At 40.2% G+C, this 61787-nt stretch overlaps 2 protein-coding genes across 3 annotated transcripts; both read left to right on the top strand.

Annotated features, from left to right (window-relative positions):
• Window positions 1-8165: 8165 nt before the first annotated feature.
• Window positions 8166-23098, top strand: ZBTB14 (zinc finger and BTB domain containing 14). Of its 2 annotated transcripts, XM_074821487.1 has the most exons (5): window positions 8166-8212; window positions 10529-10612; window positions 11065-15783; window positions 16829-16933; window positions 18560-23098. In XM_074821487.1, the coding sequence occupies exons 2-3, from the start codon at window positions 10610-10612 to the stop codon at window positions 12406-12408; spliced, it is 1347 nt and encodes a 448-aa protein (XP_074677588.1). In that variant the 5' UTR covers window positions 8166-8212; window positions 10529-10609; the 3' UTR covers window positions 12409-15783; window positions 16829-16933; window positions 18560-23098. The 2 variants fall into 2 exon arrangements, with proteins under 2 accessions (XP_074677588.1, XP_074677580.1); XM_074821479.1 differs by having other exon boundaries at window positions 11065-16933.
• Window positions 23099-23611: 513 nt separating this feature from the next.
• On the top strand, window positions 23612-46958 carry AKAIN1 (A-kinase anchor inhibitor 1; the record flags this gene model as incomplete). The annotated part of the gene is made up of 3 exons (XM_074826522.1): window positions 23612-23673; window positions 24257-24312; window positions 44026-46958. Coding segments are annotated over 3 exons (309 nt in total), but the record flags the coding sequence as incomplete, so codon positions are not given.
• Window positions 46959-61787: the final 14829 nt, after the last annotated feature.

The following is a 61787-nucleotide window of genomic DNA, read 5'->3' as shown; positions in this document are numbered from 1 at the left end:
TTCCTGTTTCTCTACTGCTTGAGAAGCATTTGGGGCTGCCAGATAAGACTTCATCTTCTGCAGGGTTGATATAACTGTGTGGCCAAAAACATCAGCAAAAAGTGGCATCTCAAACAGCTTTATTGCTAGTGCAAATGAGTTGCATCTCAGAGTTGCTTGAAGGCAACATGTGGGGCTTGTTCTTCTGAAAGGGAAAGGTTGTAAGCAAGAGTAAGCACCAGAAGAACTTCAATTTCTATTTCTATGTTTGCTATTATGTTACGTATGTCTGGCATGAGATAGTAATTAGAAGCAAGCTAGTTTGAATAACTGACATTACAGACCACTAGAGTTAATTCTTTCTGCAGGACAGTTAATGCCTCCTTTAACCAAAGAGACTGTCAGTTCAGGGAAGAGGATACCAAAGTTATTCCTTCTTTTTCTGCACTTTTAATGACTGATAATGAAGATTGTATGTTTGTCCATGGGACTGAGAAAGTTGAAAAGCCAGTTCTTAACTCCTTGATGTTGTATGACAACAGGATAACTCTTCTAGCTTTCTAGGACCATTTATTCCCTCAAAATGAATCAAACGCTTCTCCAATTATCTAAATATTTCTTATTCTTGAACAGGTTACAGTCAATGATATTTAACAGTTCTGACAGAGCCCTGAGCTTTTTTTTGCCTCTAGCTGGAACCCAGCTCTGTTCAAATGTTTTTCTGTGGTTATGCTTTTTTTGGGTGATGTGTTTTCTGGTGATCTTTAATGACTTCACTCTTAGATGAGATGAGTTCTGAATTCTACTTTCATTATCATAAAATTTTTTCCATGCTTTCCACAAATATTCAGATTCAATAGTGAGACCAAAAATGCAGGTGCTAACAGGCTAAAATCTTTCTGATCTCCTTGGGGGAAAGTGCTGACGAAGGCTTGAAATGTGCAAACTAGAACAGTCAGCGAATGTGCTCCTCATTCTAAAATTTGCACTTTTTAAAATTGAATGTTTATGGTTATTAGTAAATGATGTGCAGAAAACCTGATTACCTTTAAATAAAATGTCACACATAGAGCTGCGCAACTTGTTCATTGTATAAAGCTCTCCAGCTCTCTTTGAGCATGTGAATGCCAAAATATGCTCAAGTGCTTAGAAAAATGTCCGCAAATAAGTGTCTGCAATCAACTAGTGAAGAAATGAGCTGTATCGTCTAGTAGGAGCAGGCAGCTGTCTATCAGCAGGGCTTGATTCCTCTCTACTGACAGCATTTTGTGAGAGGTTTATGAATGCAGGAATCCTGGTCATTCAGTCTCAGCTACAGAATTTCAAGTATTTTGTGTAGCATGGAAAAGGCTCCATTTCCTTCTGTTGTTGTACGCTGTGTAGCTAGCTGATGTGAAACTATCAGATTAGTTATTGCTTTTAGTTTATTTATAGAGCATTAAATAACAAAAATAGCAATCAAGAGTTTAATGAGTTATTCCTGCTGTAAACAATAAACCTCTAACTTTCAGGATTAACAAAACATGAGGTTGACAAACAATGAGGTTGGAGGGAGACTGAGGGCTGTAGCTGTGAGACAACTGATTTTTCAATTATAGCCTATACAAAATTATGAGGAGCAGTTTCCAGTATTCAGACACAAGATAAAGCCTTGGGTTTTTTACAAAATAAATACATCACAGTAAACAGTACTTGTTTACATTTGGCAAGCTTGGCTCCTTTCAGAAAATGCAGCAAATGCCACGTCCGAAAATTCACATTGGAATAAAAATTAGTTTTGCATAGCCATGACAAGATCCATGATACCTGTGTAATCACAACTCCACCTCAAAGAAGAGTTAAATTGTTCTGCTCTGCCCATTCGCTCACCGGCAGACCACTCATCCAAAAAAATTTGTCTGCCCTACTTAGACAAACAAACTGGACATCACGTAAATAATTCACAGAATGGCAGTCTCTTCTATTAACTGCATACTGAAAGACTCTGCCTTGAATATGAAACATGGCTGAAACTGAAATCACCATCTTATAGAACCAGATGGTGTATGTGCTCTATAAATCAAAATTATACCTGACCTGTGAATAAGAAATCTGTTATTTTTTGATAGATTGGGCATGAGGAAGCTGTTATACTCTTGTGGACCAGTTGTTTCTTAGGAGAGTGTTCATAACATTAGGTAGGTCTGCAATACAAACAGGAACCAAGCACAGAAACAGCTCTTGTCTAGAGAATATTAACTAATTCACCAAAATGTCTTCTATTCCTCAGACTTAAAAGTCAAGAAATAGCCAGGTTAAGACTGAATCTCTAATTTTAGGCTTTTGTTCATTTGATACCACCTTTACCTAGGATGAAGGATCCAAATATACATGGCACTCTGTCTTTCTCCTCTGCGTCCTGTCAGTGTCCTCTTTGGGTGCTGTGGATGCAGTAGACATTGCTGCTCCCTAAAGCCTCTACCTGAAGCACTTCTTAGCTTCAGCACCAGAGTACAGGAGCACAACTGAATAAGGCAGGAAGATAAGGACAAAAGAGTAAGGAAACAGAGAGAACACTGCAGGAGAGGAAGAAAAAGTGAAGTTTCATGACATTCTTCTGACACTTGGCATTGGAAAGTGTCTTCACTCACTGTCCATATGGTTCCAATCAAATAAGGATGTCCGACAAAGTCAAGAACTGGGTCTAGAGCAGGGTAATTGACAGTGAAAGAGAAGAAAGAAAAGGAAAAATGAGAGGATGGTGCAGATATAGGCAATAGAGAAAAATAGTAAAGAAACGGACTGCAAACCCCACAACATAAAGAAATATACCCCAGAAAAGGGGGGAGGAGGAGGGAACAGAGACAGAGAGACCATCTGACAGGGACAGTAATAAGGTGTGTAAAATTATGCAAGTTACAGCTAGACCTGACAATTTTGCTTAGAAACAAAAAGAATATGGAGGGCCTTGTGCATGCACAGAGCGTGAACTGCTGTGTTCACATGGCCACAGCTCCTACCTACCATAACTTTTGACAAACGTGTATCATCATGTATTACTATATATGACTGTAGATAAACGCATCACAAGGTGTACTAGAATTAATTGGTAAGAAAAGTATATCATTAAAATGCTGTTCTACTTAGAATAGGATACTATTAAATAAGATTTTAGAGATCAGGGTCTCTAGAGAGGACTCGTGTCCCTTCTGGCAAAGGTGCAAACTGCTGAGTGCTGTTCAGTCATTCGGATGGTGAGATGGCCTCTCGCCATCTCTGTTTGTACAGCTTAGCCAGGGGTTGTGCCGCCGACCTCCACCACCCATGCTCTGCTCCTCCTCATTTGTCTCTACTATTCTGTCTTTTGTGGGGATACTTGAAAATACAGAAGTGAGTAAGTGATGCAAAAACATGACTAACTCACACGCAAATTTCTGCTGGGAAATCTGCCAGGTTGCTATGGGAAACACACACTGCAAGGAGCATCTGCTCCCTGACTGTCCTCCTCTGTCCTAGCGCCATTCCCTTACAGTCTCGGGGGCTTACATAGACTGTCCTTGCTGACACGTGGGGATATGCTAACAGGCTCTGTGATTCCCTTTCACAAATACTGGAAATTTTGTATCTTCGCTTTCTTTTGCCCACTCAGCCTGACAAGAAATCCGACCCATCAAAAGTGAACACGGAGAATCTATGTCCTTAAATGATGACCGTTTCTGCAAGGCCAAGGTACAATCTGAACACATGAAAACTGGCCATAATATTGCGATGTGTGTATCATCACTTGAAACTCATACAGACTTTATAAACCTAACCGTCACAAACACACAAGAGCCCACTGACACTTAATATATGTTTTAAAACCCATCCCCACTTACAACATGTTAGATGCAAACCTTGAGCCTTTCCTGCATGCCAGCTCCGATGCCTCACACATGGTTGCAGAAAGTGGCACTTGTCATTCTTCGCTCCTGTTACACAATTTTCTAAACAAACAGGCGCATCCTACAAAGGTCTCTTTTTCCCCACAGATATTCTTGCAGTCCAAACAGTCTGGAAACAGCCTGTTGGTTCAACAGTTCCACAGTATCTACAGTCTGGTTCATCAGATAGAAAAAACTACTTCAAAGCCTGAATGTTAATCTGTGTTAGCTGGGTACAGGGTAATTTCACAGGAGGAGTGCTTCAGTCAGATATGTGATCGGGACATTCTTTCCTCCTTTTTCTGCAGAAGGGTATTTTCCAGTAGATTGAAAAAAATACTTGCTTTTGGCACCTAACATGACTACATATATTAGCCCACAGACATGCTAGTGGACATGTGTTTTCTTACTCTAATGCTTCACCTTCAGTAATACTTATTTTCAATCCCAGGTCTTATCAGTGGAAATTTCTGTGACCTTTACCTTTTGTCTTTTATTTCCAAAACCTAGTGCAACATGCCCAGATTCAGACCTGTTGTCATGCTTCAGTTTTATCTATGCAGCTATTCTACCTGTGCTTTCCACACACCAGCACTTGAGACGACCTGTAGGCTCCTGTTACTCTTCCGCATAGGGTGCTCGTGAGGTGTATAGGGTACATGTTCATAGGTGCGCTTTAGACAAGCAGGTTTCACCGGAAACTTGGATTCTCATGTAACACTGGTTTCTATTTCTTGTTCACTTCAGTTACTTAGCAAAAGTAGTCACGGGGAAATGCGTAATTGTCTCACATGCAATAGTTTAAATAAGCCATTTATTAGGAGCTGCTTGAACTGCACCTGCAATTTTATTACTATTACCTGGTACTACTAAATTTTAACAGCCTTTACTTCTACTGCTCACTGTACACACTTTATAATATTATCTACAGCATCTACAATCTAGCGGTGTTCCAGCACTTCCACAGAGAAATGCAGAATTGTTTTTCTGTTTGCAAGATCACCAAAGAGCACTGCCAAATTCAGACCACACAGCAAATACCTGGGACATTACATGTAATGAAAAATATGACACAGTGTATTGGGTTTACATGGCAAGGTTTGGGTATCGGGAGTCTACAGGGGTGGCTTCTGTGAGAAGCTGCTAGAAGCTTCCCATGTGTTCAACAGAGCCAATGCCAGTCGGCTCCAAGATGGACCCACTGCTGGCCAAGGCCGAGACCATCAACGACAGTGGTAGTGCCTCTGGGTTAATGTATTTAAGGAGGGGAAAAAACCTGCAAACAGCAATGGCAGCCAGTGAGAGGAGTATGTGAGGAACAACTCTGCAGACACCAAGGTCAGTGAAGAAGGAGGGGGAGGAGGTGCTCCAGGCGCCAGAGCAGAGATTCCCCTGCAGCCCCTGGTGCAGACCATGGTGGGACAGGCTGTGCCCCTGCAGCCCATGGAGGTGAACAGTGGAGCAGAATCCACCTGCAGCCCGTGGAGGACCCCACGCCAGAGCAGGTGGATGTGCCTGAAGGAGGCTGTGATCCCCTGGGAAGTCCACGCTGGAGCAGGTTTGCTGGCCAGGACTTGTGACGCCATGGGGGACCCACGCTGGAGCAGCCTGTTCCTGAAGGACTGTACCCCATGGAAGGGACCCACGCTGGAGCAGTTCATGAAGAACTGTAGCCTGTGGGAAGGACTCACATTGGAAAAGTTTGTGGAGGACTGTTTCCCGTGGGAGAGACCCCAGGATGGAGCACGGTAAGACTGTGAGGAGTCCTTGCCCTGAGGAGGAAGGAACAGCAGAGAAAATGTGTGATGAACTGACCGCAACCCCCATTCCCCATCCCCCTGTGCCATTCAGGGGAAGGAGGTAGAGAAATCAGGAGTGAGGTTGAGCCTGGGAAGAAGGGAAGGGTGGGGGGGAGGTGTTTTAAGATTTGGTTTTATTTCTCATTATCCTACTCTGATTGGTAATAAATTAGTTTCCCCAAGTTGAGTCTGTTTTGCCTGTGACAGTAATTGGTGAGTGATCTCTCCCTGTCCTTACCTTGACCCACAAGCCTTTTGTTATATTTTCTCTCTCCTGTCCAGCTGAGGAGGGGAGTGACAGAGTGGTTTTGGTGGGCACCTGGCAACCAGCCAGGGTCAACCCACCACACACAGTTAGACAGTAACAATGCTTTATTCTTCATTCTCCACAATTCATAGTTATCTAGTCTGGATATCAAACATACGCTTCCTCTACTTTAGTATCTCAGTGAGAGCTACTAATGATACAGTTTGAAACATGCCCTACACATTCAGAAATAGCCTATGCCACAGAAAAGCAGAGAGAGAAAATGGATAGCCATACCTTTCCTATGGTACCATGATTTTCTCCCCCAGGAGTTTAATTCTGATTACTTCCATTACAGCAGAACCTGGCTCTAGATATTAAGCATATCCATACTGTGACAGGCACTGTACAATAGAGCAGAAACAGGGAGCGTAAGAAAATGGAGAGGCATGATTTGCTGGTCAGCATGGTAAACTCAGCAGTTACATGTTTCTCAAGACTATTAATAAAGTTATTACAAGGCTATTTGAGGCACCGTCGAAGAAAGAAACTGCATGTCATGAAATTGCAAAAGGGAAGCTCCTTCCACACTGCAGGGAATTCTTGTACAGGATTCAGAAATACTTAACAGATTTAAGTCAGATCTGTCCTCTGAATGCAAATGTTACTATAAAAACAAGCCTGGCAGTTTTGACTGCTCGGGCAAAATAGGGATTTCATTCAATTATATCTAAAAGTGGGAGGAAAAAAATAAAATCTTTTAATTAATAGTTTTTAAAAAAAGAGAGTGATCCAGCTGGAGAGCGATTCACTACATATATTAGGGCATTACACAAAAACGTCACAGGGATGACTCAGGAAGGGACAGCAATTATCAATCTGATGAAAAAAAAAAGTCACTATGTTGCTCCCAGAGGATGATTCCACTACTCCAGTAACTTGTTTATAATGCTGTCATTTTCAACACAAATAATATTGAGACAATTTTTTTTCCTAGCAGAACTGCTGCATTTTACACTAACAGCAACATTTTAAAGTTTTATTTATCCACAAATTCCTTCAGTGAACGCTGTGCCATCAGGCTAGCATCTCATGAAATGTTTTTGAAAAGAAAAATCAGAGGTGGAAGACAAGTCGTACAATATTAGCTTTTATTTCTTTCTAGCGATCGTGTTATTTCTCTAAAACTCAACCCCCCAGATGTTTAAACGAAGACTAAGTGATCGCCTACACCAGATTTCGGTAGGCAGCGTGCTTCCCGCTCAATGACGCGCGGAGGGCACCGCAGCCGCGGAGGGGCAGGAACGCGCCCCGAGCCTTGAAGCACGGACCCGCGCCATGCGCAGCAGTTGCCCCACAGGGATAAGGTGCGTGTGGGCACCCGAGAGCCGGGGGGGGGGCGGGGTGGCCAACGCACACTCGCCAGACAACTCCTTTTTAAAAATCCCGCCTAAACCGCCCCCAGCCCCGCCCACCGCCGCGGGGCCCTGAGCAGCCGGCAGCCGCGCGCGCCCCTACCGCGACTCTCGGAGCCGCGACGGCGGCGCTGCGGGCGCGGGCCGCGAGCGCCACCCCCGCCGCCGGGCGCGAGCGCCCCTCCGCTTCCCGCCCGCCGGGGCGTGCGCGGCGCGCGGCCCCGCCCCTCCGCGCGCCGCTCCAGAGGCCCCGGCGCCGGCCGCCTCGCGCCCTCCCCTCGCTCCCGCCCAGCCAGACGGCTCGCGGCGCCGCCGCGCGCCGTCACGCGGGGAGGAGGAGGAGGAAGGGGCGGGGGAAGCGGCGCCGCCGCCGCTGGGCTCGCACACGCGGGCGCAGGCGCGGCGGGTGCCCGCGACGCGGCGGGAGCGGCTCCCCGGCACCCGTTCGGCGCGCGCGCCGCCGCTTCCCCCCGCCTTCTCCTCCCCTCCCCCCCAGGCCGGGCGGGCGGCCGCCGTCGCGCGGGCCCCCCGAAAAGGGCGATGGAGCCGGCGCGCTCCCCCCGCCGCCTCCTCCGCCTCCTCCACGCTCCCCGGCACAGGCGCGCCCTGCTCGCACCGCGCATGCACGTACCCCCGCCCCCGGCGCGCGCGCGCGCACTGAGTGCTCGTGCAGGAGGCGGCGGTGACGGCCGGAGAGACGCGCGCAGACCCCCCCCAGCCCCCTCCCCAAATTCCCCCCTCCTCCCTCCCTCCCTCCCTTCCCCCCCCCCCCCTTTTCCCCGGCCCCCTCCCGCGCGGCGGCAGCGGCGGCAGCGGCAGCGCCCCGCGCTCCCCGGGAAGTGCGGCTCCGCGCGCGCGCGCGGGCGGCAGGTAAGCGCGAGCCCTCTCCCCATCCTCACTCCCCCCCCTTCCCCCCCGCCAAGCGGCACGGCCGCCGTTGCGCTGCGCGCGCGCTCTCCCTCGCGTGCCCCCCTCCCTCCCCCCCCGCTCACTGCCGCCGCCGGCACCCCGGCTGCTGACGGCCACGGCCGTTACAGCCCGGGCAGCTCGCGCGGGGTGAGATGGAGGCGCCGCGGGCGCGCCCGCCGCCGCCGTCAGCAGCAGCCGCACGGAGCCGTCGCGCGCCTGCCTCCCGCGCGCGCGGCGGGCGGGCGGGGGAAGGGCGAGGAGGAGGAGGCGGGAGGACGCGTCCGGCGACGGATGCGCACGTTGGAGCGCGCGGGCCCCGCGCGGCGCCCGCAACAAAGGGGCGCGCGGCCGCGGCCTGGGCGGCGGGAGCCTGGCGCCGTCTCGGCCGCCGTCCCCGGCAGGGCGGGCGCCGCGCGAGAACCGTTGGCGCGAGGGGGCGGGGGGCGCCGTCCCTGCGCAGCCCCGTGAGGCGGCGCGGGGCGGGGGGAGCGCCGGGCTCGCTCCGGAGAGGGGCCGCCTGCTGCTCGCGGGCGCCCCCGACGACGGGCCGGGAGCGCGGGCGGCGCCTCTCAGCCGCAGGGCCGCGCCGGCAGCCGCGGGTTCCCGTGGCGGCGGCGGCGAGCGGGCCGCGGCGGCCCGGCAGGGCTGGTCCCCGCCGGGAACCCGCCTGCGCCGCGTCCTCGCCGGCGGGTTCGTGGAGCCGGCGTGCGCCTGGCTGCCTCTGCGGGCACGGGCACGGCGGTCAGCGCCGCGCCGCAGCGCCTGCGGAGCCGCGGGAGCTAACGTGGCGAGGCGCCGGGCGGCGGCAGGAGCTGCACCGACAGTTACAACCCCAGACATACCCCCCCGCCCCCTTCCTGCGGTGGTAAAAAAGTGTGTGTAGGAATAATTAGCCTTACCCCGAGGAGTCGGCAACCCAGTTGGCCATGGATTTCCCCTTGCCTTTAGTCTGTGCTGGAGGGACTCTGGTCAAGTGCCTGCCGTGCTCCACTCGCAGAGTAGGAACTTTGTTTCTTTCACCAATTCCACACACACCGCTGTGTACTCAGCAACACTGTTTTCAGCCAGTGACTTCTGTGAGCAGTTCTTGCTTAGGAAGTCTCAACAGAATTGCAGCAAAATTGGGTAGTATTCAACAAAACAGGGTGGGTTTGCTGTTAGATTATTAGCAGTGGCGTTTTGCTGTTTGCTTAAAAAGAAAGCAGCGTTTTCCCCAGCTTGCAAAGAACTCTAAACGGGTCCTGTTAAAACAGTTGTTTGTCCTGCCCTCTTCGGTGCTGCACTGATACGTTTTCCCGGGACTGTAGACGCAGACAGCCCAGAAAAATACACACAGTGTTTCTTGGGTTTGTTTTCTTTTGTGTTTTTCAAATATTGATGCACCTCCTATATGGCTATCTTAACATCTGATTCTTTAGGACAAATACAAGAATTTTGGCTTTCCTCGGGTTTTTTTGTAGCCAGGGGCACTATATGCTGAGATGCCAGACCTGCAAAGGCATTTGTAGGGAGCCAGGTGTTCCTGTAGCATGTTAAACACCGAGCACCGAGTGGAAGTTGCATACCTGCCACCTATTTCTGCTTCATATATGCTCAAGGATAAATTAGAATTTAGGAAAGCAGTTCCCAGTCATTCTGTGTCAGGTGATGGAAGATTTGTTCTGAATCAAATACTAAATTTCCCTCCTCTCTGCAGCATTTCCTGCTTCTCTCATAATTAGATGCCTGTGGAAGATTGGGATTGAATAATTTAAATTAAGTGTTTTGCATTATCCTTCTGCTGTTCAAGTATCTCCACTGTTTGGAGATCTGGTATCCTTGGTGTCCCTTTCCCTTGTCCTGGATGCGCATCCATCCACAGCCCAGTCTGCTGTCCTTTGGGATGCTTGGTCTGCTTGCCAGGCCCTCTGCTAGACTTGCTCAGCTCACTGATTCAGCAGAAGGCTAATCACCTCTTTCTTGGATTGGTTACCGGGTTAACGCTAGTGATTCCTCTGGAGTTTTTTCAGACTTTTACCTGTAGTGCAAAGTAGCAGGAAAGTGGCGTCGGGGAAGTGAAGCAGCAGGATGAAAGTAAACACGGTTTATGACGCAGTGCTATTAGATCGATTTATGCAGTCATCTGTAGAACCAGTCAAAATAACTGGATATTTTAACAGTGCGTTTTGTATCATTTTAAATAATTGAAAGCGCTGTGGTTTAACACACAAATTTAAAACTTATTTTTGGCATAGATGTTATAATTTCTTAAAACGTTATTATCTTCCTGTCTTTCAGGCTGAAGGTGGCCCGTTGTAAGGGTTAATCATCTGTCAAATATTTAATAATCATTTGTTCAGAAAATTTCCTGCATTGTTCATGGTAAGGCTTATATTTGATATTTCACATTTAGTTTGATATGCTGACCCATATAGAGTGTTTCTTATACATCTTAATATTAACATTTTCTTTAGCTATAAGAATGACTTCCTCTGCAGTTGGATCATACATTTACTGGGAATTGCACTTTACAGAGAAAGTTTCTGATTTTGGATAACCGAATCAGTGGATATTTGCATAAATTAATATATTGATACAAGAAATTATCCTTTATAAATCACTAAGTGTCCTGTAAAGTATATAACCTAGGAAAAGACCTTTATGTGTTCACAATTTTAAAAGAAGTTTAAGAGGAATGCTTTTATAATTCTGGTCATATTAAGCCAAAAAAATTACTTGGCAGTTCTTTTAGCATGTAAATGATATCAGCTGTTGGGATTTTATGATTTAGGCTACTTTATAAAAATTGCAAAACTTTCCTGTGTTTTTTACAGGAGTTTTTCATCAGTATGTCTGAAACCATTAAATATAATGACGACGATCACAAAACTGTGTTCCTGAAAACATTAAATGAACAACGTTTGGAAGGAGAATTTTGTGACATAGCTATCGTGGTTGAAGATGTTAAATTCAGAGCACATAGGTGCGTGCTTGCTGCCTGCAGTACCTACTTCAAGAAGCTTTTCAAAAAACTGGAAGTTGATAGTTCATCAGTAATAGAAATAGATTTTCTTCGTTCTGATATTTTTGAGGAAGTTCTCAATTACATGTATACTGCAAAGATTTCTGTTAAGAAAGAGGATGTAAATTTGATGATGTCTTCAGGCCAGATTCTCGGTATTCGATTTCTGGATAAGCTCTGCTCTCAAAAACGTGATGTATCTAGTCCTGAAGAAAACACACAGCCCAAGAGCAAGTACTGCCTAAAAATAAACCGTCCTATGGGGGAGCCGAATGACACCCAAGATGATGAGGTGGAGGAAATTGGAGATCATGATGACAGTCCATCAGATGTGACGGTGGAAGGAACTCCCCCAAGTCAGGAAGATGGAAAATCACCTACCACTACCCTGAGAGTGCAAGAGGCGATTCTGAAAGAGTTGGGAAGTGAAGAGGTTCGAAAAGTGAACTGCTACGGCCAGGAAGTAGAGCCTATGGAAACAACCGAATCAAAAGACTTAGGATCTCAGACCCCTCAGGCTTTGACATTTAATGATGGCATAAGTGAAGTGAAAGATGAACAGACACCAGGCTGGACCACAGCAGCTGGAGATATGAAGTTTGAGTATTTGCTTTACGGTCACAGGGAACACATTGTATGTCAGGCTTGTGGTAAGACCTTTTCTGATGAAGCGCGATTGAGAAAACATGAAAAGCTACACACTGCTGATAGACCGTTTGTTTGTGAAATGTGTACAAAGGGCTTTACCACGCAAGCTCATTTGAAAGAGCACCTGAAAATACACACAGGTTACAAGCCCTACAGTTGCGAGGTATGTGGAAAGTCTTTTATTCGTGCACCAGATCTAAAAAAGCACGAAAGAGTTCACAGTAATGAGAGGCCATTTGCATGCCATATGTGTGATAAAGCTTTCAAGCACAAATCCCACCTCAAAGACCATGAAAGAAGACACCGGGGAGAGAAACCTTTTGTCTGCAGTTCCTGCACTAAGGCATTTGCTAAAGCATCTGATCTAAAAAGGCATGAGAACAATATGCACAGTGAAAGAAAACAAGTTACTACAGCCAATTCCATCCAGAGTGAAACAGAACAGTTACAGGCAGCAGCTATGGCTGCTGAAGCAGAGCAGCAATTAGAAACTATAGCTTGTAGTTAAAAACAGAAACTTTATCAGAAGTAATATAAGAAATTAAACTGAACAAAATCTATTGTTGGTATATGTTTAGACTGAGAATTATCTTTTCAAGAGAACATATTTTTAGAGGATTTGAATGCTACATAGGAACGCATAGCATTGCTTGGTTAGGTATTTTAAAATATTTCAGAGAGGGGTATTCTTAGAATATGAAATAGTTTTGTTGTCATTAGCAGTATCATGCACTAATACCCGATTTAATTTGAGAATATGATCAAGTTCTCTATAAAACAGGGATCATCACCAGCTGATGTTTTGTTTTATCCAGTATGGAATACTGCATACGACGTAGATGTCGAAAGCAGTGAGTTGTATTTGAAAATGCTGAGATCTCAGAAAGTAACAAACATGGAAAGGAAATACTTGGGTTTTGTAATTGTGGAGGTGTTATACCTATAATTTTTGAGAAACAGACGTTGATTCTCTAAGCTTTTTAATTCTTCCTTTTTTCACCTAATGTAGGTGCTGGAGGGTGGTACAGGAGTGTAAGGGGGGGGACAGTGATCAAAATGAAATTGCTTCTTATTCCATGCCCTCAGCTATCCTCTTATTTTAATCAAGGTGGCAAGTTTAATGAAATACTTGCTTTCCTGAAAAAAAATGCATTGTTCGCAGTGGCCCTAGCTGGCAAAGCAGAAGGGTCGTGGCATTCACCAGTCCCTTCTGTGGGGAGAAGAGCCTGCCTCGTTTGTTTCTGTGCTCGCTCGTATGCCGGCCCCCGGAGATGGGACAGAGCCACAAAGGAAAAAGGGCGCAGCATGGAGAAGGAGCCATGTTCCTTACTCGGACCCAGTAGAAATTAGTTAAAGCTAATACAGCCTGAGGCTGTAGTTTTTATTATGCAGCTTTCGGTTCACCTAACCTTAGCGCAGTTAAGGCATAGGAGTGTTTGTGGCAGCACAGGAGGATTAGCTGCACTGGCGAGTGACCGGGTGTCACTGCCAGACCTCCGGAGTTGCAGAGCATGGCCGCGGGCTGTCGCGTACCTGCCCGCGGTGTTCAGGCTGGGGCTTGTGTCACGGCTGGTCACACCAGCTCGTCGGTCCTGTTCAAGTTTAAAAACCGCCTTCTGACACACCACCTCTCAGCGAGAGGGAGACTTCAGTGAGTGACTTCAGTCATAATTGATCCAGAATCAGTGTTCACTAAGAGTCTGTTACTTAGAGTTGCCTGGGTCTTTTTCAGACAAGCTGAGGTAGATGCTGCTAATTTAACCATTAACTCAAGGAGTCAACAAAGTAAGTGGTCTTTGGATTGCAGTCTGCTATGTGTAGTCAACAAGGGAAGACACAAAACCAGTGGTAATGTAATCCAAAGGGATATCATGCCTTTATTTTAAATTTGTAAATATTACAACTCTTGTGAAAACTTCTTTTGAAGTTGGAATGGGCAAAAAACCACACTCTTGGGCACGTGGTTGGATAACATTGGTCACCTGCGATACCCATAGCATATGAAAGTGTTAGAGCAGTTTCTGGTAAGTTGCTGTGTGGTAGATCACATCCTGCTTTTCTAAATAGAAATTGAAAATAGTGTTTTGGAACTGTTATATGGAACTTTGGTTATTGGTTGTTTTCTTTGGTTGGGTTTTTTTACAGCTTCATTTTATTCATGTACTCATCAGATTAAGCAGTTAATCTTAAAATGCCAATAATTGTTTGAAGGCTGGTCTGTAAATAAAACACGAACTTAATATTTTAGAAAATGTAAACTTTGGACCTTTACCAATATATTTTTTTAAAATGTTGCTTCATTTTACATTCAGTAATATTAGTTTGTAAACAAACTATACATTTTGTATCTGTGCAACATCAGAGGATGTGAATTCATTGCATTTTATTGGTTCTCTTGAGGAACATGATAAATGACCATTGTTAAAATGTTTTACTGTATATGATCATAGATATAAAGATAGTAGGTCCCAAGCGGGATCTACTTTTTTTTTTCTAAATGTATTAGTCTTGCTATGTTTTCTTATCTAAAGTTGTGTTCACCTTTTCTTAGATGATAAAATTGGGGTTGATAAGACTGTACAAAACAGATCTGTTGTGATAAGAGTTCACAAGTGTAAAAGATGAAGAAAGTAAATTTTCTCTAGGTCTCCTATGAAGACTGCAAAAAGTAATGAGTTTAAATTACAGCAGTGAATGTTTACATTAGAAAAAACTTTTAAAGGGTTGAATGATGAATTATTAGAGCAGAATGCCTGGGGAGGTACTGCAATCTCCACTAGTGCTGATACTCAGGAACGGGTTAGACAAACATCTGTTAGGGATGGTTTAAATATAGATAATTCTGCCTTGAAGCTGAGGGATAAACTAAATAACCTCTCAAGAGCCTCACTGGGGTTTTTTTTGAAAGTAATAAATGAAAATGGAGCTCACTGGGACAGCAGGAGCTTGAATGGAAAGGCAGAGCTCAAGACTTACAGTTAAAGAAAATTGCCCTCTGACATTCGAGCACAAGCAGTCAGGCTGTGAATTTGAAATTGTTACAGAAAAGCAGGCTTGCATTAAAAGACACAATTGAAAGTGTGATAACGTGTTTTACATCAGAGTAAATTCTGCTGTTCTTAAAGCTTACAGCTGTAAGAGTTGCATGATGTTTGTAGCTTTATAAAACTGGGACAGATTGATATTATACATACTCTAATACAAAAGTGTGCAGAAACAGGAACAGATGTTACTGTTGTACATTCTGTGGACAGGCATGAACACCTTACATGAGACTTGATCTTAACAGTCTTGTCATGGGAACAAATTCAGTGAAGCCAATGGAACTGCCCACTTGTCAAAGACTTGGAAAGGGGCCTTCACCTCTTACTAGTTTTTAGCTGTTTAAGAGTCAGAAAACTGCTGTATGTTTGTGAGACCAAAAATGACAACATTGATCAAGAAAGCAAAGACTTATTTTTGTGAAGTTGGGAATTATATTGGCAGTTTCTACTACCGCTGTCTGTTTTATGGATATGAACTTACCTTATTTTTTCTTTTTTTGAAAGGCAGTAGATAATTTTTTGTTCCCAACTGTTTTTATTCAAGACAGAGAGGAGGCCTAGAATACTTACCCTTAAAGTTTTGGAAAAGGTTTCAGAAAGGAATTGTGGAGGCAACCTTAGCTGTACGTTATTCTTAATGTGTTCCTGTTCATTGTGTACATTCTGAAGGGATGTTAGCTTATATGTTATGGGGGTCTATCTGTGAAGTTCAGGTAAATCCATCTGCATCTTAAGACGCTACTGCTCCCAGCTCTCTCCTGTCCGTGCCAGAAGACGCCATGTGCAGAAGCAGATGTACGTCAGCTCCAAGCCACAGAGATTTTACAGTGTGATAAACTGTAAGCTATGAGCTGTGTTGATCAAGAGATGGGCAAATTTTTATTTTTGCTTTTACAAGGATGGCAGCTTCTTTCAGAGCTTATGAGACACTGGGTGAGATTCTGTCCAGTACTGGGAATTTTGCTGTTATCTTTATTGGGGCCAGACTGATCTAATATTCCTAACAAGGTTTCCAACAGTGGGGAAATCAGCTAATGACAGAGTGCTGTAGAAACATAAATGGCTAAAATAACATTAGATGTGAATTAATTGTTTTTCTCAGAATTAAGTAGAAAAAATAACATGCATGGAATTAGTCCTAAACATACACTTCTCCGTCTACGGTTTGTGAAATTGGAGTCAGTTGTGTCTTTAATATACATAAGTGGAAAAACCAGAGTTACTGTTTTTGGCTTATACTGAGCATCTGTCCATGTTATGATGTTATGTGACTGAGTGGCTTCAGTGGAACTCTCCATGTATTGGAATTAAGTATATGAATAGGTGTTTGCGTGACCAGGACTTACATGTATATAATGCAGCAACATGTTAGTTGATGTGAAATGAGGTTCCAATGACCCAAATGGGTCTATAAGGTCAACACCAGTTGAGATGCTAAACCAAAGCCTTTTCAGTTGCAAAAAGCTCTACATACTAAGGATATATAACCATTTAGTTAAAAGGCTTTGTGCTTTAAAAGACTAAATAACTTGGGAGTGAGAAGAAATATTTGAAATAAGAACTTTGCTATTCTGCGATCTTAACTGTGTGTTCTTAAAAATAGTGTGGGTTTTTTGTAAAGAGAAAAAGAAACGAAGACATTTTGAACTCTGGTATCTGATTAATTTCTGATCCAAATTGTGTTAGCCATGGGTATGCTGCTGGGTATTTGGCACAACTCAGTTTGGAAACTAAAAGTTCAGGAAAGAATACCTTTCAGCCCTTTTCCACGCCCCACCCCTTCTACACACCCTTCTTATCCATATTTAAACAAACATTAGAAAATTAAGCAATTCACAGTTGAGTACTTGTGTTTTCATTTTTCTCATTTAATCTTTTAAAAAGGTTTAGACCTGGAGATCAGAGTTTTAAAGGTTGTTGTGTGAAAGAAGATGCCTCATGCCGACTTGAGTAGCAAAAGTTTGAGGAGTTCAGCTTCTGTTTGTTCATGTAAGCTACAAAATAGTAAATAGTCCTCAAAATCTTGCCATTTAGGAGTTCTTTTGAAGATCAGACCCCAACTTTCTAGACATTGTCTTCATGATTCCTGTGAGTAAGAATATTTAAATTAAGAGTTGGGTGAGATCAGATGATATCAGAAAGTCTACTTTGATCTTAGAGTATATTTTTAGGGAGAGATTATCTATTATTAAGTCTTTCATCAATTTAGACACCTCTCTGTCTTAAAGAAGAGACAAAGCATTTCCGAAATACAATTACATCTACCACTAACAACGTATGACTTTCCTGAATGGAAACATTTGCAGATCAATACAAAATAGGTTAATTCTACCTAGAAGGTAAAGACAGATCTAAGAAATTTTCATCTTTTTCAAACAGTTAGTCTGTAGATCACAGTAATATGCCCAATCAGACAGAAACGTGCATGTTTCATCAAAAATTCCATTACGGCAGCTGATCTGTCATTTGTCTCCATATAGATCTAGAACAATTATAATAACATTCTTATTCATTTCAGAACAGATGGAGGATTTCCATGAATAGATTTTGTTAAATATGTGTCATAAGAGTCGAGACATCTCTTCACAGGAATGATTTTTAAATGTAATGCAAGAAATCTGAAATAATATGATAGCTAAAAATAGTGATTTATACAATATTGATATGTTTTTCAATGTATTTCTCTCCACCGTCCCTTTATATTTTTTTGCCCTGCTCCTTTAGGTATTTATAGAACTCTCAAATTCTGTGAACCTCAGCAGTTCCACTATGACCAGAACTAGAGCCATCATTTTGAGAGCTCTTTAAAATAGAAATAGACTTTTGAAGTCTTACCATTTTTTAATAATCTGTAGCTAAGTATCTCATTTTTTATAGATAAACTTGAAACATGTAGACCATATGAATAGAGTTGTTCCATGTCTGACCTGTTTGGCATACGGATATCAAAAAACCATGGCCAAAGCAAAACTTCAGGATATCTGTATCCCATATTCCTTCCTGCATATATGTATATATATATTTTTTTAAGTCCATAGTTCTTGAAAGAACACAAATTTATAAAATGAGTGGTACTAACAAGAAATTGAAATTCTTACTGAATGGAAATTCCAAATGTATTATCTTTTAATAACACTGAGCCATTTTGAATAAGTATATAAGACAATAGCTTCATATTACATATTATGCACATAAATAGATTTAAAGCTGTATTTTAATGCAGAAGTAAAAGAAATTCATGGAAATAATCCATTGAATATAGATTGTCTTTATGGAATCAAAAAATCATGAGAATTATGAAAACATGATTTCAAATTTTTTCCACCAAAACATCAAAGCACTATTCTATTTTAGAAAAATGTATTTTCTGATGTAAACCCATTCTGTTAACAGACACATTCTATTAAAAACAATAACGACAACAACAACGACAAAACATTGCTTGCATTTGTAGTTTTCTGACCTTCTAACAATGGCCTGTTTTTACTTTTAATATGAGTAATCTGCATCTGCAAGCAACTTAGCTGCAGGGAAGCTCAATCTTTAGAATATTTTTAAAGATAAAAATATTCTAGGTTTTCACTCATCACTAATAAAGACCCATTTTTTTTTCAGGGTCAAGGGTACTACAAGCAGTGATTACAGGAGCAAACCACTGTAGTGGCATTGCAGAATTGCTCAGACAAGAGGATGTAGAATGGTAGAGCTCCACTCTGAGATGCAAAAACTTATTTCTTTCTACTCTAGAAACTGGAAATGGTACTGACACGAGATGCTGTGTACCTTCAGGTGGGAGTTCCTCTTCGAGGGAAATTATCAGTTATCTGCAGATGATTTATGGCTTTTTTTACTCATCAGCAGCATAACTGCGATTTACAGACTAGAGTTTTCAGGACTTAAAGATATTAGTTGGTTCTATTCTGCATACTGTCAGAGCTTTTATACATGCTTCTGTTGTGTTCAAGGTTGCATGGACAAAGTTAGGGAGAACAGTTGAAGTAAAAACACGAATATACTGTAAAAATGTTCTAAATTTGCATTTATTAAACTAATACAAATTACATACAGATTTTTATTTAATGCATTTAGGGCACGCTATATTTCAGAGCATGCTCTCACTTGCTTAAGTCAGTAGCCTCAGATGATAATTTGTTGATTTGTTTTCATTAACTCGACATCCAACATTTAGAATCAGTGTATAGATTTATTTTTCTTGGGTACGAAAGCCGTGAAGTATCTCTTCATACAGCTCTATTACACTAGAAATATTGAGTTATACTGACTGTCTATATCTAAGCAGTATTTAATCCCTTTTTATTTACACTAGGGGGATCCATCTTCTTTGTATCCCTAATAAGCCCATTATCATTCCCCATTTCCTGTTACAAAATAACTGGTTTTTATGAGATCTGCTTAGGACATTAAGAAATGTTTTCTCAGATGGCGGTAGGATTTGATCTGATTATTTTGCAAAGATGTAAAGTGAATAGAAAGTGGCTTCTTCTGTATGGAAAGTTAGTTTACAATGGAATGTTTCTCTATGTTTCTTCCAAAACTTAAGCATTGGTTTTTTATTTGTTTCTGTTTTGCTATAAAGCTTGTTTTTTGGCAATACAGTTTTCTAAAGGCATAGCAAAGTACTTTGTATGGTAAAGCTTAATGCTGCTGAAAGGGTGAATCTTGTTCCTTCTCTCCTCCTTTCCTGCTCACAGAGGTGTCTGGTGAACCTCTATGTCAATGCACGGTAGGTGATGAAGGTATTCAGGCAGGAGCAGGGATGATGGTAAAGGAGGAGGAAGGAGCAGGACTTTCTCATTTCAACTGTAGTGAAATGAGTGACAGCTCGCTCTGTCTTATATGGTCACCCCCTTAAAGTTTGTCTTGTCTGGACAAATGTCATTCCTAAATTATGTTCTTTTATTCTTATTGAATTCTTTCTTTTTGAAGACTTTTCAGGGTGGAGAGGTCTGAAAAGAATTTCACCTATTTGTGTAGAATTTACTATACGTAGAACTATGGTAGAGCTAGTATTCTGATTACTCATTAATATGCTGGATAGTATGTGCTATTTTGTTAACAAACTAATGGCTGTTGGCTTTGATCCAAAGATGATCTGCTGTCGGTGTTCACACAGGAACAGGCTTAGCACTCTTTTTAACTCAAACCTATTTGTCTATCCTAGGTGATAACAAAAAGAGAGAAGTAACGCACCAAGGCAGTAGACTTTATGTCCAAGGCACAGCTGAATCATGAGATGTTTCCCTGTTTGCAAGTTCGGGGGAAAAGCTAAATGAGGTCAGGGGATCAGATCCATGGTGATCTAAGACAACCAAAGTTGTGGTTGCTGCAATTGTTGTTCTTTTGCCGGCAGCAGCACCTATGCAATGTCTCAGTGAAGCACTTCATGGAGAGCTGGAGCACCTGAAAACTAACAACCATTTTGAGGCATTTTTTTCTTAACCTTCTTAGCAGCCCCACATGATTAACTCAGTGCTATGGTCAGTGGAAGACCAGCCCCAATTTAGATTGACTTTGGCTGTTGTGGAGCTGACACCTAAGACAGCAGCTTTCTCTTTCGTCTGCCATAGTAAAACTGCAAATTGTTGCTAGAAGGCATAATCTGTTCTCTCCTCTTGCTGTTACCTTTTGCACCTGTTTCTTCCATCTTGTTTGCCTCACATTTAATGGCTTTTATGGCTTTAGGATAAGCCCGTCAAGTGAGTTTCTATAACAAAGCAATTCAGTGCTCCGGTGAGTTAATCTTAGGTTGACCTACCTTGTCAAACCAATTCAGTAGATTTTGATCCAGGGTAAGTGGCAGGAGCCCATAGCTAGAGTTAGGAGAATGAATGGAGCAGGACTTGCCCAACTTTGGCATCACATTAAATACACGGTGACGAAGCACAGCCCTGTTTGCAAAGTGTTTGCGAGACGCGGCCAGGCAACAGAAAGGACCAGACAGAATTCCTTTGTAACAGCCAGTGGTGGTAGACTTGTGGGATTTTGAAGAGGGAGATGTGTGTTCTTCATTTCTGCTTTTTCAGGAGAACAAAATTTGGGGTTTGAAGTTGTGGGGGGTTTTGTTTTCTTTCTTTTTTATTATGTACATTAATATGACCTGTTTACCTCTCATCCAACAATACTATGAAGCCTTGAATTGTGGCAAATCGCTCAGGTTAAGGAGAAAAGAATAGTTATAAAAGACAATAGGTGTTTAATTCACTGGAGGACAAAACTGTAAGCCCAAAATGAAAAGTTATATTTTTGCAACATAAGTTAATGTTTGTAAGTTTTAGAAGTAGGCATTATTCACTTTATACATATTTAGGTCTCTTTTAGATCGCTTACTGTGTAAAAAATGTCATGATCTTTGGTTATTGGAAATAGTATAAATCCAAAGTATAGGGATAGATTCTGTATTTCATTAGGTGATGTCAGCTAGGCTGTTTTCATGTTAATTTTTTTTTTTTTTTTTTTTTCCTGTCTAGATTTCTAGTTTAGGCTTCTGCAGTAAACTTGAAGTTTTTAGAATGATTGATTTTGATTTCTTTCCAGGTATAAATATGAATCCATTTGAAGGCCTGAATATAAAAATCATAGGTATTTTTAAATTTCCATTTGGTGCTTCAGATTAAGAAGTTTTAAATGTAGTTCTTCAGTTGGGTAGCTGAGGCTGCGGAAAGCATTCTTTGTTGAGAGTTGTCTTCTTTCAGTGAAAAGTTCTTCCCTGGAAATACAGTTCTGTTCCCTGATATTTCTCATAGTTTTCTGTGCTTTACTTTTAACAAGACTTTTTTTCCCCAACTGAAGTAACAACATTTGAATATTTTCTTTTTGCAAGATACCTTATATTACAGCTATTATTTTGTTATTTTGCCCAGTAATATTTTACTAATTCATACAGATTTTCCAGTAAGATTTTTAACAATCATGGCCACTATATTCTTGCTCCTAAAGTGTAAAATAAGGCATAAACCAGGACTTTGAGACATAAACTTTGTAATGATGGTGTAAGGTTTCAATCTTTAACTTTTCAGCCCTGTATGTGAAACCTTATAGCCCTAAAAAGCAGTAAGACCTCATTGAATGCTTCTATTGGAGAGACTTGATTTTTTAAAAAAAATAAATATATTCTAACATTGTTTCTGGAATTCTTGATCTTAAATAAGGGAAAAGAGTTCAACTGTCTATTTGGGAAGTAGGAAGGAGCAGCTATACCCCTTTGTATTTCAGATGGGTTAGAGGTCTGAAGATAACTGGTCTTGTTTACTGGAGTAAGTTATGTACAGCTATACACATAGTAACAATTAAAACCTACAGTTTTTAAAGTGCACAACAGGCAAGTTTGCTTATGCTAGAGTTTTGCCATTCAGTCTGCAAAAGAACTGCAATACATCAGAAAGTCATGCTTAAAGATGTCATGACTGCCATCATAAATAGACGTATGTTAGACAGAAGTGTTTTAATTAAAGGTCAACAATGACCCATTTTAAGAGTGTTAGTAAATATTTTCAATATGAAACATAGGTTTAATTTTCCACTTCAGTAATTTTTTCTTTTATCCAGTTGTATGACTTCATTGTAGATCTCCCATTGTTCCAAGGATGGATTAAATGCCTCCAGAGAGGGGCAGTGATTTGGTGGATGTGATAAATTCTGCTAGGGTAGGGGTGTCCTATTATAGTACTTTTCAGCTGGACACACAGATCATGCTCTGTGAATCTTACTAACGTAATTTAAAGATTTGATACTCTACTGTTTTAAATCCTTTCTTTTGTAACAAAATTGGTGTTTTAAAACATAATTTAAAATTCATATATTTATCTTATTTGGCCAAATTGTTTAATTTTTAGTCATGCCTGATGAAATCCCCATCCTTTTGACTCTATGGGACAAGTTAGGAAACTGCCTTGTGTATTTACTGTTTGTATTTTGTATTGGTGTAATTCAGTATAGTTTCCCATTCTCAGTCCTTGAACAATCTAAGCTGTTTAGTGGAATGTTGAAATGATGATTTTGATATTTATATTTTACATATCTTTGTTCTCTTCTTTGAGTGTTAAGCATGTAGTTTAATATTTAGGTTGTTTACATTTATCAAAATGTTATAACTGAATTTATTGAAGACTTTAATGAAATAGTATTTTCTTGCAAGTTTGGAAATGTCTTCATTTATTTTAAAGCTGACTTTTCTTCTCCTTAGCTCACGGGCTAGCAGTTTTGCCATGGGTCATACATGCTTCTTTGCTTCTCTCCTTTTAAGTTCTTTGAAGACTTGAGCATATGCCTAATTTTATGACTTGTGTCAAGTTACACCAGTAAGCTGTGGTATGATCGGCGTCTTAAAACCCTTTTTATAGAAAAGAGGAAGGCACATGCTAAAATATTCCTTTTAAGTCTAACAAATGTGTTGTCGTGCTGGTAGAAAAAGTTTGAAGATGAGAATTTTATTTGTGACAGGCTCCCGACCTATCCTATGTCTTTAGCATGGTGCAGAATGGTATGGCCTTGTCCGTGTCACGAGTCAGTGGCTGTATGTGAGGTCCTTTAAAGTCTATTCCTATGTTTCACAGTGTCTCTACTAGATAGAGTCATTAGCCAAGGACTTGACTGGACCAAATTCCTTCTGTGTAAAAAAATTTCTGTGTGATCTAAAGGCTCTGAATTTTGGACTGTGACTCATTCATCTGTCTCAGTGAAGGGACTGGCTGTCTACAGAGGTGTGGCAGGTCAGAGCAGCAATTACTTTGGCTCCACTGATTTTTTCACAGTGGTGTATATAGTAATGTTTTAGGTGAATTATTCAGTCTTGTATTTAAACCTCCTAAATTTATCTAGGTCTTTGTTTCTTATAGGTTGGCTTTTGCTTTGGGTTCAGCTTCTCTGTAATTTTGACTCCCATCTATAACATAAAGATACCAATTTACTACTTATGGGACTGTTGGAAGGTAATCATTAACAGGTGTGAGGCATTCAAATATTATGAAGGCGGTGATGTAATCAGCTAGAGAGATTCCCTAGATGGAAGTGGGGCTTTTGGGATCTCCTTACATGCTCTGAGAAAAGTCCTGGGTGGACTCATCTTTGTGATACTTAAGAAACAAAACAAAAAACCCCAAAACTGTGCAGCTGTTTCTCCTAGACTCTATCTAAAATTTACCCATGTTTGTAAATCTCGGCCCTGGACTACGATGCAGCTTATCAGATTAATTAAGAAAAATTAATAGATTAATGTATTGAAATTTATCTTTAATGGCATTCACTTTTTCCTGTCTCTGGAAATGTTGCATGTTCTCGCTGCTGGCTTTCAAGGTCTCTGGCTGCTGGAAATCTGTGCATTGCTATTCTTCTGGAGTACTCACGGAAAGGTAACTGGCTTTTCATTTACTTCATTTTTCAGGGGAATGGTACTTCTGCCAGATTTTGATTTTTTTTTTTTTTTTTTTTTTCTTTCTGTGTTTATTCCCTACATCTGTCTGTTAGAGGCATATTAATCACAGAGGCAGTAATTTTTCTAGTCTATATCTGGGACACTGAATATTATCATCCCTACTATACAAGTTGCCATTTGACACTTCAAATATTCATCTAAATAATTTTAGATATTTCTTGCTGACAGTCACAATTATTTCCTCTAAACGATTTCCTTGCAGTTTCGGATGTAATGCGTTGCACCTTGGCTAGTAAAGATTTTTATTGTTAAGCTTAACCACGAGACAGTGACTGTAATTGCTTTTTGAAGACGATTATGATAGTACCCAGTTTAGCAAAAGACATCAAGTAGTTCAAGCAGTTTACTGATCATATTAATCTTCCCTCCCAAAAGAGCTAGGTTTGATTATTAATGTTGAGGTGTGTGAGGAAATAAAAAAAAAAAAAAAAAGGCTCAGAGCTAATTCATTCTCAGACTTGGGGAGAAATCTTTTTATAAAATATAAAATCAGCATTTGATGTAGACATATGAAATCTTCCTGATTATCTTTTTATACCTTTATGTTATTTTATTATAAAATATTTTAATATATATTTAAGTGATTACTTCCAAAGGATTCTTCCAGAAGAGAGTGTAAAATGTAACATGTAAAATCTTAGCTGTACATTCTTGTTAACAAAACATTGAAACATTATCATCAGGTAAAAATGGCTTCTTCCTTAAAACTTGTTTACTAAGCTTCTGCATCTCTGTGACCAAATAATTGTTTTCAGCTCCATTAGAATAAAGGATTTACTTCAGATGTAAAACCACAGAATTACGAGTAGCAATGGATGATTTAAAGTGACATCAGTCAACTTGATTTTTGTAACTGTCTAAAAATGTTAAATTTCTCAACAAAGTACCCTCTAAGTAAGTCAAGAGTTCTTAAAAAAAAAATCTTTGAAGATACATACTAGAGAATTTTTAACTCTCCTCATCTTATACAGAAACTAGTAATTCCTCTCTCAAACAGTAAGAACTTAAATGATACACTAGGTGGGGACTGTATAATTACTGATAAAAATATATACAGATGTTTTTGTAAGTGCTTTCATATTTTCTGTTTCATACAAATTGATGGTACATCTTTAAATGAACAAGGCCTTGTATTGTATTTTATTGATATAACCTCATTTTTTACCACTGTGCTTCATTCTCCAGGGTTTTTCTTAAATAACTGGGCATAACTGATGTTGTTTTCCACTGATATGAAGTTGAATGAGAATAATTATTAGTGCACTGTTTTGTTTGGTGGTTGTACTGCGTTAACAGCACATTTTTTCTGAGGTGACAATTCACTACAGAACTGTCTTGTGCAAGTATTTTGGTGATTTTTGTGCATTTGAACTTGTGACCGAATCTGAAATTCAAAAATTAATTAAATGAAAAAAGAAGCTCAAAATGCTTTTTGATAACATATTTTCCTCTGTCAGAAAACATTTAACTGCTGGTAGCTTTTAATTTGAGCAAGAAAACTAAACACTCTAAAAAAAAAAAAAAAAGTGTCTTTTTTGAGTAATTTATTAGTTTAAACAGAGATAGCAGTTAAAGCAAGCTGTGCGTAGAACATTAGAGTTGACGACCTGTACTCTTTCACCGAAATGGCGTAGATTCTGTCACCAAGTTGCAGATACCCACCTAGAGTTGTACAGGTTACTTACAGACTTTCAGATCACCGAATCATATTTACTGTTTTGAAAATCTTTTGACAAGCTGCTCCGTCATCTCAAAACCCAATCCCTTAGAAACACACACGTAATTTCTTTCGAGGATATATGTAATAAAGATATATCCAATGGATTTTTTTTTTTTTTTGAGAGAAGTGGATTAACATCTTTTTTTTCATGATGGCTGAATCTCCATTAAACACATGAATCAAGTATGTAGGGGCCACATAAGATACATCATAAAAAATACCAGTGTAAGTTTTCCTACAGTCTTTCCAGATTCAGTCGGGATTTTCTAAAGATTATAGGGTATCCTTCACCTTTCTCTTAAGTATGCTGAATATTGCTGACCATAATCTTTTCTGTATTTTATGTGGAATACTTCTACTAGAAAGTGTTCTAATTCAGTTCATAGGTATCCTGTTAGTTCTCAGACTTAAGGTGAATGAGAATGATGACAGATGAAAAAAGGTTAGAATAAAGATTTTTGAAGTAACATTCTTAGAGGGAACACCGTTTCTGAGCAGCCAGAGGTATAATGGTTGGGTTAGTTAATTCAGTTGCCATCTGAGAGAAGTGAAATTGAATATCTGAAACATTAGACAGGAGAGAGAAACAAATGACAGTAAAGAAGCTGAAATTGCTAAGGGGAATAGGGGGATTATCCAGAAATCAGATACTAGAAATGGTAGGTGAAGGTAAATCTGGAAAGTATTCCCAAGGAGAAATGATCTTGCGTAGTATTCCAAAAAAAAAAGGAAAAAAAAAACCTGTCACCAGTTTATGAAGTAGATACCAGTTTATGAAGTATATAGGCAGAATTATTTAAGCAGGTCTGTGCTTTTCTGTATCTGTATTTTAAGAATAAAGCCTTATTTGGAGACTTACAATATTCCAGGTTTAATTGGTGAATTCTGTGTGTATGAAATGCTTGACTATGAAGAGAATGAAATAGGCTTGTAGGAATATCTGTGGGTTATGAACAAGTGATTGGGAAATGTATTGCATATTACAAAAATTTACATGCAAACACTCCTGCTTTTTTTTTTTTTTTTCCCCTTAATCTACTTTCTCTAATTTACAATGATAATCAATAGTTTTCAAAATACCTCTTGCAGGTCAGGTTTAAATAGGAGAGTTGATTTCTCTAAATTGTGTCCCATCTGGCGGTTGTGCCTCTCACTTCTGTTGTAGAAGTTCAGGGTCCACAGGAGACCTGAGCATGGCTTTTACAAATAAAAGCAAATTAAACATGAAATGTAGGAGCTGGTGGAAAATGTTTTGTCTTCTCCTGCTGCTTGCCCTCCTCTTCTTTATTACTTACTCATTAATTTATTTACCTTGTGGCCCTGAGGGCATCTTTTATGTGCTGAAGCTTTCATGTTCCCTCTTAAATCAAAGTACTTCTGTTCGGTACGGCAGGGTTAACAGGCCTGTGAAGTCACAGGTATAAATTCCTCGGCATTTGAACCTTTGAAAACTGGAATACTGTGATAAAGTCCGGTGTCGCTGGAGCCTATTAGCAGGGCTGTTAGCTTTGTGGGGAAAGCGGCGCTCCCCGACATGTCAGGCAGCGGGGCTGTTGCCGAGAGGTAATTAGGAGCAATTAGCCGGTCTCCCTGCTGGGCAGGTCGCTGTTACCTCTCTCCTCTTTGCCCTTCCCCCTGCTGCCGCTGCAGGGCAACGGCTCGTGGCGGTGACGGTTCCCTGAGAGCGTGTCCCCGGGCTGTGCCTGCGTGTCCGTGCGGGCGGTGGAGGCGCGGGGCCGGGCGCTGCCCCCCCCCACCCCGCCGCAGTGTGGAGGGAGGGACCGCGGCCCGCCGCCGCCGCGCGGGGCCGGGCGCTGTCCGCGGTGCTGGGCCGGGCGCGGCGCTGTCCGAGGTGCGGGGCCGGGCGCTGTCCGAGGTGCGGAGCCGGGCGCTGTCCGAGGTGCGGGGCCGCGCCGCGCCCCGGGGGCACCATGGTGTTCGCTCCAGGTAAGGGCGGCCGCTTCCCGCGCTCGGCCGGGGGGAGCCCCGCGGGAAGGCCCCGGCCGTGCCGGAGAGCTACTCCGGGAGCTGCGGGGGAGGGGGTAACGGCGGGACAGAGCTGCCACCCAGCAGAGACAGGCGGCTTCAGAGAAGGTGGCTTGGCTGAGGATGTGTTCAGCTGTGGAGCCAGAGGTTGTGAGGGTCACCCCTGTGGTTACCGTCAGGGACAGGAGCCTCCTATGCATGCGTGCAGGGGACTGTGCTTGTCAGACTGCACAAAAGGGTGAGGAAGGGGGATGTGGCCTTGCAGTGACTGGAGAGTGAGTGCGTGTGTCCCCCAGAACCCACCCCGGTGGCTGCCAGTGGGACAATCTCTGCAACTCAGGGACATATTTTACAAATTTCCATTCCCCACCCTCTATGTATTTAAATGGAAGAGAACAAAAAGTTTGTTCTGTTCAGTTTTTATTGGAACAAAATTGAAGACTTCAGCAGGAACTTGTGTCTAATGCAGGACCTCACTTTACGAGGGTGCAGAATCTCTGCTGTGTAATATATATGTGCTACACCATAGAAGAAAGGAAGCCACAGAGAATCTGCATTGGTCTTGGTACATTCTGCTTGGAAATAGGCAGTCTGCTGTTTGGAAAGGGATGAGAGACCCAGTAGCTCCAGGATATAAGTGTAAGTCATGCGTGATATCTTCTGTAGTGAAATGACTTGAAATTAGCTTCTTTAAAGATGTATAATTGTCAGTAAAAATATTGGGTCAACAGACAAGGGGAAAGTAAAGGCTGCAGCTCAACAATAAGTAACTATTAATACCTTCGTTTTGCAAAGCTAACAGAAGTTTTGTCTTCCTTTGAAATTCTATATCCAGTCTGTGAAGGGATAAGAATCCAAAAGCTTTATACCTTCATTGAAAAAAAATTATCTTGGGGTTGACTTTGCTAGCTCAATAACTCAACAAAGTCTATTTTTCTGAGAAACTAATACCCTCTTTCAACAATCAGAAGCTCATTTTGTCTCTTTAACTGCCCAGTTGCTATCTAATTTGATACTTTCCCGTACACCGTGTTCTGAAATTGGGACCAAGTTATTTATCTTAATAGAACCAGGCACTCTTTTTTGTAGTACACCTTTCAGCATCAGTGGCTCTTTTCTGAACTCCTTTTATCTGACAGTCTGTCACCATTAACTGTACTCATTTTTTGAAGTGCACCATGGGACTGGAGTACTTCAGGAAGAGATTACCTCTAAAATAATGAAAACATGCTTATTTTCCTCAAAGGCTGACAGTGAACAAACCCCAAATCTCATTAATAATTACATTAGTTGTTCTTTTCACAACTCTAATCCATAAAGAAAAAAAAAATCTGTCTTGTATAGTCATTTTTTTTCTGTCTGCTTTCAGTCAAAGAAAAGCCCATGGTTTCCTTGCAAATGTTGTCATACCATACATGGGGTACCTAAGTGGGAATTTGCAAAAGAGATGATAAAGTAATCAGAGCAGCTTGGTAATCTCTTGTATTCAGACAGAGCAAGTCTGAGTAGATTTTTTTAATCGCTTTTCTTCATGTTCATCAGCCCTGGCCTGGCATTGTCTCTTCTCCAGATACTTTAAAAAAAAAATCAACAGGGTTTTGTACATCTTTAGTGTCTTCATAGTACTTAAGGTTATATGATATAGGAATTCTGTAAGTTTACTAAGAAATTGAGTTTTGTTTCTTGAGTCAACTTTCTGATTTTATCTCACTGTGATGAATGACCTTATTTTCCAGTTCATTGGGGGGGGGGGGGGGGGGGGGGGGGCAAGGAAGAAAAAGATTTTTCTAACTGTAAATGGTTAGACTCAGAATGATAAACATCCTTCTGGGAGGGTGGTGGAGAAAAGAAATGAAAACAACAACCAGAAGGAAATTCTTCAAGAAAAATAATAGAATTTGCTTATCTGAAGATAAAGATAAGACTTTGCATATAAATAAGATGATGCTCTCTTCCTTACGGCAGTGGATACATTATTGCAGAGTACTGAATTATCGTACTATGTTTATAAACTGTTAAGTAGAAGCTTACCAAGTTTAAATATACTTTTTAAAAGGTGAAGCCAACTGTCTGTTGACTGAATAGTTTCCTCTTCAGCTCTTTTCCCTAAATCTTAAAACCAGCTACTATGTAAAAAATACCCAACCCTACACCTCCCACCAAAACCCCACAAAAGAAACAAATAAACACCGTCACCACCACGTCCCACCCCCAAAACAAGCCTGGATATTACTGAACTAGATAAGTCAAAATTGTTACAAGGAGGCCACTATTTCATGTTCAAAACTGGACTTTTTGGTTCATTCTAGACAGTATATTGCTATTTACAGGTATACAAAAAGCTGCTATTCATATGTGATCTTTCTTCATACCCAGTTCAAATTAACTTTGAGTCTGTTTCAGAAAAAGGAACTGAGAAAAGTACATTTTTCCCTACTTGGTTTAATTTGACTGGGGCTTGATTGCACTTCATTGTACTGTCTGACTGATGATAGGCTGCTGTATAGGAAATGCAATGCAAACTCTATGAGATCTCTGGGAGCTCATTTTACCTGGAGGATTCCGACATGATGTGCTACCCTTACAACAGGGGGTGATCCATATGATGAAAGTGCAGACAAAGTACACATTGCAAAATTTAGCTTCTTTACTTTTCCTGAATTGAACTGCTTTAGGCAGCCTGAGAAGTAGGCAAAAAAAGTGTTGCTGGTTGTCGGATGTAAGGATGGAAATATGCAGGGGACTGCAGTAGAGAAGCATCAAAATTGAAGGGTTTTGGATTTGGTCAAAAAGCAAAGAGACATCGTCATTGACGTGGCAGATTTTCTTAGCAGACTTCAGAAGATAGTGTATTCCAGAATTTAAAAAATATCACTGCCAAATTAGCTTATAAAAGATTGGTAACTATAAATAATTCCACAAATTAAATATCTGTCCTTGTAAGGTGAGTTATTAAAACATTTACTTGTTCTAAATCATCAGCAAAAACTATAGAATGCAGCAAGCTTTCTTCTGTTACCACATCATTAGTTTACAAAGAAGTGATCGCTTTCAGCATCAGGCTATCTGATCAATAATAATCCTATTTTTTATTTTTAAAGGAACGTGTAAGATTTAACAACAATTTTAAATGTTGCTAATCTATATCATACTACTTCACAAATTACTTTATGTTACTTTTCCCCAAAATTACCTTGGCCATATTCCATGCTTATTTTCAACCCTAAAACTTTTTCAAGTCGAGAGGTAAAATAAAATTTAAAGTAATACTGTTTACTTCTGACTTGCCTGAATAAGCAGGATACAAAGGTGTTTTTCATGCTCCAAGGATTTTTTTTTCTGATTCTATTTTGCACATGAGTCACTCAAACACTTATGTCTTAGACCTTTGCCCTTATGTGTATGTACTGATATAGCACAAAGATGGCCTGCATTTTTAAAACTAACTTGGGAATAAAGTTAGAAACCAGTTAAGGATATTTGAACTACCTAATGGGTTTTCTAAGGAACTCTCACTAGAGTATCAGTTCAGGAATTATTTTAGTATACTTTGAGAATTTTAGTCTATAATGTTAGACCATAAAAAATTATCAAATTATAGAGTCTCATCATTGCAGGCCATCATTGTTTCACCCAGTCAGTACTGTACAGAGCTGTGTTTGCTTGAATAGGAATTTGTAGTTTTGGCTAAATAACATCTTTCAGAAAGGAATTGGGTTTGACCTGAGTACATCAAGAAAGATTGCAACATTTACATTGTCAGCTTGTTTCAGTGTCTGAACACTCCCATCCTTTAAGCTTCTATCTGCTTTGAATTGTGTAATTTCATCTTTCAGGTGAATCCTGTTATTTTTCAGTGTAATTTGAAGAATTCCTCCTTACCTGACATTTTCTCTATAACTAGGAACACACAGGCTTTACTCATGACCCTGCAATCCCAAAAGAAGGAGGAGGAGGTAGAACTCATTTTTGTATCACTATGTAAAAAAAGATGTGTGAACACACTTAAAGTTTAAAGATAGACATCAGAGAAGTCAGAATATTCATGGCTCAGCACCTTTTTCTTACAGTAGCAACGCCAATAGCTTTTCAACTAGCTTTTCAGCAGCACAGCTGTTCTTAACATTTTTAAGCTAGGAGCAGTATAGCAGACTTGCATAATGACACTGAAGATTAGAAGCGCATCCTGGACCAAACATTTTAGGAATCTCATTAAACTGCAATTGAAGACTTAGCAGCTGCACACTGAAACAGATGTGTTTGCTTGTCTGAATAGTCCTTATCTCTAGTGGAAAAGTTGGGAAGGCAACAAACCTGTTGTGCTGCGGGATGTGAAGACATGAAATTTCTTTGCTATCTTTTTTGCTAACTATTTTTCTGAAGATAACCTGTTCTGTGATATGTCCAGTGTTTGCGCGGAGTGTGGTACTCTAGAGCTCTCGGTTATGAAGTGCCTTTCACCCACGAGAACAATTGTAGAAAAGCAGGGCACAGTCCTTGTCCCTGTTAACTGCTGTGCTATGTTCTGCCAGTGCTCCAACTTCTGCAGTACCACCCCACCCCCCAAGTTATAATAATATATACATGTAGGATTCTTTCTTGTGAGCTTAGTGTTGACAAAGACCATGTCATGGACATAATTCAGAGGCTACAGGCAAGACTATTTTTCAGATCTTATGCAGTCTGATACAATGGTTTCCTTGTCTCCCCAGAGGGACCTGGGGGTGTTGATTGACAGCCGGCTGAACATGAGCCAGCAGTGTGCCCAGGTGCCCAAGACGGCCAATGGTATCCTGGCTTGTATCAGAAATAGCGTGGCCAGCAGGGACAGGGAAGTGATCTTGCCCCTGTACTCAGCACTGGTGAGGCCGCACCTCGATCACTGTGTTCAGTTTTGGGCCCCTCACTACAAAAAGGACATTGAATGACTCGAGCGTGTCCAGAGAAGGGCAACGAAGCTGGTGAAGGGTCTGGAGCACATGTCGTGTGAGGAGCGGCTGAGGGAACTGGGGTTGTTTAGTCTGGAGAAGAGGAGGCTGAGGGGAGACCTCATCGCCCTCTACAGCTACCTGAAAGGAGGTTGCAGAGAGCTGGGGATGAGTCTCTTTAACCAAGTAATAAGTGATAGGACAAGAGGGAATGGCCTCAGGTTGCGCCAGGGAAGGTTTAGACTGGATATTAGGAAGCATTTCTTTACAGAATGAGTTGTTAGGCGTTGGAATGGGCTGCCCAGGGAGGTAGTGGAGTCCCCATCCCTGGAGGTGTTTAAGAGTTGGGTTGACATAGCGCTTAGGGATATGGTGTAGTTGGGAACTGTCAATGTTAGGTTAATGGTTGGACTGGATGATCTTCAAGGTCTTTTCCAACCTAGATGGTTCTGTGATTTGTGGTGGCTGGTATGAGTATGCAGGCCACTTGCCCCCCAAATGTATCTGACTGAATGTATCTGCAGCTAAGAGCTCTCAACAATACTTCAAAGTGTTTGCTGCCTTGTAGGAAGAAATGATATAGGAGGAAATTTCTTGTTCCTTTTGCTGAGGAAAAATTGTTTCTTGTGCTGACCTCTCCCCAGTGACACATCAGTCTTTCCCCTGCTGTGAAACTCCACTAACATATCTCATTAATGAGGTGAAAGAAAAAGTTAATTCATAGGTATTCAGAAATGTGATGAAATTAGGAAGTTTAAAAAGTAGTCAGCAGTCCTAGGTGCAATATTTCTTTATGAATCAACATAGAGTTAAAAACTGGCACAGAATTTACTTTTTCAAATTATTTTTAACATAACTGAAGGCTTAAACAAGTGAGGCTGGCACCTTTCACTTGCATGTCACTGGGTTGAATCCTATTCAGGTTAGCAGTGAAAAGAATTATGTCTTCACAGTGGCTATGTAGTGGCCTATATTGAAGCAGTTGTTCATAGTTGAGGGATGGTGGTAATGTCATACAGTCATTATTAAAATCCTTACTGGCGCTGTGTATGGGATCCGTGTACTGAGCAGGAAAATCAAATGGTGAATGTGTAAAAAGAATGACTTACACTGACCTCTAAGGTTTGCCTCTCCAAATCATTATTCTTCTGGATTAATTTCTCTGTTGTACTTGTTATAGACATAAACAAGATGATTCCAGCCTTGTAAGCTTTATCATGATAATGGAAATTAAATGCACTTACTGTAGAATAGATTTATTCCTATACCTTCAATCTTGTCTATTAAGGTTTTTATGAAGGACACAATCCATGGTATTAAGTTTACAAATACTAAGTTAAGCAAAAATTCCTGGCAAGCTACATATTAATAATTTCTTTATAGGTTTCCTGAAATTATCTGAGTACTGGTTATCCATTTGTAGCATGTTCTTTCCTTAATAATTTGCAAGCTCCTGCAGAACAAGATTTATTATTTTTTGAGGGATTGCAATTGGGGCAGAGTCTTTACTGATGTTAGCAGAAATGAAAAGCTGACCTGAATAGCCATAAAATGCTTCAGGTTCCTTTAGAATGCCTTGCCAGGGAATTCAGGGCAGGTGAGCTCTGTGCTGCTGTCATCTGACCCTGCAAATGCCTGTAGTCATGTTATCAGAAGATGCTGTCTTCCTTCTTCAAGAGAGTCTGCAATTTTCTGCCTGAAGAAGTAAATTGAGCCATATTCTACTCAGATATCTTTCTAATGGTAAGGCAAATATAATCTCCTGTGGATTACTTACATTTGCTTCACTTTGTAGTATGCATATTTGATATGATGACACTGTATTTTTGTACTTTGATCAGTGAATCCACTCACCATTTGTCAGTACGGAGGGGATGCATATCCGTTACTACTTCTGTTAAATACTTGCAGATTGACATTACAGTTTGTTTTGAAGTACATTTTCTTAATAGAGTGGAAAATATTTCTCTGGGAAGTTAAGAGAATTAGCTTCAAGAGGGGAAAACAGCATGTCATGGCATCTTGTTGCAAACAGATTCCATCAAGATTACAGCTATGAAAAAATCCTGTTTTTTACTCTTTCAAAGTGCACTTTAAATTTGTATAATCTTTGATTCACTTTCTCTTGTGAATTTGTGTATATACATACACATATAAAATCTCAGCTTTAATTACTAATAGCCTCATGTACAGCTTTCAAACTCCACTCACATTCTAAAATAATCAGGGAAGTTTCTATACTCTTTTGTGCATGTGCAAATATAGGGTTTGGGGGCGGGGGTGTTCTGGTTTTTTTAAAGACGAGGAAGGGCTTTAGAGATAAGGAAGGGCTCTGCTTCAACTGAGGTTTAACGAGACAATTTATGAAATTAGACTCTCAATAATCTCATATAAATTGAAATACATCTAAAATATAGCAGGATGTTTTCACTGATTTGCTGGCTTCTGACAGGTTACATAACCTCTTCCTTATTTTCTTCACTTAAGAAAAAAAACCAGGTTCAGATATTGCAAATTTTAATTAACCTGTACATAGTTCTTCAAGACCAAAACCCATAAAGCATTGCAGCTAGCAAAATAAACCTTCACTAGTGGAATATGCCCCCATTGAAAACTTTCCTTTCACTTCGCTATACAGTGGTGGGTAACAAAAGTCTTCTAACACCTAGCAAAGCTAGATATTTCAGTACAAGGTTTTTGATACAGATTCAGAAGGCCTAAATTTTGCCTACCTTTCTGTGCTTTATGTTTTCTTTTTGACTAGGAATCTCTGAGCACCTAACAGTAGAAAATAGAAGGCAGAGGGAGTTAGATGACATGTGGGTCACCTGTATCTGTGCCATTGGACCTCTCCCTCCATGGGAGAAGCACAGCATTTGGTGCAGAGTGATTCCTTATTTCAGTATTTGAAGTGTGTTCCCTAAAAGAAATGGTGAAATTGTACAGATGAAGAGAACTAAAGTTTTTCATTAACTTCGGAGCAGCTCGTCCCAGATGCTCTTTAGGAAGTATCTTATTTACACTGAATACACTGAACTCTAGCCTAGGAATTAAAAACCCTTCTCTGCATTAATGATAGTTTACAGAATTAGATCCAGAAATTTTCCTTCTGGGACCAAAATCTGAGTATCGTGCTTATGGGTTTGGGTGTGGCAGAATTTTCAGTGACTACTACTGTGAACTAAATCGAGTCTTCAAAGCTGGAAAGACAGAGTCCTTAAGGAGTGAATTTATTGCTATATGTGAAAATATCTAGAAAATATATAGATTGAAATGTATAATCTGTTTTTAGTTAATCTTATTAAGGTATGGCAAGAAATCTTGCTAAAACATGTTGAGAAAATGCTTAAGAATAGATAATGTATCTGTAGATTCCAACAACCTCTTAATCTAATAAACTTTGGAAGCTTCATTTTGGCTGGTATATTTCAAATAGTATTAAATAACTCACTGGAGTCTTTAAAAGGATAACTTTTATATAGCAAACAAACCAAAGAGGTTTCCAGATATTGTTTTCTTTTAAGAAAGCAGAACTCAGTGGGAAGTTTACGAATACTCAGTTTAGATACAGCTAATGTCTGGATAAAAAAGGCACCATGAAGTATTACTCTGGAGATATTATTATGTCCTTTGAAACAGCCTATCTGCATTTCTGCTCTTGTTCTTCACCCTTCCATTCATCCTGGATTTGTGTTCAGAGCAAGGCTGTTCCTGCTTCATTCTTCTAATTTGTTTTGAAGAGCAAAGTAGTCTGTGCTGGCCCCCTTCCTGATACAGTTCCTCTTTTGTGCTGGTTGCACGGCAGGAGTTAAGGAGTTAAGGAATGAGATTAGGGCAGAAAATATAACTTCACTAGTTTTCTAGTGAAAGTGGGTGTTAAAATTCCCTACACACCTTTACAATCCTACATGAAAGTACTTTTAGCTATTCTGATACATTCAGTGTCGTCCCTTCTTCCTCAAAGAATCAGGGCAACTGAGTATTGCCCTCCAATACTTGATCAGTCAGGACTTCACAAGGATCCATTTTAGAGCATGAGAAACAGTACTGGACAGAATTAACTCTAATACAGTTAAGAATGTATTTCTTACTTAATTTTTTTTAAGATTATATTTAAAACTTCGTTGTAGGACCTTTTCATGAGGTCTCTGAACTGGCATCATTACTGACATTGAGGGTCTCTAGTCCTGTAGATAGCTTAATGACACTCATGCGTGAAGTTGGGTTTGTGCATGTGTTGGAAAGCCTTCAGCCCTGGCTGACTGCCGTGTCCATTCATTCTGGATATAATTAACATGACTCATCAACATTTCTTGATTATGGATAATATACAGCCTCATATTTTATATCTCTTCTTCAGATTAGGCTTCTAGTGCTGAAATCCTAGCACGAACCTATAAAGCAAATCAAAGAAGGAGACTTCTTCAACCATTTCAATTCACAGGTTACAAAGTATTTGCCAGAAGAGGCTCACATGGAACTTCCATGCTGTGGCTGTAAAGACGGAGAGATATGTCACTGCCAAATACCAATGGGGGGAGGTTAAAGAACTGAACTTCATTTCTTGTAGTAGAAGAATATCAATATCAATGAAAAAAAATGTTACTGGTAATTACTACAACATATACACATACATTATGTCATTACAAACTTGCCAGGTTCTTTAATTTTTTGAAAGATCTACAGTTTATAAACACAACTTAGGTAATACCCTGTAACTTTTTTCCATAAATACAGCTCCCATGCATCCATACTGGATCTTGTGATGAAGTCTTATCATCACAGTCTTGCTTACTTATACTTCTATTCCGTTTAGTCCTGTGAGTTGGATTATAAAATTCACAGTAGTAATTTTCAATAGAATTGAAATAGATTTACTGGAGAACAGTATTTTCATTGGCTTATTATTAATTTTTATTAATAGTGAGAAAAATAATTCTAATGTTGCAATGCTGCATAAAATAATATAATGGTTAGCTATTTCAATCCAAAGCAATATGTTGATAAAACAAACAGTAAATTTTCTGGTTAAAGGCTATACCTGCATAATCTCATGTAAAAAATGAAGAAAGAATATTTGCTTCAAATATTTGCTTTCAGCTTCAGAAATTTTGCATGAATTAAAATTGTAGCTAATGGGGGAATACATTTTGGGTAATTGTGAGTTCTGTATTTGCTCAGAAGTTTGCTTAGAGGAATGTGATTTTTATTGTTAGTTTTAGATATGGTTAAGCTCAAAGCTGTTTACACAAACAATTTTTTTTTTTTTTTCTGTAAGAACAACTTTAGTGGTATTATTCATTTTCTGGAATTAAACTGCATTTGTTATTCCTGTGAAGCAGAACATGAACTTTTGACCTCTGGTGCATTGCCCTTAAGATTCATGGAACCTGTCATATAAGCTAAGCTGTTATCTTCAAATGCAATATTTGTATTTTGTCTCAAGTCAGAATGAGACCTAACCTGCAGAAAGACATGATGAGCTGCATAAATGTTACATGCTTTGAGGAAAGTTGAATTAAAATTAAAGGCATTCTTTTTCATCTGAGAAAAGCAGTAACATCATACAGGTGAAGAAGCAAAAGGGATAACTGAGGGACAGTAGAAGTTTCCTGAGACTGGATATACAATCATGGTCATGCATGCTCATACATGACTAATGTCTTCTCAAAAGTTATGGGATAAATTATTTCTAGCCTATGTTCTCCAAGAATCTAAAATTCCTTCCTAACACAGCTCATTCACTGTTCAGTCCCTGCTCTCTTTCCATGTGAGAAACGTTGCTTCTGCTTCCTTCTAAATCACTGATTCTGCACCCAATGAAAGGTGTCTCATTCCCCCACAGTTTATTGCCAGCACTAGTAGATCTGGGATGGACTTGAATCTTTGCAAGGGCAAGGTCATGCCTGTGGTAGTTTAGCTTCATGATAGTATTCCAAACAATCCTGTGAAAAGATATGGTAGAGAACTTAACTGCTGATTCAAACAAATGACCTGTTGTTGAATGTTACTTAGTAGGAGTGTTTATAAGGCATATTAAATTTAATGTGTAGCAAGCTGAAAGGGAAGAAAGCACAGGGGATATCAACAGAAAGTGCAGGAGACTACTTTGATTGCAGGCTGGAAAGGAAGTGACTCAGGATGCTTTGAAGAAAGTGTAGTGAGTAAATGAGAGAAGGTCCATGTGCAACTGGAGTGAAGCTCTTCAAGACTTAATCTGTGCTAAATGTTCTTTCTCTATAGCTATCATTTTCCATTTATACTTTTCTAGGCATATTCCATAGTCCAGAAATATCACAGAGAATGTAAAGGCTTTCACACAAGATGTTTTTGAATTTAAACTAATATTAGTTCTAGTAATTGAAACGAATACTTGGAGTCTACTTTAAATGCTTTTATTCTTTTTCCAAAGTGCTAGCGTATTTTTCTTCATGGGGAACATCTTCAAGCAAGCCAAGGGAATTTCAAGGTACTGATACTGGCACTAGTTTTAAATGAAAGTGGAATGTGTGACTGATTCCTGCAGTCAGTCTAAGATTTTGAGGTTTTTTTAAATCTCTCAAACTATACTTTAGATTGCAGAACCAACCTGGAGTTTGCAAATTACTTTTCATCTGCTATGTTAGTGGCATAAAACTTAACAAGTGAAAGATAAGGTAATAAAAACATGCTAAAGAGGATTTGTTATGTCTTAATGATAAAATTGCTACCTTGCATTTAACATCACATAACCTGGATTTTTCGGTTCTCTATTTACAGAATTAGGGTGATGGGTTCCTGTATAAGCCAGGTGAGCATTTAAAGATAGAGAATAAGTAGGAAAGATTTTCTGACATCAAGAGAAAGTAGTAGTCATTAGACTAGGATAACTAATAGGCAGAATGCTGTTTCTGCTATCCTGAAAGTTTTCCCAGCAATTACTTCAAGTGACCTTTTGTCATGGAATTTTAATTAAATTAGTTATTCTTCAAATCTTAAAAGAATTGTGGCTAAAAATTAATTGTATCTTGTTACTCTAGTAACTCATATTTTGATTAGGTAAACATCAAGTCTAAGCAAAGACAACAGGAGTGATGTCTCTGTTTTACCTAATTGAAAATATGCAGTTCTTAAAATGCCTGATTAATTCTATAAGCACTCAAATTTCTGCCTTTGTTTATGTCCGCAGCAGTCTGTATTTCAGCAAGGTGGAGTGGTTTGATAGATATGTTCCAGCTTAGTCCCTTTGGGATCCTTGCATGAGTCATCTCTGCTTTCCGTAGTCAGTCCCTCTCTTCTTGCTCAGAGTAGGTCCAGCATATCAATAAATGAGCTTCTCAGAAAACAGCTTTGTGCCAACTGCTTTCCTTGAAATTAATAATTGGAAGAAGAGGACATAGTGGAGATACTATTCAGAGACTTCTGTTTACTCCTTCAGAAAGTGGAAAAATGGGTTTTAGGGCAGTCTCACTGACTAGAATCACAGGAATGCAGAAGGCTTGAGGTTGGAAGGGATCTCTGAAGGTCATCTTGTCCAACTCCTCCTCAAGCAGGGTCACCTAGAACCATTTTCCCAGGATCATGTCAAGATGGGCTACCTGTGATGGGCACCACACACCCAGGGGAGCTGGATGTTCTTGTCCAACTGCTTGATATGTCTGGATCCTGGCTGGCAGTCCAGCTCCTACACGTAATGGTCCCAGTGCAGGCTCAGACCTCTTCACAGTGTCAGATATCCTCCTCAAAACGGGCTGTTATTTTCACTGTTGCTTTCTAATTTAGATGGTCAGCATGAATTGCCAATGACCTCATTGGTCACGTCACCCCAGGCCAACACCTTTGACTCTTTACGTTTCCAAAGCCAGTTAGCTGTTGTTACCTGGGTTACTATCACCCTGTGTTACACAGATGTAAAATTATTAAGATTTTGTTTGAGCTGCCTTATTTCCTTTCTGTGTATACCTAAACCATCAGAAGCAGGGCAGAAATAATCCAGAGGTTTTTGGTTCTCTGTTCTTGATTTGTTTTGCCAGCAAATAAAACAACCATCTAATGAGTTAGAGGTCTCACTTATCTGAGTGGTGCTTTTAGGCAGGCATTGCTCCATGATAAACTCAGGTAAAAATTCACTGGAAAACTGTCCTTTTTTTCAACTGGGTGTTGCTGTGGATGACCTTCCGAGTATAAAAATATTTAAAGTTCAGATTTTGTAGATCAAGTGACAAGAACCAAATAAATAATAAGGCATACCTAATGAAAGAAAACTGAGTAATTTTCAACACTAACATGCTTAATGACAGTATATTTTTAACAATAAATTCAGGGCGGTTTTATGGCTATAGGTGTTGGCAAATTTTTGACATTTTGTATAACCTCATAGTCCATACCACCATACTAGTCTGTATTTGCAATTTCATGTTTATCCATGCTTTTGTTAATATATTATCTCTGAACATCAGCTGAGTTGGCTGATCTTTTTCAGTCCAGCAAGAAGACTAATTTGTTGTATAATACAAAGTGAGTACATATTTGAATAATAAATATCTGTACTTTACTCTTAAGTAACATTGAATTTTATCAAAAATTCACTGTTTCAAGTGCTGAGGAGTGGAACAAACTGAATCAGGGGAGCTGATTGTGCCAAGAATTCAAGTGATTCCATTCAGTCAGCTTTTCCAGCTTAAACCATGTTTTCTAAGTTTTCATGGTTTTAACCTCTTAATTGTAGACAAACTTTGTTATCTCAGTACAGTTGCAGGGTTTTTAAAAAATTATTCAGTTTCAATAGAATTAAGCCACATTTGTATTTTACTTTTAGCCAGAACATGTATAATATGAGCATGATAGAAATAAGTATATTTTTTAAAGTCTTTTCAAAGAAACATGGGAGATAATTAATTATTTCTTTCTCACGGAGTAAGCTGTGATCATTCTGCTGGTGGTTGGTTTAGGTTCACAGATCATGGAATCACAGAACCACAGAATGGTTTGGGTTGGAAGGGACCTTGAAGACCACCTAGTTCCAACCCCCCTGCCATGGGGAGGGACACCTTCCACTAGACCAGGTTGCTCAAAGCCCCGTCCAACCTGGCCTTGAACACTGCCAGGGAGGGGGCATCCACAGCTCCTCTGGGCAACCTGTTCCAGTGTCTCACCACCCTCACAGGAAAGAATTTCTTCCTTATATCTGCTCTCTTTCTGTTTAAAACCCCTGTCCCTTGTCCTGTCAGTACAGGCCCTAATAAAAAGCCTCTTTCCATCTTTCTTACAAGCCCCTTTTATATATTGAAAGGCCACAATAAGGTCTCTCCGAAGCCTTCTCTTCCCCAGGCTAAACAACCCCAACTCTCTCAGCCTGTCCTTAGGGAAGGTGCTCCAGCACCCTGATATCTTCATGGCCCTTCTCCACTTGAACAGGTCCATCCATGCCTCTCTTGTATTGGGGGCCCCAAAGCTGGACACAACACTCCAGGTGGGGTCTCACAAGAGCAAAGTAGAGGGGCAGAATCACCTCCCTTGACCTGTTGGCCACACTTCTTTTTATACAGCCCAGGATACAGTTGGCTTTCTGGTCTGTGAGCACACATTGCCGGCTCATATCCAATTTTTCATCTACCAGTATCCCCAAGTCCTTTTCCATAAAGCTGCTCTCAATACATTCACCACCAGGTCTGCATTGATATTGGGGATTGTCCTGACCCAGGTGCAGGACTTTTTCCCTCTCCTCAAGTATCAGAACTTAGTAGTGTCTTTCTTAAGGTAAACGAGTGATTCTATTTTTTGTCTATATCTTAAATTTCCTTGCAAAAAATTCTTAAAGAACATTGGGAATTTCTCACAAATCCACATGAGGACTTCTCATAAAAGCAGCTGACCTTTAATACGCTGTTTTTTTTCTCTGAAAACATAATTCTTAATATATGGCTTTAAAATAGACAGTAAAATACAAATCCCGTTTAAAATACTTGAGCACAAGTTAATTATGAAATAAGTGAGATGAGTATCTTAAAAACCTTTTAAATCAAATCTAGTGATGTAAATAAGCACCTAGCCTAAGCATTTCAATTAGCAACTGAGTCTACATTTTCCCAAATGACAATCACCTTACATTACCTTAATTCAGAATTATTTTTTTCATATCAAGATCAACTTAGAACATTACACAGCATTCTTTGTTGTCCTGCCAAATTGTCATTTGTGTTAGGAGTCAAAATACTTCCAAAGAGAAACCTCTTAACATAAACTACTCTTCTTCATTACCAAATGTCAGGACTCACAGTACATTACTTTGTTCTTCTCCAAACTTTAGCACTTTGGCAAACCAAGGAAGTGTGACATAAGAAATACATATTTGTCAGGTTGCTATAGACGGTGGGATATTTTTTTTTCCTATTTCACCTTTGACAATCTGAGCATTTTTTAATGCTTTTGCAAATATGTATTTTGCAAATGTAGCTAAGGGTTAATAGACTGACACTTGACAAAATTTCATACCTTGAAGTCAAAATGAAATTTGATGGATGAGGGCTTTTAATCTGAAGGAAAAGTAAATAGAAATGTTAATGAAACAGCTTTTTCTTTGTATGGTTGTGAGGGAGTACATGTCAGGCTTGCAAAATGAAGTCCAATTGCCCATCCAGAAGCACAGCTCAAGTCTAGAAGGATGTGATTCACAGCTGGATGAGAAAATCCTCTTTCCCTGTCTTGCTACAAAATGCAGATGTGCTTGTTTCAGCTGTGAAGCCACAGCTGTCCCCAGAGCTGGGAAGTGGGTAACGGAGCTGGATGACTCAAAGTCTCCCCCTTCATTCAGTCCTGTAGTGCTGAGTACACAGTGGCACTTTCTACCCTACTTCATCATCTACTGTATTAGCAGGTTCCCTATATAATAAGCTGTTCCCAAGCACTCTGTGGGTTTTGTTTAGTTGTTTTTTTTCTCCTGTTTTTCTGTCCTTCAGGTGTTTACAGAGTAGCCACAAATGCTTAGTTGCCTTTCTTTGTCATTTGGTTCTGGCAGGTGAGAAGCCAGGGACGGAACAAGATGAAGTTAAGCTGCAGAATGCCAGCAAGCAGATTGTGCAGACTGCTATCCTCCGAGCAGTGCAGCAAGTTTCCCAGGAGAGCCAGCAAAAGGAGAAGCGAACAAACAGCGGTACAAGCCTCCAGCTAGAAAGAGGAAAATTAACCAAGAAGCATGAAAAAAAGTAAAGGAGTGGGTTGGTTGTTTTCAGTCCTCCGGTCTGCAGTGTTTTCAGCCTTCTCTTTAGTATCAGCTGTATTGCTAGTGCAATGTTACTGTTGTAAAGCAAACCAAAGTATAATCACACCTAGACATAGGGTAAAGCTGCAATAGTCCTCAGCTGAGAAATATTAAGTGCATTAGATGACTAACTCCATATTCATGCAGTGCCTCTTGACAGAAACAATAACCATAGCTATAAAAGTAGTTTCAAGCACAAGCTCTTATGATATGGACTTATTCTCAAAAGCTTGTTGTCAGTGCACTTTCATGTAAGTTCTGCGTGCAACATCTATGTCAGTTCAGCTGAACGGACTCTTCTCTGAGTTACTGGGTTCACTGAAGCTGTCTTCACCGAAGAAATAGTTTACTGTTGAGTGTAGCAGAATGCTTTCAGGCTGCCTTGAAGCACGAGTTTGTACTTTGCTTTGATTAAACATGGACTGTGTGAAATGGCAGTATAAAGGGGCTTTGGTAAGTTCCATGAACCAATTTTTTTTTTCATCTTGGGAGAAAAAAAAAAATAGTCCAGTAAGACTGCTGTGACTGTGATCTATGACTGTGATCATAAACCTATGATCTATGTCTTTTTTAAAAGAAGTTAAAAGAAGTACTGAAGCTTTAGTCTACTTATTTGAAATACTTCTATACTTCTGCGTAGAAATCACTTGTGCCTCAACTATTCCTTTTAATTTTCTTGATATTGAAAGAAGAGAAACTGATGTGCTGATATGGACTTTGCCAGCTTTTCCTTCAGTTTTGCAACTTTGCTGGGACTTGATTTATAGAAAATGAAGACTGGAGTGGCTTAAAAAAAAGAAAAGGGGGGGTTGAATTTATTAATATCTTAAAGGATGGAAATATACTGTGTCTGAATTCTGTCATGGTAGATATTTCTCACCCGCTGGCCATAAAGTGACTTTAGATGTTTGCAATTGTTACATAGATTCACCTTAAATAGCACTGCTTTAAGCTGGTAATCCCGAATTTATCCTTTAACTGCTCTATATAGCTGAAGAAATCCATGATGTTCCTAAAAATACAAATTAAATAAATGTAGCTTTCACTTTTACGCTCCCTTACTGTAATGATGATTGCACTATTATACATCTGAAATGAATAACAGTATATTTAATTCTAGAAATGGCTTGTAGCTGTACTTCAATTGAATTCTTGTAGTAATGCACCTAGAAATATAGAGAAGCAAGTGCACAGGATCTGCAAAGGAGACAAACTTTCTTACTTGTTTTTCTACTCAGATGATTCTCAAAGAGACTTGTTTAAGTAATAGGCTATTACTGCGTCCTACTGCTTGTGTTAAACAATTTCAGGATTTTTTTCTCATAGCTGGAGGCTTAGTCATAAATACCCACATACTGTAATATTAAGCCTTTGAAATTTGCTTGGTTCCCTTTTTTTTTTTTTTTTTTTTTTTTTTTTAATTTAACAGCACTGACTCATACCAAATAATCATTTAGCTCAATCTTCTTTCACTTAAAAATACAAAGAAGAATTCGACATGATTAAAGTTCTAAATCCTCTAATAATGAAAACTGACTTGGATTGCAGCTACAGAGTTGGTTCACTTCTGTAGACACTGGGTGAAATTTTCCAGCCAAGCAAACCTTGAAAGGTGGAAGTAGTTGGGTCTTGAGGCCTGTGTGTGTTTGTCATAATAGTAATTTTTTTTTACCATTAGCTTTTTCATCAGTTGACCTTGGTTGGAAGGTAGCCTTTTTCTAAGCACTCTTTGCATCTTCACTTTCCGAGAGCCTAAGAAAACTGGTCATGATTAATTATTCAATTCTGAGGCTGATGGGCAGGCAAGTCTAGTGGATGAGGCAGAGCAAGCCTGTTGTGAGAGACTCTGTGGTGCAAAATGGTCTTTGCCATGGACTCACCTATAGTGCTGTAGGAAGGAGAGCTATAGAACAGCAAAATCCCCATTTCTTTGGGATTATTCTACTTTTTTTAACACTTTTTGTCTCCAGAAATTTGCAGTGTGTCTATTTTTTTTTATGTTCCTGGTAATTATTTTAATAATCTTTGTGTAGTTTGGAAACTTGTTTGCATGTCCAATTTTGTTTTTAAATCATCATATTAGAAAAAGAGGAAATTCAAAAACTGGTGAATCCAGGCTTCATATGAACTTATTCCATTCCTACTCCCACTATGCTCTTCTGCAATATCCCCTTACTGTCCTAGCCCCTTTAGACACACTATTACTCCACCATTAAATCATGTCCCATCATTTTTAGTGCTGTCAGGAGTATAATATCTCGGAAAGATAAAAATGGTAGGAAGCCTAACAGAGCCTTGAGGAAGTTTTCTATGGTCTCCTATCAAGTAAAAACAAAAACTGTAGCTTAAATAACATAGTTTTCCCTGAGAGACAAATCACGTGTCTCCTATCTATAGTACATATGTCCCTAAATTAAGGCATGCATTTAGTATCTGCTATTGACAAAGAGTGTTCTGCACACCACTTGTAACCAGGATATGTAGTTGAGATCTGTACCGCATGTGAGAGAACTGCACAAAAGAAAACTTTACCCTTGGCTTGTTATATGCTTACTACATGGTGAAAGCGGGTATTTTTGGTATCTTCACTGACAGATTATATTTTCTGGAGAAAATACAGACTATAGAAATTATTACAGATGTGATGCAGGTCTGATTACAAATAAAAAAACTCTTAAAGAAACTCTTAATACCTTACATGTCTCTGGTTTCTCTTGTCAAAAGGAGGGAAGCAATTTTCAGATTCACTAGACAATCTTATGAAGCAAGCAATGTGCTCATTAAGTTTGTAGTAATGACTGCATTATTCAGCACAATAATTCATATCTTAAAAGTACAAGACAATCAAAATGCTATCCGTTGTATTTAAACTCACCACCTTTTAGCACTTATCAGTGGCAAGTAGAAGGATGCACAAACATGTGAAAGCACATTTATCACAACTTTCATGAGAAGACTTGGGAGTCTGTGGCTATCTGCACTGTGTTCGATATGTCTTCATTCAGGTTGATTATCTCAATTTTAATACCATACTTGCGGTATTCTTTGTAAGGTAATCAAGCAGCAACGCCTAAATGGAAATTCATGTGGCCACAGCAGGATGTTGTAAGAGATTACTAAATACTATTCTTTATAAAGTTTTTGGTTCTGCATGGTTACAATTGGAAATCCCTGCTCTAAAATAAATTTAAAAAAAATCAATTGTGACTTGGAAACAGCCATTTTAATTTCATAATTTCAGAAAAATAAAAGCATTCTGTGATAATATTATAGTTAAGATTGGAAATCCTTGAATATTTACTCAGTATTAAACAGTGCACCTAAAAATCTAACAGTCTCTACTCATGTTGTGTCTGATTTTTTTTATGACCTTTTTTAGTGTCTCAGAATGTAGTATGTCTACAATGGTAAGTATATAAAAATAACTATGTACCTATTCTCTATATGACTACCATAAAATATGCTGCAGTTGTTCTTTAAATGTGTCATAATATTAAATACAGGGGTTAATGTGTCATTACTGAAGGCTTTTCTAAAAAAGTTTAATCAGGGGAAAAGATAAGAAGGGGTAGAATAAATTACTGAAGGGATGTGGGATTCCCTCTAACTCTCTTGGTTACCCACTCAGGTCTGAGAAGAAATTAAATTAATGAAAACCTGAATATTGGCATAGCCTAATTTCTCTCAACAGGCTCCTGCAACACAGGGATCAACTTGTTCAAGTTTGTGGGAGTGAGGGGGAAAACCCGAGCTGCTGATAATGTCTTCCTCACCTGACACTCAGTGAGGAGCAAACAGCAGTCTGGTTTCTAATGGATTGGTTTTCTCATTGCTGGCTTTTGGTGCTTCATGATAAACCCTGGTAGAACATTTTTTCCTATTTTGAGTTTTCCAGAACAAAGGGATTCTCTGAGGCCTAATAGATATTAAATTTGCACTATCCTGCCTTTCAAGGGGAGCAGAATTAAAGTCTCTTTTCTCTACTTCCAGAGCTTCATTCACACAACCTGGTGGATGCACACACAGGCTTTGGTTTTTAAAGACCACTGTATCTGCCCTGGATTTAGTCAACATGACCAACAATTTCTTTAATCCTTAAGACTGAATGGACAAGCACACATACCTGCTGTGTGTGAGTGCTCTGGGGAACACCAAGAAATAGATACGTATTTTAAATGCATTTGCTTCTAAGCTGTTCCCGTCTGCCAGGCAGATTTTCTTTGTTTAATTAACATAAGCAGCTTTTCTTTTTTAATAACTTTTCCTCCAGTGACTTGCTACTTGGATTTTGTTATATAAGCTTGCTAGTTTTAACACTAAAACATGTTTATTTTGGATTTGATTAGAACCCTTGAGGAATTACACATTCCACTGTGGTGTGGCTTTTGTCTTTCTTTCACTAAAGGTGAGTAGCAACAATAAACAATGTTCTGAAGAAAAGGAAGTGGGTTTTTTTGTTGTAGTGGTGTTTTTGTGTTGGCCTTCTTTCCCCTTCAGTTGTCTATAGCAGGAGGCCACAGGGGGCAGATCATCATGAATCATTCACATGCCTTGTGACAGTAGCTGAGTGTAGAACTTGTACTGAAAGAGAGAAAATTAACTCTTATGCAAGCTGGAAACTGAACCCACCTAAGCTGATTCTAAAACATTAGAGTAAGACACTCCTGATAGCTTTAAGGAAAATGTTCCATGTGTGCTTTCGGAGTTGAAATCCATTTAGAAACACCAACTAGTGAAGACTGTATTTGGTTGCTTTGTGATATGAGGTGAAAAATGAGCACTACTGTATTGTTCTGAAGACTTAAATGCTACCTCCTTCTGTTTACAGAAGACTTTAAATTGTGTCCATTGGCAGGGTGACCCATGTGCTCCCACCCTAGGGAGTGAATAGCTGCTATTCTTCGCACGCGTGCATCCATGTGTGCACATGCATCCCAGAAAGTTAAACCCCTGTCTCCAGTTGCTATAGTAGATGTGGACTCAAGATAGCTTGCCACATATTTGCTTAGTAAACATACCTCCTGCTAACACTGTTTACCCTCATTTCTTTCACATGAGACAGCTCATTCTGAAAATCCTCAGCTACAAGATGAACTATGAAAGCCTTCTGCTTCCAGAACAGGGAGAGTGAATAGAACAAATCTTTTTTGCCTCATTGGTGGGACATCGACCCTTTCCCACAGCTCACTGTTTGTGTTTATTTCCAAGGAGGACAACTGTGTCAGACAGTGCATACTTGCCCTCTCTTGCTGAGAGATTACCCATAAAGCAGAGATCTTTCATATTTCCTTCCAAGGCAAAATCTCTTCCTGGGACATGGTTTGCCCTGACTTGTTACAATTTACTAGGTCCATCTGACTTCAGATTTCCCATAGACCGCATACCTGGTTTGGTTTTTACCCACTGTATTAGAAGAACAGACTTTCAGATCTGAATATCTACAGAGGTGAGGATCTAACAGTTTGCTTGGTACTCCACCAGCTGAATATGTGTGTAGTCCAGCAACCTTTAGTAAAATATGTTGTCAGTTCTTGTAATTTGTCCCATTCTATTTCCCAGAATTATAGGTACTTTTATACAGCTACTTTGTTTTACTGAGCATTAAACTTCCTAAATCTATAGACAGGAACAGGGGGTCTTTTCCTCTTCTGTTTAGATCACTGAAACTTGCAGGGAACAACAGAAGATGCACTGTTTGGGAAAATGACCCTCTCAGTGCTGAGCTGCTTTTGTGGCTCTTCTCTTGATTTCATATGTTCCTTTTTTTTCATGTATTCACTTCCAGACAGCAGTTAAATCAAGAGATCCACAAAACAGATATCTGAGATACCTGAGGTACAAGGACCTAGTGCATCCTTGCATCATCCTCAAGTTTAAAGAAATCAGCCCCATGCCATGCTTCCCTCTGGTAACTGGATGAAAGAACACAAGGCTGCAAATTTCCATGTTTCCTCAGCACTTGAGACACTGCAATGCCACCAAGTCAAGAGCTGTTTCAGCTCAGGAGATACACAAACTCTTCCTTCTATTTGCTAAAGCTGGCCTCAAAGATCAGTCCCTGAGCCAGATGACAGCCTGCTTCATCACTGAGCTCAGAGGAGCTGGCTGGAAAAAAAAAAGGCATTTCTTAAGCCAGGCTCCAAGGAGTAAAACTTTGCAGAAGGCACTGGACTTCTACCTGACCAGGAATATTCCTCCACCAGGTGGAGCAGCTGAACAAGTCCCTCCTTGTATGGGGTTATGTTGGCAATTTATTTTTATTTAATTTAAAATAAATAAATAAAAATTTTAAAATTTAAAAAAAAAAAAAAAAAAGGAAGAAGAAGCCTTGAGTGCTCCATGTTCACTACCAGGCAGGAAAGCAAACACAGTACTCCAGCAAACAAGTTTGGAACTCAAGACCACTCTTCAGGGTACCTGAACTCAGAAAAAAACATTTTCTTCAAGGCCAAACTGGCACATCTGCTTCTGTAACATGACTTGTGCCTTCAGCCTTTTCTTCTCTTCCTTATAACTCAAGGAAACACTGAAGTCTGCAAAATATAGTTAACCTCCACTGGTTGGGGTTTTTTTGCCTGCTTTTTTTACTCCAATTAACCTGTACTGTTGTCTCTCAAGGTCACCATTTTCCTTGCTCCAAAAAAAATGCTTGAGAAAAAAATATTGGATCAGTCCTGTAGTCCCTGTTTTAATCTCTGTTCCACCATATCTGAGGAAACATGTTTTGCCTTGATTTAGGTAAAAACCCCTGTAATTACTGCATCTTTCATTCTTTAAACAGTTTTCCCTGTACCTGCATTGTGTGTAGGATTGTAGATGTTATGATTCTGAAGCTGCAAAAACTGCTGTATATCATATATACTAAATGCCTACTTATATGAAAAATCCCTTACTCTTAGAAATCAGATTATATAACTCCATCTGCCCTAGTAAGAACTAGGTTAACATCTATTTTTCCTGCTGGCAGGCTATAAGACTTTTTCTTCTTTTTTTTTTTTTTTTTTTTTCACTTTCAAATATCTACATCTTAGTTTATTTACTTGATTATTTGGAAAGTTAAACATCCAGCTAGGGAGAACAGTGGGAGACTGAGAATTAGGATCCTAGCTAAGGTGAGGGAACTACATGCAAAGCTGATGATGTATAACTCCAGGATCTGCTTGACCTGCGATTTGGAGGTACAGTAGTAAACAGCCCTTAACAGATTATGATGTCAGGATACTAGCAGCTTTCAGTGTGCAGATGGTGATGCTGTCAGGAAATGTCAGCCTGCGGTCTCTAAACGTCTGTCACATTTCATTAGGGTACACAGATGACACTGTTCCCTCCACCACTGAGGCTCGACAGCAGATAACAAATAAGTTCTGCTGGTAATTGCCCCTTTCCTTATTATTTTGTGGTCCATTCATTTCACCCAAGCACCCACATTTACAGAAGCAAAAAATGCTTCCACGTAGGAATTTTCATGTTGTTGGTGACAACAAAATTGTCATTACTCAGGGAGATGCCAAATGCTCTGCAGAAGGTCAAAGCAACCCAATTTCCTTTCAGTATGCCTCTCTAGAGAAACAATGCATCAGCCAGAGGATTCAGTGTATGTTTGCAGACACCTATGGGAGACAAACAACTCCTCTTTGTTTTGCAACAGTCACTCTGGGTATTAGACTACACTATGTCTCTCCTGCTGTCATTTTGCCTCCACCTTGAACTGAAAATCCAACAGTGCAGACGCAAGGAGAAGAACATGTGGTATTAAAGGGACATGAACAAGCCATGGTTTTGCCCTAGCAGTACAAGAGCATAGCTAAAAACCCTATTCCCTCCCCAGTCTTTCTGGCATGCAGTAATGGAGCAACACCTGAAGTGAAGGGTTCTGAGGACCCTAACCTCTTCTGTTACATAACCTTTTCAACCAAAGTATAGGAGGACCCCATCAGACCACCAATGCAGGAAAAAGGACTAGAAGTGGGCATTGAAGACCCTTAAGAACATCAGTCCGAACTCTGAGGTGATGCTAGAGCTACAAGGCTGGCCTGAGGAAGCAATTTTCTTACAGGTTTTTCCTATAGATCTTTACCCCTTATAATGTAAATCATGGTATATTTTTGCAGAAAACATTCTTTTGAGTGAAATGAAGCAGCAGTCTCTTTTGGGGAAATAAATTACTTACCAACAGAAACTTGCCCAGCCCAGAGCAGATCCTCAATGCTGTCTTTCTTGCCTGCTTTATGCGTGTTTTATACATTAAAGACATCCCCAAACAACACAGTAATTTTGGGATGAACACTCTGTGACAGATGAAACCTATTGACTGTGCATGATAGCAGAAAGCCTGTGATATTACATGACATGAAGCCCACAACTGAGCATTATGTCAGACTGTCAGCACTGTTTTCATAGTCCAGTACAACTACATACCAAAAGTCTTGCACACTATTCCTGGTTGTTTCTGGTTTGCCGATTAAGCTTTTGCACGTATATGTGTGAGAGAGAGAGAGACAGGTTGATACCATGCTTTGTCTTTTTAAAAAGTCTTTCTTTTGTGGTTAATGGAAAACCATTAACTCACCTGGAAGCAAAGAAAACATGTTCTGGCTGCAGCTGAAAGAAATGAAGGATTGAGGGAGCAGCTGCACTTTTGTGTTCATGTTTGGTACATTGATGGGTTCAGAAACCATTAGTAACTTCAGAAAACAAAGATTTCCAAGGGTGTTTTCTGGAGCATGTTAGATCAGGATTAGCTAATAAATATTCAATAGGGTTTACTTTTAGCAGGCACCTTTCCTGTGTACTTATAAATGAACTTACGATTTTACTCTCTATCATCCACAGTTGTCCTAAAATCTCATGTGGGCAGCTTCTGATTTTACATACATTCTCAAATGCATCTCGTAGAGATAAATCAATGACAGGGAGTCATTATTTTCTAGCAAGTGGGGTAAGGGATTCTTATAATAAGTCATCTCTTTTCACAGACTAGCTCTACCTGTCCCTCTGCAAAAAGGCAGTCTGCCAAGTTAACCATTATACATCACTCTGTACCCATCATGGCAAATCAAGAAAAAAAGCCGCAGGCCCCAGCTGAGGTTTAGAAATTTTAGGTGCTTATGTTTTAATTGTGTTAAAGGCACATGATGTTTCTATAAGAACAGCACCTGGAGGAGCACTGGCTCTAGCTCATTCCCATTTTGAAATCTGCAGTATATTTATTTTTAAAATTATTATTATTCTGGAAGAGTTATATAAACAAATCAATACTTTGAATGAGGTGTAGAAATTTTTTCCTATGAGCTGAGGAACTCCTAGTCATGTTTACCTTTCCTTCAGAACCCAGTTGCCATTAATGAGTTCAAGCTCCTAAAAGTTCCTGGCAGGATTCTCACCGTCTTGAAAGGAGTCTGGATTTCACCCAATTACACTTCTAACACTGGCTTCAAAGCTGCTGCTGCTGCTGCTGCTGCTTACACGTTATACAAATCACAGTCCATATCCTGGCAACAAACCATATGCAACACTGCGCAATGAGCTCAGCTGAACCTGAGTTACCCATTTATGTGAATGTCTGAGGTCAGTGGTGGAGTTTTTTTTGCCTGACTTCCTAAGAAAGCAAGGTTTACATGCTCACACTAGCTATCTGTGTTTTGTGCCTCCTGACAGCTTTTATATCTGTTGGCCCATGCAACAAAACCTGACGGAAGTGTCTCAGGATGCGACACCCCTTCCTGCATGGAGCATCATGGGAAAAATAGTGGGGAAAGCTTGATTTTGAGGGACACTTTAAGGTAAAAACATTTCCCCTTAGCATGTCTGAACTACACACTGTTAGTCTCAGATATATATAACTCAGTTACTCTAGGGTTTATGTTATTATTTATAATAAGTCTCAATTCATTTTAAGACATTTCAGTGCAGCTGGGTTTTTGGAGTTTTGGGTGCATTTTTTTAAGGTTTTAAATTCTTTACATAAATTACAGGAGCACTCTTTATTTGATACCTAGACAGCAATATTTGACAGATCTGTGCTATCTAAGCCAATTTGCAAAAGGAAAATACACTCTTCGTAAGTGCATTTGACAAAGGAGTGGAAATAAAAAAATTCACACATTTTACAAAAAGGAGAGGACAAAGAGTTCCTAAAACACGGGAATTCATTCACTTCACACAATATTCTTCATATAAACATGGTATACTCAACCTCTGTAAAATTTCATACCTTCAATAATGCTTAAAACTTTGTGAGACACACACAGAATATCAGAAAAAGTAGCTGGAATCAAACTTTGAATACAAGTACTTTAGTGCTAAGATACAAAACCAGATGAAACTTCCTTTCTTTTCCTCTACTTTGCCATTATGTTTTTTAGCTAAAAGATACATTTATGACCAAAGAACTTGTCATTTATCCTTTGTTGCAGATTACTCTTCAAAGAATGCATTACATTATAAGCTGCAGAAAATAATACAATATCTGATTGTTCTTAACATTCAAACCATATCATAAGAAACTCATCGTATCGTAAAAGAAATATTAGTATTATATATGTATTCACTGGAGGTTTTTCTCAGTCTTTTAAATGTATAAAATACAATTTACAGCTATACAGTCTTCACCTGACACACAGATAGAAATCCCCAGAACACAGGAAAAATAGAATCAGCATAGAATCGTAGAATCGCAGGGACACTTTCCACTAGACCATGTTTCTCAAAGCCCCATCCAGCCTGGCCTTGAACACTTCCAGGGTGGGGACATCCACAACTTCTCTGGGCAACCTGTTCCAGTGCCTCACCACCCTCACAGTAAAGAATTTCTTCCTTATATCTAATCTAAATCTACCCTCCTTCAGTTTAAAACCATTACCCCTCATGCTATCCCTACACTCCCTGATAAAGAGTCCCTCCCCATCTTTCCTGTAGGCCCCCTTTAAGTACTGGAAGGCCACTCTAAGGTCTCCCTGGAGCCTTCTCTTCTCCAGGCTGAACAACCCCAACTCTCTCAGCCTGTCCTCATAGGGGAGGTTCTCTAGCCCCCGGTCATCTTCATGGCCTCCTCTGGACTCGCTCAATCAAGTCCATACCTTTCTTGTACTGAGGGCTGCAGAGCTGAACACAGTACTCTCAGTGGGATCTCATGAGAGCGGAGTAGAAGGGGACAATCACCTCCCTTGACCTGCTGGCCACAATTCTTTTGATGCAGCCCAGGATACAGTTGGCTTTCTGGGCTGCGAGCACACATTGCTCGCTTGTAGTCAGTTTTCCATCCACCAATAATCCCAAGTCCTTCTCTGCAGGGCTGCTCTCAATCCGCAAATCACCCACTCTCTATATGTGCTTGGGATTGCCCCGATCCATGTGCAGGACCTTGCACTTGGCCTTGTTGAACCTCATGAGGCTTTTACGGGCCCACTTCTCAAGTCTGTCCAGGTCCCTCAACCGCACTGCACAGCTTAGTGTCATCGGCAAACTTGCTGAGGGTGCACTCAACCCACCGTCCCTGTCACCAACAAAGATGTTAAATGGCACTGGTCCCAATACCAGCCCCTGAGGAATGCCACTTGTCACTGGTCTCCACTTGGACCTTGAGCCATTGACCACCACTCTTTGAGTGCAACCATTCAGCCAGTTCCTTATCCATGTTAAGATCCCTTCAACTACAAATACAAAATTAACCACTTGGTGAAGATACGCCTCAGCTTTTCTGAACATTCAAGTAAAATATCCCTTGCAGTCTGAAACACTTTGAAAATGATTGAAAATTCAAATGATGACAGCATACTTTCCCATGATAATGCTTTCCTGCATTATCAGCCACCAGTGTGGCATTCGCCAAAGTCATATCACTGTGGTCAATCTCTACATTTGTAAATATTCCCAATACCCCTTCACTGCAGTCTGAAAATATTCAGATGATGGAGAATTCCCCTATCCTTCTAATGAGCAGTAACTCTTAGGAATATTTGAATAAGTCCTAGGAGTATTCGATATTTTCGTGAATTGTCACATCAGAGGAAAAACATGTCTTTTCTAAAGAAGTCTTTGATTCCTTTCTACATAGAGATGCTAGAAATACAAGAAGTTTTATTTTACCAGGATATATAGCTTTGGTTGTGTGTGGATGCTAGAAAACAAAGTTATTTCACTAGTGGTTGCCGTCAAGCAGTGCAAAAAAGTTCAGTATCTCAGAGGGGTTTTTTTGCAAAAGTTTTCCATTTAGTTCTCCTTCTAAACATTGCTTTAACCTCAAAAACAGCACCTTTCCATTTCCATTTCCATCACAGAGCCCTGCAGCTTCCTCAGCCATGCAGGCAGCATTGCACTCTGATGTGCTGTGCCGTGCCACACTGCAGAAACCCCTTGAGCTGTCTCATGCATCTTTACATGGCTGGTAGCTCTGCATGGAAACTTCAGGGAGCTCTGGTGGTGGTGCTCCCCTACAAACAGCTAGGCTTCTCCAGAGGGTCTTTACTTCTTCACTGATTGTTTTCCATAGAACATACTGAACTCAGTGTGTGGCAAAGACTTTCTGCTTCAAAGCCAACTTTTGAGACATTTACTTCCTTGTGTATTTTTTTACCAGGATTGTAACTGCTAAAACAGTGCCTGGGAAATATAATGCAATAGACAACTTCTTACGGGGTTGTGTTAATTATTTTTGTTTGAGTATTTTTAATTCAGTCAATACAAGCTGAGAATTTTGAACTTTATCATAGGTTTTCTTAGAGGATTTGATTGTCAGTCTTGTTTTCTACACTGAATATAAGGTTTAATCAACAGCTCAAATACAGTAAAAGGCTTTTGCAAGAGAAAGGGGAAGACCAATTCTTTCTAAGAGAAGAAGCAATGAATTGTTTAAAACTGCAGTGGGGAAAAAAAAAAAACAAAAAACCAACAACAACAAAACCACAAACCACCAACAAAATCCAAAAAGGAGTTTAACAGTAGAGAAACTGCAAGTTTTCCAAATTAGGGTGGAAGAGGCTGTCAACTCTCCATTCCTGGAGAACAGATGAAAGAAATGCCTGTCAAAATCAACAAGGTGTAACTGCTCCTGTTCTAAGATCATGAATGATTTAGAAACATTCCCAGTAACCTTTCAGACTTTTTTTTTAATGATTCTGTGATTGTTTAATGTTGTTGTATACATTATACTGTGAGGGTGACCCAGCACCGGCACAGGTTGCTCAGAGAGGTTGTGGATTCTCCATCCTTGGAGATACTCAAAAGCTGTCTGGACACATTCCTGGGCAACTGGCTCTGGGTGGCCCTGCCTGAGCAGGGAGGTTGGAGCAGAGGATCTGCAGAGGTCCCTTCCAACCTCAGCCATTCTGTGATCCTGTGAAATTTGATTGATCCAGTCTCTTTTTCTTTCATATAAGATGTGAACAAAATAAGAAGTTAAAGAATTAAGGAACTGTCCTTGAAATAAGGGATATATTACAACAGGCAGAAGAGTGTTAAAAGAGACCATTCTGAAAACCTCACTCCACAAGAGGCCTCAGTGTGAGCTCAGCTCCTACTGCATGCTAAAAGTTTCCTAGGGCTGCAGGGTAAAAGATTTAATGGATTTAAGGGGGAGAACAGTCATGGAGAAATCCATTGAGGGTTATTAAATACAAAAATACTTAGAGACCTGTGGACATTGGAGGTGAAAATGGTTAGACTGGGAGAATATTCAAAAGCTCAGCTTTGCTTCCTTGGTTGTTACTCTTTCCTTGGTGTTTGCACGAAGGCAAGACCTCAAGGTGAGAGGTGGTTCTTGCCACAGCTTCTGCCTCCATGCATGAGCCAGGGGAGGACCAGCCACCTCCTCCCCCTGCCCAGGGAGGACCTTGGCTGCCAGAACAGACACTCATGCAAGAGTCAGGAAAGTTGTCACAGTTGGTGGTAACAGGTGAACATACGTGCAGCCCCTGTGACTGTATATAAAGCATCTATCAGCAAGGAACCACTCAGACACAGCTAGTGATTCTCCATGCTGCAATTTAGATTATAAGTCACTGTTTAAGTCTTTTTAAAGCAGATGATGTGACGGGTCAGTTATTGTAGTTGTTAATGTTTAGTGCTCTTATTTAAAAATCAGGTTGTCTGCCACCACAGGTCTCTATTGTTCCCCTTTGCTGATGTAGAGCAGAACCCTTTTAAATCAATCAATTATAAGAAGAATATTTGCCTGTATCCTGTACTAAGGAAATGTATTCTAACTCAATGCAAATGGGATAAAACTATTAAAAAGAGATTTCCTGTTCCAGACAAGGTTCTTGGCTTTCATTCAGTCTTACGGTACAGTATTTTATGCTGAAGTATGAGCTTTGTTTCAGGAAATTAATATATTCACAATAACAGAGTCCAGAGGTAGAACTGAACAAGGAGTAGCACAGAACTCATTTTGGTGTATGTCCTCCTTATCTGTACTGACTAAACTCCTCCATTTGCTAAAGTTGCATCTTTAATCTGTAACTGCAAGGCAACTGGCATCTGCTATGTAAAACACAACATTGCACGATGCACTTGGAAATCACTGAAGGGGCACTGCCATGTGATGCTCAGTGTTATCCATAGTGAAAATTGGTCCTTCCAGTGAGAGTCCGATCGTAAGGGGACGAGTGTCCGTGGGGAGTGCAGAGGTGAGAAGATGAAAGCAGAAGGACAAGGCTCAGCCAAAACCCGAGTCACAACCCACACCAACCCCTCCCAGGTTGTTACATGCAAAACACAGAATGAAAACAGTCCTGCTTCATGTGCACCACCAGTGGCCCAAAGACAAGATAAAAGAATGGCTGAGCCAGAGGAGCCTTTCCCTCAGCGTCCAGCACTCTGCCTCTGAAAAGGAATAGACAGAAATGAGAGTGGTGCTACAGAGGGCTGGTGTTGAAAAGCTGATATTACAAGGCCTGAAATAAAGTTTCTGATTTTAAATTCCTGCTAGGTAGGAAGAACTGAATATTATTCAGTGCATTTTTTGTCAAAAATGAAGAAAAAATATTATTGAAATGCACAGTTTATGCTAAATGTGTTTAATAAAACCAGTGACTCAGCTTTCTGGAGGAAAAGTCTTTATACAAATCATTGATATTCCCTGCAGGGAAAAAAAAAATAAACCAGAAGTTACATGACAGAAATAAAGCTCTGTGCAGTGGGTTTATCTTTCTTAACATTGTTTTCTTTTTGGCCACTGTAAGCCATGTGTGAAGTCTTAGTAAGTATTTGCTTAGCACAAATATTAAAAGACAGTAGAGAATGGGAATCTTTTCATAGAGTGAAAGATATTTTTTCAAACTTACCACAAGCTAGCACTAGAAGTGAAAACTCTGAGATTATTGGAGTTACAAGGTTAGTAAAGACATTTCTGAGATATTGTTTGGTGAAAATGTAAAAATCAAAACATAGTCAATTTTTTAAATGAGAAGTTACTACAAAAAAGAACAAAATTCACTTTTAATGAGTGGGCTGAAAATATTCAAGAAGGAAACCTACGAAAAGTCCAACAACTACAGATGCATTTACATGAATCATACAATGTGTTTAATTTCACAATAGCATGGGCTCTGATGCAAAATATATAGTTTGTGTTAATGAAACTCATTTTAACACTAATGTGGAAGTAAGTTATCTGTATGGTAATATAACCTATTTGTCCTGCTGATTATAATTTTCTCTGTATTTGTCCCTCCCCCACCATAGGATGATTTATCTCAATTTCACTGTCATCCTCTTAATGAAGTTAGCCAAGATCCTCCAGTATTAAATTACAGAGAGCACACAGGCCGATGATTTGGAGCTCTAAGCTCTTTAAACTGGCAGTTCCTTCTTGGGGCAAACCTCTTTATTAAAGATTTATTTCATCTGCCCTTTGAAACTAGTGAATTACCATCAATTTGAAAGTTTTGCTAAGGTTATTCCCTGGCAAAAGAGGGGAAGTGGAATTAATCTCTGTTGCTGCAGAGCTGTTTCTTGTGATATCTGTATCAGGCAACCTTTAAAGAAATTGGATTGTAGTCAGGTTTCAGACACAGCCATATTATATCTTTTTTTCAACATGACTGCAGTCTGGTTTATTTTAGAGCTGTTTAAAATGGGATAATTAGTGCACCAATTAAATGGATAGTGAAAGGCTACTGCTGCCTGCTGCAGAGCATGCTGTGCCCTGATCTGCCCCAGAAGGAGCTGGGGATGCAGGATGGACGTTCCCATGAAGTGGGGAATGGCAGTGCCTGCTTTGGTTTGCACGCTTGATTGGAGCAGCTCTAACTGAGCTCCTGCTCTTCAGATGCCTTGGGGATCCCTGAAGCTCTCTGCTAGAGACTCGGTTGCCCTTGCAGCCCTGGCATTTTCTGAACCATTTCCTGGGATGAAAACAACACTACAAACAAGGGTGCAAGATCACTGCTGCTACCCCAAGAGCTTTCTTGATCTGACAACTCAGTCATCATAGGTGGCTCGTGTCATTTTCAGTGGCCCTCCCTTCCATATTGTTCAGTCCAAATGTTAAAAATTTACTATCTTCTCAACATTTAAATGATTTTTGAAGCTGTATGAGGCAATAGTTGAGGTTTTGAAAGGGGTATAGCTTCTCTGAGCACAACACCCACATTGAGGTGTCCTTAATTAGATCCCTAAAGTTAAACTGTGATGTGAATGCCTTCCCCTGAGCTTCAAACATGTGAAGTTTTAGCTTTCCTCTGCTCACCCCCGCTGTGTGTGTTTTTACGGCATAATCTGGGGCCTTGCAAGCTCTGAACATTTTATAGCAGTAAAACTGCCTGGGTATCCTCAAACACTTGCACGGTAATCCAGACTTTCCCATCTTTTGGCAACAGGAAAAGGCAGCCTCTGTGCAAGCAGCACTGTCCAGATGATCTCTTCAGCCCATGAGAGGTGAACAAGCTGCCCCTCTGAATCAACAATGCAGATGAGCTTTGCTTATTTTTCTCCTTCAATAAGCATATTATTCTGGGCACTGCAAAGAAAATGTCACTCAACCAAATTTTTTGTTCCTTTATCACACTTCAGCTAATTCAAAGCAAGTGGTATTTTAGATCTTCCTTCAAAAAAAGAAAGACTATATTTGACACAGGAAAACTGACCATAAGCAACTGTGCTTATGAGGCAATCCATCTCCCCATATGGTAGTGGTTAGGCAGGAGTCACAAGCAAATTAATTTCTATAATTTCTGAAAGCTTTCTATTTGATACTTTTATCTATTTTTTCCTATCTGGTACCTGAGTACAGGAGAGGTAGCAGGGCAGCCATCTACATGCATAGACCCAATGCAGAGGGGGACCCAGGTGCTGTGGGCAGCATGGTTCAGCGGCAAAGGAGCACTGTGGCAACTGAGCCCACACCAGCACCATCTTTGCTGGCTGGTTGAGAAGGTTTCCTGATTCAAATCAGATGGAAATCCTACACGTAGGGTTTGGAGCAGAGAACTTGCCTCTCCCATGAATGTTGCGAGCAGGAGTTTCTGCTCTTCGTCCTGCAGTGGTGCACACTGATCAGGAAGGTGTGCTGGAATTAGGAG

This window comes from Strix aluco, chromosome 1 (genome assembly GCF_031877795.1).
Source record: "Strix aluco isolate bStrAlu1 chromosome 1, bStrAlu1.hap1, whole genome shotgun sequence".
Taxonomy (NCBI): domain Eukaryota; kingdom Metazoa; phylum Chordata; class Aves; order Strigiformes; family Strigidae; genus Strix; species Strix aluco.
This window is presented reverse-complemented; position numbering and strand designations above follow the sequence as displayed.